The sequence below is a fragment of the Dipodomys spectabilis genome, unplaced genomic scaffold, assembly GCF_019054845.1.
Source record: "Dipodomys spectabilis isolate Male_0828 unplaced genomic scaffold, ASM1905484v1 ptg000045l, whole genome shotgun sequence".
Taxonomy (NCBI): domain Eukaryota; kingdom Metazoa; phylum Chordata; class Mammalia; order Rodentia; family Heteromyidae; genus Dipodomys; species Dipodomys spectabilis.
In genome coordinates, this window is record NW_024870722.1 from 4,502,879 (window position 1) to 4,574,967 (window position 72,089).

The window sequence follows — 72,089 nt, forward strand, 5'->3', positions numbered from 1 at the left end:
AAAACAGATAAGTAGTGAGTGATGAGATTTAGGCCTTTACTTATCGATAGTTCCAATGCAGGCCCTCCCACCTGTTAGGTTCTGAGATGTGAGAAGGGACAGAGAGAGTACCAGGTGCTCAGTGAATACTGAGTGGATGAGGTAAGACATGAACTAGATGGGTCAACCTGAGACAGGACCTAGGGCCTTGGAAGGGGTTTTGATCCGGCAGACTCATGCCTAGAAATCCATGGGCAGGATTAAGGAAAATAGCAAAAACAAAAACAAACAAAAAGACTAGTCCAGTCACTGCAAACACTCAAGAGGTGGTGTCAAGGGTGAAGCCGAAGAAAACAGGCAACACATCTTGCCTTGCAGCAACTAACCCACGGTGCCAAAATAGTTTTCCTTAGGTTTGGGGTTGAGCCTTCCCCTCTTTGCTTTCACCACCCAAACGCATTATTGGAGCCACCCGAGGCTGCAGGGGGACTGTGGCAGCTCGGCAGCGCTTAATCACCGTCAGTTCCAGCCGGGACAGAAAGGCGTCCTGGCCCCAGCCCCGGGTGATCTTTGATCATTTGCTGAGAGCAGCGTCGCCCAGCGGGCAGAGGCGGCCGGGCGCGTTCCCGGCCTCTCTCCTTCCGCAGCTCGCGGCGCCCACAAGCTGCCACCTCCCCAGGCGGCCTGGGTAACTCAGCCGGCACTGGAAGGCCGGCCCGCGGTCCAGCGGACCCTCTTATTGGCTGACTGGACGAAGGAGGAGGGGCATGGAGGCCGTGATTGGCTGGGGCTCCAGTCGGAGAAGGCGGGGCCTCTATATCAGAAGAGCGCCGGCCGCGGCGCAGGCAGTTGAGCTGCAGGAGTGCGGCCCCGCGACGGAGCCCCGGGGAACCGAGCGGGCAGGAAGGCGGGTGGCCGGGGACAACCGAGCAGGGGGGCGATCTTGCAAGGGCTTGCACCTTCCGAGGGCTGGGGCTGGGTTCGAGCGGCGGCCAGGCGACTGCCCCGCGTACACCAAAGAGGAGGTGGCGGTGGCGCCAGCGGCCGCGGCGGCCCCAGCCATGCTGTGCTATGTGACGAGGCCGGACGCGGTGCTGATGGAGGTGGAGGTGGAGGCGAAAGCCAACGGCGAGGACTGTCTCAACCAGGTGAGGGCGACAGCCCGAAGTGGGGATGGGGGTGGGGGCTCCCGGCCGGGCCTCGGGAGGCCGAGCCACGCCGCGGCGGCGGCGGCCGGGGAAGCGCGCTCCGGAGGCGCCGGGCTCGCACCCCCTCCTCCCCGCGGGCGGGCGGGGCGCACGCGGCGGCCCCCTCCCTCCCGGCGCGCCGGGCGTGCGCGGGGGGTCCCCCGGCGCGGGGAGGGGGTGCGGGTGGGGAGGGGCCGCAGGTACACTCAAGAAGTCACCGCGTTGTGTCCCCCCTCACCTGGCACTTTCCCCGGGAAGGCTGCGCAGCACACCTGCCGCAGGTGTGTGTGTGCGGCACCTTGGCGGGGGGGGGGGGGGTCTCCACGAGTCCTGGCAGCGTCACCCCTGTCCCAAGATGGGGTGGCACGAGGCGCTGTCGGGTGGCGAAGCTGGTTGGCACAGCCGCTGGGCCCCTGATGGCCAACTGCTTCTCTGGGCTGATTTCTTCAGGGGGCCGACGAGGGTCTCGTCGTCGTCAGTCTGGGCCCGTCTGATGCCGTTTGGGGGCTTTTAAGCATGCATTTTCTTAGGTGGGTTGGGGTGGGGGGTGAAGAAGGGCTGCAAACAGGTCGTGGCTAGTTGATGTGGCGTGGCTGATGATGGCAGGCGGCTGCAGATCTGATGGATGGCAGTGAAACGCGGTGCCGTCAGGTCCCCCGCACCTGAGAGGCTGGGAGAGAAAGAAGAGCCTGCTTCGCAGAGCTGAGCCCACACTTGTGGCGTGTACCCTCTCTCTCTGCGCGCCGGCGTTGGGAATGCAGGTGGTTAAAAAAAAAAATGTCCAGATAAACAAGCTGCCAGATCAGCTGTGCAGATGGTGCTGGTACAGGGAATCCCAGAGATTGCACGAGGAGGAAAATGCCCTGTTAGATTTACCCATCCTTAGCGTGTGTGTGTGTGTGTGTGTGTGTGTGTGTGTGTGTGTTCTTTGTCCTGGATATTCAAGGAAGACCAGCCCCTCGGACTAGAGCGAGGTTTTAGCATCCCTAGAGCCTTAGAACTTTCTTTTCCCACTTTCCAGCGGGAATTTTAACACCCATGGAACTTTATGAAAAGTAGGCTCAGCTGGAGCCCTTGGTTTGTTTGCTGTGACTGCCTGGACTATTTGCTCACCCCCGTGGGCCTTCCTTTTTGTTTTAGGTGTGCCGGAGATTGGGAATCATAGAAGTCGATTATTTTGGACTGCAGTTTACGGGTAGCAAGGGTGAAAGTTTATGGCTGAATCTGAGAAACCGGATCTCCCAGCAGATGGATGGGTTGGCACCTTACCGGCTTAAACTGAGAGTCAAGTTCTTTGTGGAGCCTCATCTCATCTTACAGGAGCAGACGAGGTAAAGTGAGGCCAAAAACAAAATCAATGTCAAATACACCTTTGATTCCATGTACTAGGGACATGGCATACTCGGAAAGATGTCCTCAAGTCAGTGCGCGCTCATGCATAGGAAGTTCCCTCAAAACTCAAATCTGCTTTTCATAGCACAGATCATTTGTTGAAGGAGCTACATAATTGGCCTGGGTGTGTTTTCCCACTGTACTTTTGGTTTTTCTTGTCTTTACAAACTTAGTGGGAGAGCAGGGCTGGAATTTTTTACAAAAAAAAAAAAGAAAGAAAGAAAACCAGAAACTGCTTTCTGATGGTAGCATCCAATGCCCGATAGTAACCTCGCCTGAGCAGTGTTACTACAGGTCACTGGAGACTGTTTTAACCGAATGCAGGAAACAGTTCCTCTTGGGTTACTTAAACTTGGTCAACTTCTTCTGCCTAGTGTCAGATTACAATGTGTAGTCCAGAGCTCTGTCTGGCTTCCTGCAGAATTCTAAAATGTTTTTAAGTTTGGTAAAAGGATTCTTTAAAGGCCACTGCAACTCAACTTCACCCCACAGACATATTATTACACATGATAGTTGACTTTTAGATCTTTTTCTCTCCATTGTTAAAACAGAACACCAGCAGTGGTAGACACCTGAAGCATTTGGTCGCCTTTTACAAACAAAAAAATGTGTCCTCCTCCTCCTAGGCAGTTTATAATACATTTCTTAAGGACAGACACAATTTAGCAGTGTTTATTGCTGAAATGCAAAGACTTAAATCTCACAGTGGCATGTCGAAGATGAAAAAAAAAGAAAATGATTACTTTTTACAAACAGAGCAAACTTTGGATCTAAGCACTGATGTTTCTCATAATCCTTTGGCTTGGAAGTGTGCCATATATATAAAAATGTGATTCTGAAAGTTTTGGATAATGACCAGTGAGCAGTATTCTGTAAGAGCTTTTAACATGTCTGTTTACCAAGGAACAGATAGAAATGTATTTTTAGATGCACATTTGCCTTGCTGTGGACTTTAAAGGTTGAGGAAAATGTTTACTTTATGAAGGAAATTGACATCTTGGAAATATGCAAAATAATTCAAGTAATATCATACTTAGGGATGTTTCAGCTGTCTTTATTAATCGTAGTAAGCTTTTTTAATTTTTTTCCCCTTAAAGCTGATTTGTAATAGCTTCTTCTTTGCACTCCACTGTCATAACTTGCATTCAAGTAAAAGGAAAAAAGAGTCACACAATATTCGGCTTTTCACTGTGTAGTCATATTATAATTTTATAGTTCAGAATTTCTAGATGCAGACCAATCTGGATGACATAGTTCATTTGTTAAATCTGCAGAAACTTGGAAGGACAAGTACTTAATCTTAATGATGGAAGTGGTAATAGCATCATACATTCGTACCACCAGTGCATTCATACTTTATAATCAACTACAGCATGGTGTTTACCTGTGCTCTTCTGTAATTAGGACAATAATTATCAGTTCCATTTTATTCATGTAAGGAAGTGGTATTTTATGAATTAAAACTTTAATCATATTTCCCATTTTGGTTTTTTGTTTATTGATTCAATTGACTTTCACTCTTGAGATTCATAGCATTCAAAACTATACCTGCCTAGTTTCAACTAAGTGTTTTTAATTCCATTTTGAAATCTTATTGAAAAGTTAGTGTGGCCTAAACCTCTGGAATACTTTTATCCTGTTGGTGAATTTTACTTGTGAGGTTGGTCGTAAAACACAATTTTAAGAAAATGCCATCTAAGATCAATACAGCATTTCTGCTTGATGTATTTTTATTGTTTGTGCTATTGGTGGTACTGAGGTTTGAACTCAGGGATTAGTGCTTTCTAAGTAAGTGCTCTACCATTTGAGCCATATATCCAGTCCTTTTTGCTTTATTTTTCAGATAGGGTCTTATACTTTTTGTCCTGCGCCTGTTTTATACCTCAATCCTCCAACCCACACTTCCCTATAACTGGGATTACAGGTCTGAACTACCATCCCAAGCCAACTTGCTTGTAGAGATGCAAGTTTCACTGTACCTGGGTTGGTCTTGAACTATAGTCCTCTTTGTCTCCAGGTGTGAGCTACCTTGTATTGCCATAATATTCTTGATAGTGCAAATTGTAATTAGAGTCTGTACCTTTTAATTAAGATAACGTAAGTTGTGTTTGGTACAGTTTACAGTTAACATTGTTTTTATATGCATGATATCATGGCACAAAAACACTTTTTTTGCTTTAATGTGTTAGTACAATAAAGCTTGTTAGTAAACTTTTTGATGTTCCATTATTATAAAATGTTTATATAACATGCTGTGAATAGACAATAAATCTGTTTATATGTAGCAAGTCAGTGCATCTTTGATAATCTAGTTAGAGGAGGTGCTTTTTTGTTTTTTGCTTAGTCTAATCATGAGGGTACATTTAGTGCATGTACCTGGACAGCTATTAAACAAGACTGAAGGGCTGGGAAGGTGGCTCAGTGGTAGAGTGCTTGCCTTGCACGCATGAGGCCCTGGGTTCGATTCCTCAGCACCACATTAGCAGAAAAAACTGGAAGTGGTGTTGTGGCTCAAGTGGTAGAGGGACAGTGCTGAGGCCCAGAATTCAGTCCCCACGATTGACAAAAAAATATACTGAAATGTCTGGGCAGACTTGTCTTCTGTGTACCATTAAGGATCCTGCTTACAGTAGAGCTAGGCTAATGAGGGATCAGTTAACATCCTAGTCACATTAGATTAGAGAAGTCACTGAGAATGGCCAGAAGGAAGGCCTACTTACTTTTGGAGAGCCCTGAAATCTAGGCAGGAGCCCTGTATTCTAGGCGTAGCTGTGCCACCAACTCCCAACCATCCCTGCTTTTTAGCCTGTGCCTAGCCCTGCATACTGACAGTTCAAGGTCTAGCACTAGCTTTCCTTACTTCTTTGTTTCTGCTTTGTCTCCATATGATTTTTCCTATGTATATGTCTCTGCAGACAGTGAAAATGTAAGCTGAACATCAGCTTACATTGTTAAGTGGGGTTCATTTGGTCTCTGATTTGGTCTGATTTTTAGATTTGGTTGCCCTAAACCCCAATTGTTAGTTTTGCTCTTGAGTGGAGACCTCCAGAAGGCACTTCTGGAGGATGTTTGCCATGCTGATATGTAAAGTGAAGCAAATCCATGTATTCCAGAAGTAGAGGTGAAATATCACCATCTTAGGAGTCCAGTTATTCAAGCCATCCCTGAGTCTTGCTAACATTTTCTAAAGCAGGCCTGAGAGAAGTGGATATACGGTTCATCTTCAGTGGTAATTATACCATCCGCTGCTAGGTAGGTCTGTGTTCTCTTGACTTGGCTACATTTTGCTAGAGCTCTGTGGTCTATGCTAAGGAATCTGTTTATTTAAGATTCACCTATATTTTGAACTTTTTTTCCTATTTTTAATTTACTCTTTTTATCTATGAATGGTTGTGTGTATTCTTTTTAATCTACAAATAATTTTTATGTGTACAATGCATATTGATCAGTGTCAACCTTTCCATCATCCCCCCTTCCCCCTTCCACCTACCCTTTCTCTGGGCCCATCTATTTCTTCTTTCCCCAGTCCCATCAAGTTTTCTTCTTCCCAGGAAACAACTCTTATACAAAGAGTCCATGAGTCCTGAACTGTGTTCAGAGAGTGCTATAATCTTAGCATTAAATTTCATCCTTTCAGCCTTGCTGACAGCTCAGACACCACCCTTTCAAAAATCTTCCCTAGTCCCACCCAGGAGACTAAGCTCTTCGAAGACATTCAGTGCCTCTTTTCTCCTTTACAACATTAAAGAGCTTCTAACTGCACACTTCTGTGATGTCACCGTTGAATCTAAATTCCATTCAAATTGGTCGGCATGATATCTCCGGTCTAGCAATGGCCGATTGCATAAAAAGTTACTGAGTCAATGAATTAACAACTTAGAAATAAAAATGGGTTCATAGACATTGATATACATTTTCCTATAGAAATTGAAATCGTTTTTTTTTTTCCAGTTTGCAGCTATAAACTGAAAAGTTCAAAAGAAAATTAAAGAATCTCTTTAGTAATTCTTTTCTGATTAAAATTTGTACAGGCTGGGCGCTGGTGGCTCACACCTATAATCCTAGCTACTCAGGAGGCTGAGAGCTGAGGATCGTGGTTCAAAGCCAGCCCAGGCAGGAAAAGCTGTGAAACCCTTATCCCCAGTAAACCACCAGAAAACCGGAAGTGGCGCTGTGGCTCAAGTGGTAGAGCGCTAGCCTTTAGCTGAAGAGCTGAGGGGTAGTGCTCAGACCCAGAGTTTAAGCCCCATGACCGACCAAAAATAAATAAATAATAAAAAATAAAACTTGTTCAGTCCTTGACATTTTTTAAATCATTTCTTTGCCTTCCTCCATGCCTCCCACACCCTGTATTTATTATGACTGTTAGGTCTTACCTAAAATGAACTGCCATTCCTTAGAACTACTTACGATGTTCCCACAGTTTTTCAACAACAGTATCACTTTATCTAACTTTAGCTAGATTATAGTTCTGAGTACTAATTAACTCAGTTTTTTCCCCTGTCTTCCAATAAAAGTCACATAGGCATGTAGAAATCTAGGAAAGATTTCATTGTTTACAACTCACAGAGCAAATGCCACCTGCAAACTCCAGCTAGGTATGATATGGTCATTTCAAGCTAATTCAAAGTTGAATCATAAGGGTGCTAGCCAGGCCTTGTAAGTCATATCTGAAATGTCTTAACTTGGTCAGTGTTGGTAATATACCCTTACATAATACACCCTTAAAGACTCTAGGTGATTAAGTTGTATAAGGTGCTTTTGTAGCAATATGTCAGTCATGAAGTTGTCTTTTATGGTCTTCAGACCAACTGCAGGCCCATGAGTGAAATGACACTGTGTTGTTGTTTAGTTTGTGTGTTTGCAAATACATACGTGTGCACATGCCAGTACTAGGGGTTGATTTTGTTTTTTGTTTTTTTCTTTGCATGCTCAAATGCAAAATAGACTCTGGGACAGTAAAAAGATAAATGTAAAGTAAAAAGGTAGATGTGTTGTTATTTCCAAATAAATTATTCATTGGATTTTTGAGTTCCAGTTTACTATGTGTTCTTTTTTGCTAAGACTATACAATGTGTTATTACATGTGTGTCTGTTGTAGCCAGGGAACTCTCATCTAGACATCTTCAGTGTCTTTGAATTTCTACCATTTATATATTATTCTGAAGTATTCAAACTTTTTTTTAATGGCATGTTACATAAAATCTACTTGATGGGCAATGGTGGTTCACTTCTGTAATCTCATCTACTTAGGAGGTGGAGGCTGAGATCTGAACAATCTCAGTTTGAAGCCAGCCCAAAGAGAAAAGTCTGCAAGACTTTAATCAATGAAAAGCTGAACTTCTGGAAGGGTTACTCAAGTGGTAATGCACCAGCCAAGCTGGTGCAAACCTTGGTACCAACATAAATAAACAGAATGAGTGGATGGATGAGTGAATCTAATTGTTTAGCAAGTACTTAAAGTCAGATTCAGCAACTGTGGAGGAAATACACTAGATATATTTTTCCTTTTTGTACCTGCCCACAGCCTGGTCTCAGTCCTCCTCCATACCAGCAGCCAGACTTAGCACATAACTCTTGAGTTGAAGGCAACTAAAGAAATGATCAGAAAGTGGATATGTTAAATTGGGACAAAGGTAAAACTACTTAAAGATAATTTTTTTAATGAAAATTGCTGAGTCAGCCCTGTGTTGTAGAAGAAATGCATCAGTAGCACTGCTGACTGCTATAGATTGTGGGGAAAGAGATAATGCATATAGTCCCAGCACTGTCTGCCTTGTCAGACGCCTTCGGCTGTAGATAACCACACTTTTTAGAAGAGCACGTTAGGCTTTCAAGTGATAGTGTTGCTCTTCTATTATCGCTTATAATGACTTTGTTGAAGTTGGGGAGTTTCCCCTGTGGGCACCTTTCATATCTTCTGACTGCTCTAGGGCCCAAGAAGGAGCACATTTTAACAGCAATTCCAATTTTGTATTTGGGGCTTTGAGAAGAATCTCCAAGAACCTGAATATAGAGAACTGACTTGGTAGTTATTTGGCTATGATGGGTTTCTCAGTTGCACACTTATCCATTTATTGTCCCTTTACCCAGTCATCATTCTCTATCGTGTTTATGCAGTTAAATGTCATGTGTCAGTATATTTCCTACTAAATAACTTCCCTGTGTCTATCACTAACTAGAACTCAGTGTTTGCATTCAGTTTTTTTCTTTGTTGTCAAATTTACATGTAATGAAATGTATAAGGGGGCTGGGAAGGTGGCTCAATGGTAGAGCGCTTGCCTTGCATGTTTGAGGCCCTGGGTTCGATTCCTCAGCACCACATAAGCAAAAAGAAAAAAGCTGGAAGTGGCGCTGTGGCTCAAGTAGAGCTCTAGCCTTGAGCTGAAGAGCTGAGGGACAGTGTCCAGGCCCAGAGTTCAGGCCCCACGACTGGACCCCCCCCCCAAAAAAAAAATGTGTAAGTGCTAATCATACCATTTAATGAGTTTTGACACATGAACGTGCTTGTTTAAACAAAATCTCAATCAATATTTAGGACAGTATGCTATTATTCCAGAAAGTTCCCTCATGTCCTTCTGTATCAGTCCCCACCCTTCTTGCCAACCTCTGCCTACTCAATCCAAGACTACCAGGTTCTGTTTTATTACCATAGATTACTTATGTCTGCTCAACTTTATATGGATGAAATCATGCAGTGGTAGGTATTCTTGGGTCAGTCTGTCTTTTGTTCATTAGAGATTTGTTTCCCATCTCTCTCTCCTGATATATATATATATATACATACATACATATACATATTAATGGATTGTCCTTTTAGAGGAGAAGAAGAGTGAAGGTTGAACTCAGGGCCTTGCACATGCTAGGTAAATAAGCAATCTGGCTGAGCTGACATCACTAGTTAGATAGTATTCCTCTGTGTGAATATACTACTGTTTGTTGATCCATAGGCCTATTGATGAACACCTGTTTCCCATGAATAAAGCTGCTATGAACATTCTAGTATAAGTTGTTGTGGGGTTTTTTTAGACATGTGTTTTCATTTCTCTTAGGGAAAAAAAAATGCCCAAGAATAGAATTGCTGGGTCTTAAAGAGTAGGTAATTGTTTAGTTTCATAAGTAACTGCTAGAACTTTTCCCAAAGCAATTGTACTGTTGTATATTTGCACAGAACATAGGGAAATCCAGGCCTCCACATCCCGGCCAGGCTTCTGGGAAATAATACAGCGGTAGGGTGCTGTGGTTTTAATTTGTGTTTCTCTGATGATTAATAATGATAATGATTTTTCATGTTCTTACTGGCCTTGCATAGGCCTTTTTGTGAGGTATTTTTTTCAAGTCATTTTCCCATTTTCATTGTTTGCCTTGTTCAAAAATACTAAGCTGCACAGATTCTTTATGTCTCCTAGATACCAGTCCTTTGTGAGACATAAGTTTTATAAATATATATCCTCCCATGTTTCCCTGTTTTCCTGGTTCCTTTTGGTGAGGAGGAGGGGTTTTGTGTGTGTGTGTGTGTGTGTGAAGTCTAATTTTTCTATCTTGGTGGGTTTTGCTGTGTCCTGAGAAACCTTTGTTAGCACACTCTTCCCCTCCCCCCAGTGAAGAAGACAGCCTCATGTTTTGTTCCTAAGCCCTATGGTTTCAGCTGTAGCGTGCAGGCCTGAGCTCCATCTTGAACGGATTTTCTGATTTATTGGAATGTTAAGGTATAAAGCAAAACCTCTCATGGCAATTCTGTTTTGATTTGATCGTTTTAAAATATAACTTGGCAGTCTATGTTTGGATTAAAATAAACTGATGTGGTGAAGTGACTCACTGAATGGAGGCGTGTGAGGCTCCATCAAAGTGGGACCTGACTGAGTGAAGAGACAGGCCAGGCATTACTCCCCTGGGCTGAGGCTGTGGCTCTAGCAGGGGTCAGTCTTGCCTTTGAGGGATAAAGGCACTTTAGCTATTAGCAATTGAGAGCTTTTGAGAATAACTACTTAACCATTTTAGAGATGTTAGCTTAGTCACTTAAGTTTTGAGTATAATGGTGAATTTGTCTACAGTCATTGTACTGTGTCTTGAGAAGCTCTTCGCTCATAAGCCAAGTGGAGGGAGCTAACCTAGAGTCTCCATAGAGCACATGAGCAATTCCCAGGGTTTGTTGGAAGTTCTGCTGTGGGTTTGAATGCCTACTTTCTGAGAGAAGCCAGTGTTGAAAGGTGAGATCTCCCATCACAACTCTTTTAACAGTAAATAATTGAACATCGTGTCTTAACACTATAAAAAGTGATTCATTTGGTTTAAAAAGAAGTTTGAAGTCCTTTGAAACAAAAAACATGTTTTAAATGTGATTCTTCTGTTAGTTAAAGGCCAAGTGCCAGTGGCTCATGCCTACAATCCTCGCTACTCAGGAGGCTGAGATCTGAGGATCGCAGTTCAAAGCCAGGAAAGTCTGTGAGTCTCTTATTTCCAGTTAACCATCCGAAAACCAGAAGTGGTGCTGTGGCTCATGTGGTAGAGCTCTAGCCTTGAGCCGAAGAGCTCAGGGACAGTGCCCAAGCCCAGAGTTCAAACCCCATGACTGACCAAAACAAAACAAAACAAAAAAAACCCAAAGCCTATATTCACCTCATGTTTTCAGTCTTCCATATTGCTATGGTAAGTATGAGTTCATGTATACTCATGATACCAGGCCATGAGTTAGCTAAAAGATTCTACCTTGAGCCTCAAAGTATGTTCTATATATTGAAAATACTCATTTCCTTAATAACTGGATAAAATACAACCTCATAAATGTCTAGAAGATAGTTTGAGCTGCTATCCGTAGGACATACTCAGAGACATTTGCTTAAGACAAAGAAAACAGTTGTTTTCAAAGCTTTTCTTTCTGTTTGTGATTTCAGGATGCATTATATACTGAACTAGACAGGTCATCCACCTCTGATCTCTAGTTAAAAATTCACTCCAGGCACCATTTTGACCACATCTGCTTGTTTTAATATTACTAGTAACCTTTTGCCCATTTCACAAAAGTGAAAAAGGTAAGGGCAACAGGAAGAGAGATGGTTACAGGCCAGGCGGTTAGAAAAGAAAACAACAGCAGCAAACTTCAAACTCCTTCCAAATCGGAGCCCTCATTGGAGTCTTTATGGGGCATACTTCTCCCAGTTCCCTCCTGGGAATGAAGTCCACTGATAACTTCCTGGCTGGTGACCTTGGCTGTCACTACTCCTCTGGGCCCCCATACTCCCTCCCTCTCTCTTTCATCTTCTCCTTCTCCCTCTCTCTACTCCTGACACCTAGGAGCCAATTAGTGGCTGGAGTTATTTTGACAGGATATGTTCCTTGTTGACTTGGAATGAAAAGGTGACATTATAGACTTGAAACTGAAAGCCACAGGAAGGGCCATCGGAAAGTTTATGTCAACAGTAAGAAGGAAAGTTCACATGTGTGTCCAGCTCTGTTTGCTGTGTGTAGAGGGGACCACTCACCAGCAGCCCCAGCACCACCGCCATTCTTCCAGTTCTGACCCACACACATTGCTGCAGCCGCCTGACACCTGCTTGTATTCCATTACTGCTTCTTTGCTTTTGAGTGTGGCAGCTGTGTCTCCACAAGTAGGCATGGAGAGTTTGGAGAAAGGAATGGAATTGATTTTGAAACTTTGGCAGGCCGTACTTAGTATTTAGTAAAGCAGGAAATTGTTTCTAGCCTTATACTAGGGAGAAAAAGTCAAAAGAGACCTTTACATGTTAACAGTAATTAAATTGAGAAGACTTGGTTAATGGCAGTAATCCTAAACTCTTTTGGCACATAATTTCCTATTGAACAGAAGCGTAGATTCAGAATTTAGTTTCCTGAAAACATACCACTTCACCCATCCTACCCTATCCTGATAAGCAGAGACACAGTACCAAGATATAAAGTTAACTGAATACACCCTTTAGGCCTAAAGCCATGTTTTTTGAAGAGAATGTTAGACCTGTGTCCTAAGTTAGCTGTTTTAAACACTCATTATTTTTGTGGCAATTTCTTTGCCCACTCCCTCCCCCCCACACACACACACCCAGACTCCTTTCTCAGTTTAGCAATATGACAGAAATACTTCACAGAGTAGCAAATGCTTGGATTAATTAAAAAAAATAGCTATCCTCTTTATGCTATTCTGTGATTTCTGTAGAGGGTTTGAATAAGGAAAAAACTGCAGTATTTGGGAGAATTGAATAATTTTATTATGATTTGAAATATTCCTCATTATTGAAGGCACGAAAGATGGCATTTGAGTGTGTCTTAGCTAAGGAAGAAGAAATGAATGTCTGTTAGCCTCACATTTTGCAGCACTCAGGGGAGCTTTCCTTGTGTTTATAAACTCATTTTCTCTGCATTTCTTCTTACACTTCCGTTACCTGACATGTCACCAGGTATAGTGTGTAAGTGAAGGCAGTGCTGAGGGCTGGAGTCACGGCACCACTCTTGGTCTGAGCAGGGCGCTTAGCATTATCTAATAATAGGAGCATTAACATTTATTAATAGGAGGAAGATTGTGGCATTTAAGCACATGTCATAAGCTATTCCAGATCATCAATAGAAGGCTGAAGCTTCACATTTTCCAGAAACAAATTTTATTTTCATTTTTGGGGAAGCATTATTTTTTTCTCTTCTTGAGGATTTTTTTACATTTTAGTATCAGTTAATTGTACAAGGGCATTTTAACATGTTCATATATGCATATACTTTAATTAGATTCACTCACTAACACTCTGCTTCATTTCCCTGCCAATAAATCTTATAACCCAGACAACCTTTTGTATTGAGGTATGTAGGTACACTCTTCACAATTTTGAGCAATTTTGGACAATGTCTGAATTTCCCCAGGTGTTTCTAAGTATGCTACTCTTTCTTAGTAAGTACAGAATGTAACTTTGTACATAATTAGGACAGGCTGAAACTAAAGTTGGAATCTAGAAAACTCCAGCTACCTGGAGTTTGATGCACATTTTTGGGAGTTCTCAGATGTTAGAAGCAGCTACAGATCAGCTAATGTGCAATAACTAAACAGAACCAGCAGAGGAAATAATGCATCAGATACTGTAATACAGGAACAGAGGGTTTATATGTAACATAGGCTCAAAGGAGAAGACGGGAGGAAAGGCCGCCAGGACAGAGGAAGTAGCAAGGCCAGATTTTCTAAGGAGAAGACTTGTCCTTTTCTGGGGCATTGGCTAGATAGCATGCAGGAGGTGTAGCTGAAGAGCTGGATGGAGCCAGAGGGTGGAGGTACCTGGGCTTCACACTGCCATCCCCCCTCCTCAGCAGGCACTGGGGACCCTTTGAAGGGTTTAAGACGAGCAGAACAAAAATAGAACATGTATATATATAAATATATGTACATATGTATATGTAGAGAGAGACACTTTTAAAATTCTTTTCTTAAAGGATAGTATTCAATTGTGAAATTGCTATGCAAATTTGTTTTGTTAATATGTTTGTTGCAGTGGACCCCAGCTTACACACTAGGCAAGCTCTCTACCGCTGAGCCATTCCCAGCCCAGCAGGCTGAGTTTGATGCCCAGTTCCCTGACTAACCTCATTCTCACCTTGCTTTGCAGGCATATCTTTTTCTTGCACATCAAGGAGTCCCTTTTGGCAGGCCACCTCCAATGTTCTCCAGAGCAGGCAGTGGAGCTCAGTGCTCTTCTGGCCCAGACCAAATTTGGAGACTACAATCAGAACACAGCCAAGTACAACTATGAGGAGCTGTGTGCAAAGGAGCTCTCCAATGCTGCCTTGAACAGGTGAGGCTGCTTAAGGCTTCTCTGTGTGTGTGTGTGTGTGTGTGTGTGTGTAATTGATAAATTATAATTTATAATTACCCAATTTAACCAGTTGTTTTCAAAAGTCCTGTTATCGTTTGAGAAACTTACAGTCCATACAAATATTTGTCCTTATATGAAATGCTATATATGACGAGAACATTTTTAACTCTGACATTTAAAAATGCAAATCTCCTTCATCTTTTTCTTCATTTCAGCAAGAGTTAGATCAAGAGACCTAACACAGGCCTCTTACTGATTCTAGCATAACAAATGACCTCCCCCCCCCAAAAAAAAAAAAAAAAACTCTGCAGCTTCAAACAACAGGAATTACCTCTGTGACTGAGAATATGTGGGTTGAGAGTATCAGGGCTTTGCTAGTCTGCCTATTCAAGACCTCTCAGGAGGCTGCAGTCAAACTGCTGAAATTAAGTCTCTTCTGGAAGCCTGACTGAGGGAGGACCCTACTTCCAAGAAGACTCCTATGGTTTGTCAGCTGGCCTTCTCCCTTGCCACTAACCTCAGGGCTATTCCATGATGCGGTAGCATGAGTGATCCAGCTGAGCAAGAGACAACAGCCAGGAGGGAAACCAGAGTCTTTGGGAATTTAACCTCAGCAGTGAGTCATCTCTCATGACTTGTACTATGTTTTCTTCATTAGAAGCGAACTAGATGCTCACACTTAAGGAATAGAACATACACAAGGACGTGTAATTACCAGGAGGTACGACTGTCAAGGATCACACCAGCGATGCTCTACCACAGTAGAGGAAATCCTTCCTTTGTTTTCTTTACTTAGAAATGATCTGATCAATCCTTCCTATGCTAGATGATGATGAAGCATAAGTTTGTATAGCTAAATGAATGTGTTTGGAATTCCAACATTTTTGTTGTGATTATATTTAAATTTTTTCCCATAATTATTTCATCACCAAGCATCTAGCATCCCCCCAAGGGTTCTCTGCTGAATCTTTGAGAGTCAAGATCTTGAACAGTCTTATAAATATTTTATAGTAAGTTTGCTAAATAAAAGAAACAGCAAAACTATGTTTTATGATTCATGTGACAGTCTCACTGTAATTGACTAGTGAGTAATCTTTCAAGAGTGTATGAATTGATCTCTCTATCACTTCCTACTCGTTGGGTGTCCCGCAGCATTATTGCGAAGCATAAGGAGTTGGAGGGAACCAGCCAGGCTTCGGCAGAATACCAAGTCCTGCAGATTGTGTCAGCAATGGAAAACTATGGCATCGAGTGGCACGCCGTGAGGGACAGCGAAGGGCAGAGACTCCTCATTGGAGTTGGACCTGAAGGAATCTCAATTTGTAAAGATGACTTTAGCCCAATTAATAGGTAACCCAAACCTTAAGTATTCTTTTTTTTTTAAGTATATTTTTTTTGTTGTATAGATACTATAGAGAGGGGTTACAATTACATGAGTAAGGTAATAAGTACATTTCCTAAGTACATAAAGCATTGTTACTCCCTCCTTTTTTTTCCCCCTACCATCCCTTCCCTCACCACCTCCTCAACTCGTCCCTCCTCCCCCCCTACCAAGTTATAAAGTTCATTTTCAACTTAGTGTCTTGTACATATCATTGTTACAATGGGTCAGCCTGTATCCTTGTTAAAGAATACCTTAAGTATTCTTAAACCTGAACATATGTGTACATCTGTAACTCTCATCATGAAAATAGGAAATGGGCCATGCCTATAATCTTAGCTACTTAGGAGGCTGAGATCTGAGGATTGTAGTTCAAAGCCAGCCCAGGCAGGAAAGTATACAAGACTCTTATTCCCAATTAACCACTAGAAAATTGGAAGTGGTGCTATGTCTCAAGGTAGCAAAGTGCTAACTTTGAGTGAAAAAGCTCAGGGACAGTATTCAGGCCCTAAGTTCAAGCCCCACAATCAACCAAAGCAAAAAAAAGAAAAGAAAAGAAAAGGAGGAAAGAAAAAAGGTACAGGAATTTACTAAACAGACATTTCTTGGGAATGAAATGTTCCATTTTGGTAGTCACATTAACTTCAATTAGGCCTTAATCACATTCAATTATTTTAAAATTAAAATTATTCTTTTATTTGCCACTAAGTCTATGGAAGAATTAGTATTTTTCAAATAAATGTTCACTTAATAAAAATCTCATTTTTAGTGAGCTGGTGGCTCAGACCTATAAAACACTTCTCTTAAAACTCTTAAGTTGGGCTGAGCACTGGTGGCTCATGCCTGTAATCCTAACTACTCAGGAGGCTGAGATCTGAGGATCACAGTTCAAAGCCAGCCAGAGCAAGAAAGTCAGTGAAACTCTTCTCTCCAATTAACCACCAGAAAACCAGAAGTGGCTCTGTGGCTCAAGTGGTAAGTGTTAGCCTTGAGCTGAAGAGCTCAGGGACAGTTCCCAGGCCCAGAGTTCAAGCCCCACAACCAACAACAACAACAAAAAAAACACCTGGCACTGGTGGCTCACATCTGTAATCCTAGCTACTCAGGAGGCTGAGACCTAACAATCACAGTTTAAAGTCAGCCCTAGCAGACAAAAATGTGAGACTTCTATTTCCGGTTAATCAGCAAAAAGCTGGAAGTAGCTCAGGTGGTAGAGTTGCCATCCATGTCAAAACAAAAATGAGAGTATGAGACTCAGAGTTCAAGTCTCTGTATTGGTACACACATACACAAAATATCATTTTTTTTTTTACTAATATTCACTCATACACACACTATTTCTCTTCTGTTTAGTGTGCTAGAGTAACTAGTGGGGAGAGATTTAAGATAGCCCCAGAGGAAGTGTTTGGTTTTACTTCCAAGTTGTGGAGGAGTTGGGGAATGGTGTCTGCAAAGAAATGAACATGTTGTGATGATGCACCTTCTGAGCTTGTTCACCATTCTCCTGTCTTGTAGAATAGCTTATCCTGTGGTACAGATGGCCACCCAGTCAGGAAAGAACGTGTACTTAACTGTCACCAAGGAGTCTGGGAACAGCATCGTGCTTCTGTTTAAAATGATCAGCACCAGAGCGGCCAGTGGGCTGTACCGAGCGATCACCGAGACCCACGCTTTCTACAGGCATGTAGTGCTGGTGACCTGAGTGTCACAGCTGAGATTTCTAGGTGACCAGCAGATTTCTACTGGGTTTCTTCTATCACCATGTCAGAGAGAGAAGTATAGCCTTTGAGAAATTGGCTGCTTTTGAACATCTTGTCTCTTCCACAGCAAAGGAGTACTTATCAATGCAATCCTGTTTTCCTGTGGAAAGTTACCTGTACTGGAGTCGTGCTCACATTCTCCTAGTTCTCCTCGTTATCTCTCATCTCGTTTAGTTACACCTCAGCAGTCTTCCAGGATAGCCCCAGGGGCTGAGCCTGCTGTGCTACAGCTCTTCCCCTTCCCAGCAGAAGGGTAACACATCACTTTCCCTTGGGGAGAGAGCTTGGTCTTAAGTCCTTAGTGCATAAATAACTAAGATTTCCTAAAATCAATGCTCATACTCTCCTTCCAGAGAGTGCTTCTAATCTGAGTTGTTATTAGTCAGTATTTGGAAAATGAAAGCCAAGGAATGCAATTGATAGACATTGGTATTTTATACCAAAATACATTGTGGAGAAGAATGGAGAATTTGTAGGTATTTTTAACAGAAAAGCCAAAACCTCCAAGAAGGTTGTCCTTTTTCTTCCACAAGTTGCTTTCTTCGGCAAGCTCACAGCCTGGAAAAGGAGCTAGATGTTCCTTGTCTCCATATTTACCACTGCTTTATCAAAGGAGCTTTAGAGATCCTTGAGAAACGCAGAGGTGGAGTCCATAAGCTATCTGGCACACACAAAATGGAAAGACCTTACTCTCAGCCTAGGCATAGTATGTACACTTGTAATCTCAGCACTCAGGAGTTTGAGGCAGGAGGATCTCAGGTACCAGGCCAGCCTAGGGTATACAGCCAGACCTATCTTCAACATACACACACACACACACACACACACACACACACACACACACACACACACGCATATATATATATATATATATATATATATATATATATATATATATAGCTTGCTGACACTATTCTTTCTTATTAACAGTAAGTATCTCTGAAGGAGGTCTGAATTTCAGAGCTCCCCTGAAACTAGAATTAAAGCAGATACTGGATCTTTCCTTGCAGGTGTGACACAGTGACCAGTGCCGTCATGATGCAGTACAGTCGTGACTTGAAGGGCCACTTGGCATCTCTGTTTCTGAATGAAAACATTAACCTCGGCAAGAAGTACGTCTTTGATATTAGAAGAACGTCGAAGGAGGTTTATGACCATGCCAGGAGGGCTCTGTACAATGCCGGAGTTGTGGACCTCGTTTCAAGAAGCGACCAGAGCCCTCCCAACTCTCCTCTGAAGTCATCGGACAGCAGCATGAACTGCAGCAGCTGCGCCGGCCTCAGCTGCCAGCAGACCCGGGCGCTGCAGGAGAAGCTGCGCAAGCTGAAGGAAGCCATGCTGTGCATGGCGTGCTGTGAGGAAGAGATCAACTCCACCTTCTGCCCATGTGGCCACACTGTGTGCTGTGAAAGCTGTGCTGCCCAGCTGCAGGTGAGGGGTGTCCCCTGGCCAGTGCTGCTGAGTGCCAGCTGTGGCTCCCTGATACACAAAGAATGTCCACTGCCCATCAGGAAGTTCTTTGTATCTACTCACTTAAAGGACATTGTCCTTTGGAAGTATTTTGGATTAGTATACTATTTTCATGGGCACAGATTCTCTGAGTCATAGTCTTGTTTTTCTCAAGTTCTGCTTCATAAGGTGAAGTACAAATGGCTGAGCCTAGGGCTAGAATCCAGTCCAACCTCTTCCATGTCATGTTGCCTCTCATTTTCTGGCACCTAGAGGGAAGGTTTTTATTACCTGCCCCTGGGTGATTATTTACCTCATTTTGATATTAGTGCATAAAAGTAATTCATAGCTAGCATTCCTGTGTTCTCTTGTGTCTTACATTTTCTTTTGACAATCATTTTTTTTTATTTCATTTCTCGGAAGTGTCCGTTAAATGTCATTACAGTTAGAGTAAAATTAGCCCTAAATGTCACCTAGTCCATCAGAAGCTTCTAGTGTCATGCTACTTCGGGAGCTGGATAATGAGCTCCCAGATCTATGCTGAGTGTAAACCGTGCTTGCCTGTGCAAGACTTTTCCTGCCCATGTATTCTGACTCTCGTGCCAAATTTCTCTTCATGGTTGACAAAGGACACGTGTTCACTGAGAGGCCCCAGGAAAGTAGCTGTTGCCTGTGAGTAAGAGCAGAGTTGAACACTCTTATCGTGTGTGTGTGTGTTTGCCCTCTAGCTAATGCTGGCTCAAATCAGTCATCTGAGCCAGGGCCACAGTCTGGAGGGGTCTCCAGCATGTTGGCCTGTGGCATAATGATCTACTGTAGTAGTGGCAGGACCACAGTCAACACAGAAGAGTTCTGTAACTTTTTATTCACTGTGTTTTATTTAGAGTTTAACAAAAAACCTAGTCAATTTCAAGTATTCATGGTGAAGCCCTTTAAAATATAGTAAGTGTTCAAACCTGATATAAACCAAAGATCTCTACCTATTGAAAGCAGTAGAATAAGCAATGCAGCCGATGTCTAGGGTGAACACTGAGACCTGGGGTCTGTGAATGCACTCTAACTAAAGCTGCTGGTTCCTCTCTTGCAGTCCTGTCCAGTCTGCCGGTCTCCCGTTGAGCATGTCCAGCATGTCTACCTGCCAACCCACACCAGTCTTCTCAACCTGACTCTGATCTAACGGGTTCCGTGTGCACACTGGACATGCCATGCTTCCACGGATTACACTCTGAACAAACTTGGGGAGAAAAGCTCACTCCCACACCATCTGCCATGCAGCATTCAAAAGTAAAGAAAAACAAGAATATACCACTCCACAGCAAAAAAAACCACCAACACCACCTCCCCCTCATCCCACCCTTCCCAGGGACCAGGAAGAGTTCTGGGACATAAATACATTCCTTGAACTTTGGGTTTTTTTGTGATCAAGTGAAGGAATAGGTAAAATGTTTGTCAGTTAAGTGGCAAAGTAGCCAAAAAGTGGGGTACCTCTTAGGAAGTGATATTAAGTCTCCTTAATATATCCCGAGGTAAGTTTCCTACCTGCAGCAGATTTTGTAAGAATTAATTTTAAGAACTTAACTTGGGATTTTTGTTGTTGTTTCTGGTTGTGGTTCTTTTTGTTTTATATGATCATGGAATGCCAAACGTTTAACAGGACTTTTTTTTTCTCTTGAATAGTCATTGTTACAATGTCTTTTCTGCTTTTCTGACTTGTTCAAGAATGATTGGAACATAAGCAGATTTTTACCAAGCAAGCCTGTGACACTTAAAAGGTTACAACAGCTTTGCTAGATTGAAACCAGCCCGGCCAGGGGAGAGCAGGTAGCTCAGCGTGAGTGCTTTCCTCCTCCTGTATTCTGTCCTGCACCCTCTGCCCCATGCCTTTGTATTATAAAGTGCTAGTCATTTGGTTAAAAAGATTTCTGTGAGATAGTCAAGCACTCCGTGGGCTTTTGAGCTGATAGGATTCTTGAAGACTGAAGACAGAGAGCCTTTTCTGCAAGAAGGGAAAATTCAGCCCACTGAGAGATGGAGCCTTCTGCAATACACAAGGGAATCCACTCCCCCAGGCACTGACCCCAGCTTCATCCCTGGGTGTCGCCTTGCTTGAACAAACCTTTTACAGCCTTACAGGTTTCTAGATACTGTCTCCTTTTGTGTGTATGTGCTTTTTGTTTTGTTTTTAAGCAAATGCTTAAGTATTCTTTTGGTTGCCTCCTCTATATCTTTCAGAGAGGCTTCATTCTTTTTGTTTCAGTATTCTTAAATATGTTTTTCCACTCCCACTTGGGCATTTTGGAAACTGGTCAGCAAGTGGGTTTTCTAGGATTTGGGAAACCTAGATGACCTTTATTGGGTGCAATACTAGCTATGTTAATGCTAGAAACCTACACTGTCACTTTACTGAGAATTCTGAGTATACTTTTCATATTGCCTTAATGTAGCAGTAATGTGTTTATGCATTTGTTTCTTTGCACAGACATTTTGTCAGATATTAAAACTCTACTTTTTTATGGCACATATTAGCATATAAGCCTTTATTCCAAGAGGTATTTATTTTTTCACCTGTAAAAAAATAATGTTTCCACATAAAGAACTCTGTTATATCCTAGAGGACTTCTGTCTTTTATATTCAGAATAATAAAGACTTTAAAGCAAACGTGGGTGTTTGTATTGTCAAAGTTATTGTCACTTAAGCAAGTTTTGTTCAGTTGAGTGAGCAATAATATCAAGGCTGAATCTAATTTGGTCCTATGTGGAGATTTTTGAAATGTGTAGGTTAATTTATATCACTGAGATGCTTCACACTCCTGTGTGTTTAGGACTATTGGGTTAGAATGTAGATAAAGGTATGAGAGACAAGATGGAAAGTAGAAGTTAGCAGAATGACTAGAACAACTGGAAGGGAGTGATGGATTAGAAGTGCAACATTGGAAAGCCTAGCTGTTGCTATCCGTGTGATGCCTGTCCCAGCAGTCTCAAGCCATGGAATCCAGGATAAGATTTGTCCTCTTACAAATCTTCCAGCCTCCTATTACCAGGCCCTACCTACCTGCCCTCCATGTGCCTATCTGGTTTAGAAAATGCTTCACAGAAATGAAATAGAATATGTTGTATGGAATTGATGACTCTTAAGTTTTAAAAAAAATGAAGAAGTGAGGGCCTATATCTGTCCATCTTCCGTCAATTTCTAAAAATCAACCTACTTGTTCATTTGATGCATTTTTGTGGCACAAATACATTATTAAGCCCTGGAATTGTTTTTAAAATAGGAAAGAAAATGTAGAACTTTATTATATACCTAAGACATAGGGGTATTAGATGCCAGCCCTTGAAATGTAAGTCATTAGAACAGGAATGACTCAGATCCACATATTATATACTTGCCTTTGTATGTATATTGCCTTGGCAATATACTTACTGTCCCCATCCAAGTTGAATAGTCACAGTTCTAGAATATTAGCACCATAGGGGATTTTAAGCATCATAATCTCGACATGCTAGCCAGGCTCATGGAAAGAGAGATGGATAGGTAGGTAAGTGGGGCAATGGACTCTTCAATTTGCCACCAAACAGGTGGATGTGAAAGTGTGGCTTAAATGGTAAAACTCTCCAGTAGCCACACACACATACAAATGAGTTACTAAAAATTGGCCAGATGTACAGAGTAAGAACATGACATAAGGATATGGAATTGGAGGATAGACAAGGTGGTGGACTGACAAGGTGGAGGAAGCAGAACCAGAAGTGCTTTCAGTGGGAGGCATGGATCGGCAAGAAGAGAGGGTAAACGAGAGATGAATAAATGGAGAACCTGAGCCACTGAAACTGGAGAGCTAAAACCTCAAGAGTCTGATCTGCCCATGAGAGAGTTGACACAGCTGGAACAAAAGCCTTTCATCCTTTATTGAGAATTACAGGAAACATTTGACCCATTCTAGCATGCCTATTTGGTGTTTAACCTACCACAATATAGGAACATGGAGACAACACTGCTCATTCACAGAGTTGTCCCTTTAGCTATCATTGGACCTTGAAGATCGAGTAACTCATAGACACACATGGATAAAGTATGAACACTTCCAAGAAAATGTTGGAAAAAAATATATCCTGTAGATTAGCACACTGCAGGAATCTAAACACAGACATTGGGGAAAGTACATGGACACAAGTCACTGCCCCTGTGCCTGAGGAAAGCACACTAGGAAATCTAGTGGGGTAGGGTTGTTTTTTTTCAATAATCATTAGTGTATATTAATTATAGAAAATAATGGGCCCTTCCCAAATAGTCCCTTTTTACTCTCATATGTTTGTTGGTTTGTTTAAAGCTAGCTTCTACACATGAGAGAAATCATGTAATATTTGTCTTTCTAAGCCTAGCCTATTTCACTTAACATGATGATCTCCAGTTTTTAACAATTTTTTCACACAATCAAAAAAAAGACCTTGATAGAGTTTGAGCACAATCATAAATTAAGATAAAATACAATCATTTCTGTCTTTCTCTCAGAAAAATCCCAAAGCATTTAACAATTATTTTTACATACATTTAGATAAAAAAAAATTTTAATTACAAGACAGAGAGCTAACCCTATGCCTTTTAAAAACAAAACTATGCCAGAATCATCAAATCCCATCTATTTAACCCATATGCCAGTTGCTAAAGGAAAACATGCCACTTGAAGCAAAAGCTAAACATCTGTTATTCATAAAGCTCACATTAGTGCTAAGGGGAATAAAAAAATTTCAAGGGGGGTGGTGAGCTTCTACCAAAGAAAAGAAAATGAGAAGACAGTGCCTGTGTGTGCTTGTAGAACAAACAAAAAGAATCAGTATGAAGACCAAAAATAATATACAAGTGTCTGTATTACTTCCCAAATGATCTTCCTTCTGGGTCTGGTTTGCATATTTATATAGAAATGAATACTAGGGAAATGGCAAAGGCTTTGGGAGGGAGATAAGTTCTTACTGAAGTAAGCACAGAATTTGGATGATGGTAAGGAAAACAAAGAACAAGCAGGTCAAAGATCCCACAGGTCAAGTGCAAAAAGAATGAGACAAAGATAGGAAAAAGAACAGTTCATAAAGAACTTGGCCACTGTAATAAATATTTCCTGTTTGTTTTGTTAGCATGTAAAAGCTATAATAAGGTGTTTGTTTTGTTAGCGTGCAAAAGCTGCAATAAGCTATAAGAGGGAAGGTTATTTATTTAATCAGCTTAATCAATTCAGTCTTTTTGTTAATTTATTCAGTGATTTGTTAAGTCAGGAAACATTCATTAAACATCTTGTGTCTACAAGACTCTGTTAGAAGGACAATGGCTCTCAATCTAGGGCCAGTTTACTCCCCAGGAGGCACTTAGAAGGTCTGGAGGCAGTTTTTAAATTGTTCCATTGGAGCTGTGGTTGTTACAACTTGGTGGGTAGACAGAGGCCAGGGATGCTAATAGCATTCTATGATATTTAGGATAGCCCCTAACAGAAAAGAATCTTCTAGTCTGATGTCATTTCCTCAGTTAAGAAACCTTGGTTATAGGAGGTGATATGTGTGTGTTGAAGTCCTCTCTGAAACACAAATTGGTGTTAGAGTTGAAACTGTAAACCAAATTAACTAAATGCGTCCTTGGGTACTATTGAGCAGCAAAAGGTCAATATATGCTATGCTTTAGCAAAGTGTTGCCAGAGGCCCATTTATCATAGGCTTAGTCTCCAACCTGAGGTACTTGGGAAGTGGTGGAACATTTAAAGGGTAGGACCAAACAGTAGCAACTTAAGCCACTGGAGATTTGCCCTAAAAGAGCATATTAAGATACAGACTTCTTCACCTTTCTCTTTGCTTCCTGACCACCATGAGAACAGACTGCTCAGCCACACAATCCCACCACAATGTGCTGCTTTGCAACAAGGCCAAGTGACCATGGACTGAAACCATAAGCCCAGATAAATATTTTCTCTTTTTCAGTGGATTCATTTCTGGTATTTTGGGGGTTATGGGGCAATGGAAAGTTCACTAACAGTGTCCTGAAAGTTTGTGAAAAGGAATTAGGAAATAGCTAAGTTCCACCATTCCATTCATCCCATCTTACCCCAGAGATCTGAAGTTTTTGTGAGCTCTGGTAAGTGTACAGCCTCTGAGACTTTAGTAAAAGCAATAGAAATAGGCTGGGAATGGAAAGATTGCAGTTCTAGGTAGCCTAGGTAGAAAAGTATAAGAGAATTGTTTCTCAGTGGAAGAAACTGAACATGGTTGCAGGGGCCGGTCATCTGGGCTGTGATGGGAAACTTAATATAGGTGGACTGTGGTCTAGGCAATGCCCAGGCAGGAAGCAATACTTTTTTTTTAAGCGGGGGGAGAAGGGGCACCTAGGAATATGGCTTAGTGGGTAGAGTGCTTGCCTAGCATGCGTGAAGCCCTGGGTTTGAGTCTTCATGTATCTCATAAGCAGAAAAGGCCAGAAGTGGTGCTATGGTTCAAGTGGTAGAGCGCTAGCTTTGAGTACAGAGAGGCTCAGGGACAGTGCCCAGGCCCTGAGTTCAAGCCCCAGGACTGGCAAAAAAAAAAAAGTTATAGACAGGGTTTGGTGTAGCTCAGTGCTAGAGTGCCTTCCTAGCAAGCACAAGGCCTTGAGTTCAAACTCTAGTGCTACCAAAGAGAAAGGAAAATAGCTCCTTACTAATAATTTTCCCTAGCGATAGAAACTGTCAGGTAATCACCCAGAACTTAAAGCTCATCTCCATATTCCTTCAGATGAAGAAAGTGGTGAGATAAAAATATAGCACAGCTTATTAGTAACATCTTACTGATTTTCCCCCTAAATGGTTAGAACACACTGCCTTTCCCTGTTCTTTAAATCTGCGTGTTTCCCTTATTAAAGCTGTCTAATTTTTTTCAGTTCTAAATCCTAGGAGGATTTTTTTTTTCACCATGAATTTAACATGACTGAGAAAAGTTGCTCCAGGGCAAAACTTGGCTGCAAATTATCTGAGATAGGCTTCTCAATAAAAAGACCAAAAATGAATCATAGCCTTTTAGAGTAGTTTCAAATGTAAAATTGTCAGTCTCCTTCACCCCCAGGATCATGGTTATTCATAATGGAAATTGCTAGCTTTATAAAATGATTATATGCAACAAATGTCCTTTGTGTTCAACACTGGAAGCTACTACTGCTGCAGGCCAGGAAGGCCTGCCTAAGAAAGGATGGAGGGGAGAGAGAAAAGAGTAGTACATCCATTTCTAAGCTTCTTAAAAGGCCATTCCTTCATGAGGGATGATGCTTAGAGGTGGGTGGGTATATTGGATTCCCCTAGTGTAGCTCAATAATGTCTGAAACAGCACTCAGGTTACATGTGCATGCCCCATTCCTTATAAATGTACAACCATATCTTTTTGAGTCTGTAGTTATTATATAAGTTCTACCTAAAGAAAACATAGGTTGAGAAAATGAATGGATTATTCCAGGAACACTATCCAAGCAGTGGTATAAATGTTTCCCAGTATTCTCTCTGTCTAGGCAGAAGGGTGAAGTATACCCTATATTCCTGTCTGTGAAGATCATAAACCTCATTCCTACTCTGTACATGTACCCCTTGGTATTCAGGGAGAAATTGGTTACAGGATTCTGATATAAAATCTTTGCTAAGTAACATAAGATTTGTACGTAATCTACATGCATCTTCCCATAGTCTTTAAGTCACCTCTACACTATGTAAATAGTTATTACATTGTCTTGTTTAGGGATAATTACAAGAAAATGTCTCTAATTGTTCAGTGGGGGTATAATTTGCTTTCCTTGAAAGTTTTCAGCTATCTGTAGTTGGTTGAATCAGCCATTGGTTGAATCACTAGATGCATATCCCTGAGATATTGTTCTTTCTAAGACGCTTTTCCTTCCTCATTATTATTCTATGCTTGAACTTTTGTTTGCCTTTTATGAATCAAGCCACTCCTCTTCATTCTAGTATTTAACCTAAATTAACACATAGTCCTTAAGAATCAGAACCTTCTACACTGGGCTTTGCAGGAATCAGTTCATTTCATGATGTCACAGAATGTCTATGAAGTGGAGACTCATCTAGGCCTCAAGGGATTTGTTGAAGGTTTTCATTGTCAACTTGATTACATTGAGAAGGTCCTAAGTGATTAGTAGCATACATTTTGAGGTTATTTTCAGACAGGATTAATTAAGGGAGAAAGACCTGCATCATTCCATAAGCTAAGGGTGGTAGCACAGGGTTTGATGAAATAAAAGGGAAAAAGAAGAAAGCCAACTCCCCTCCCCTCCCCTCCTTTCTCCTTACCTCCTTCCCCTTTCCTTGCCCTTTTCCCTCCATTCATTTCCCCTCCTCTCCCCTCCCCTCCTCTCTTCTCCTCTCCTCTCCTTTCCCTCTTTCTGGCTGCCATGAGATGGGCAGCTCTACTATACTCTTTCCACCATGATATCCTGTCTTGCATCAAGAAAAAGGAAGCCAGGGCCGGGCACTGGTGGCTCACGCCTGTAATCCTAGCTACTCAGGAGGCTGAGCTCTGAGGATCGCGGTTCAAAGCCAGCCCCGGCAAGAAAGTCCGTGAAACTCTTATCTCCAATAAACCACCAGAAAACCAGAAGTGGCACTGTAGCTCAAACGGTAGAGAGCTCACCTTGAGCTGAAGAGCTGAGGGACAACACTCAGGCCCAGAGTTCAAGCCCCACGACCGACAAAAATAAATAAATAAATAAATAATAAGGAAGCCAGCTAACCAAACTTTGAAAACAGACCTTTCCATCTTTTAAGCTCTTTCTCTCAGGTATTTGTGCCCATGATGAAAAGCTAACATAGTCCCAGAACTAGACAACAGAAGAGCTAAGAGTCAAATGCAGGCCAAGGAGCTCATTCCCAACACACACTGCCTCTAAAAGTTAAAAGGACACCTAAAGGGACCTAATGGCCAAATGACCTTTTTTTTGTTTTATTCTTTTTCTTTTTGTGGTCAGTTGTGGGTCTTAAACTCAGGGCCTGGGAATTGTTCCTGAGTTTCCCCTCAAAGCAAAGACTCTAACATTTTGAGCCACAGTACCACTTCCTGTTTTGTTTTATTTTTAAGGAGTATGACTCAGGCCATCTTCTTTCCAACAGTGCCCTGAAGTTTGAGGATGTAGCTTCTGAGTATGAAATCCTTGTGGATAAGATTCCTCAGCCATCCTTTGAGGCATCCCAATTCTACCCCATGAAGCAGTTTCACATTATGTATGTTTTGAACTGTCATATGTGTTCTAGGTCTACAGGTAGAGAGGCAAATAGGATGGCCCACCACTGTTTTACTGGGGATAAAAAAAAAAGCTGTAGGAATCAACTGAGGGACTTAAACTCTTCCCAAGATTTTGGACTTTCAAAGAATCGATGTTAATGCACATTTCTTTGTTGGCCTGACTCACTGGCTTTCAAATTTCCATCACAAAGTTCTGGGAAGAGAGCAAGGATGCAGGGGGTGGGGTGAATAGGCCTTTGAGCTGGGGTCAGAGAAACCATGCAGATCCTCATTCTGTGGCAGACGCTTTGTAGGTGTGACTGTGAGCAGCATGGTAGATACTGATGAGCAGCCCATAGTCACCAGCCCAAATACTAGAGCCAACTGCACAAAGCAATTCTTAGGACTGGTTATTTCGCTCAAGATTTTCAGGAAAGGTGGAGGGAAATCTGAAATATACAAGTGGAAAAATCTGTACTTAAGGGGTTCTCCTATAGGGGTTCACCAACAAAGAGAGGGACAGGAAATGAACCTAATGACTTCAGAAGTAAAATGTGGGAGAAGAGAAAGAGCAGTGGGAAATATTTTTCTATAAGTGCACGTATATCAGCTATCTTTGTTGGTTAAGTTAGTGAAAAGTAGCTGATGGTAAAATAAACTTGTAAAATAAAATTTTTACTGCTTCTCTTCTTTTTAGGGTTCTGTATTCCTCATAAACTATGAGGGTCAACTGCAATGTCAAGAGAATGAAGGTGATGGAATTCATTTCTTTCCAAAACCCTATCTACCACCCAACCTGTCAAAGAACATGAGTCATGTCTCTAAATGTAAGCCTTGGCATCACTTAGGGTAAGAAATCCATCGTTGTTATTATCTTAGTCTTTTTTCCTCTTGCTTTCAAAAAACACTTGAGCCTAGGCCACTTATAAAGAATCTAAGTTTATTTGACTCCCACTTCTGGAGCCATAGTAGTTCAAAAGCATACTGCCAACATCTGTTCAGCATCTGTTGAGGGCTTCATGTGCTGCATCAAATATGGCAAAGCAACAAGCTGTCTGCTCAGTTCTCTCTTTTTGTTCTTCCAAAGCTACTAATATCATCCTAATGCCTTCTTAAAGATCCCCATCTCCAAATACCATCCACATGCCACTCTCCTACCAATAAAGCTGAGGGAGTCTCATTTATCCTACAATAATTGTCCATAGAGATCAAGTTTGTGGCTCCCATGTGGATCAGCTGCAGCCATAAAAGGAAGGCATTGTGAATCTGGCAGGCCTCCATTTATTGCCCTTGAACTTGAATAGCAGTGGCTTGAGAATAAAGGAAAGATACTGCTTGAATACAAATGTTAGGTAAAACAGGTGCAACTTGTTATCCTGAGTAATCAGTGTAGTAAGACAATGCCACCTGTTCCTAACAAAAGCCAAAGACTTCTTGCTTCAGGGCCACTAGGTACCAGCCACAAGGGCCAGCATCACCGCAGGTGTCTCTCTGCACCTGGCATAGGCATCAGTCTGCCAGCATTACCATCTGTAAACACATCTGCTTTGTTTAGGGCTCAATAAAACACTCTTTCCTTCTTCTTTGGTTCCTTTACACTTAGAAAGGGGATTCTTAATCTTACTGATTTTCTTCCTACTTAGATTTAGCAATAAGTGTTGCCCATGAATGGAGCGTTTTCCTGTAAGACTCTGCTCCATTGCATCTGTCTGATGATGCAGAACCACAGCTGTAACTGCCATAAAGAGTTAACTCTCCCACAGCATGTGGAGTCCAATCCACAGTCTTCAGTCTGGCAGTCAAAACCCTCTACCCCTACCACAGTGTCAAGATGATCATAAGTATCCGATCAACAATTGTTCGATGAATACATGAACATGGACATCTTGATTTACCTCATTGCCCAGAGTGGGTGGCAAGATGCTTGGTCCATGCTTCCTAAATCCAACCACACTGAAGAATCAGCCACCTGGTTTGGACTGCATCCTCTCTGCTCTGAATTGGTGCTTACAGCGCAGTTGTGATGCTATAACCCAGGCAGCCATGATGCAGTACAGGGGAAAACTCTAGGTTAATAGGCAACCCTAATTGCTAAATCTAATTAAGAAGGAAATCAGTTAAATTAAGAATCCTTCATGGAAGAGAACCAAACAAGAAGCAGTTGGGCAAAGTTTCTTGTTCTCTGTTCATTTTAATCTACTTCCACAAAGAAGGAAGCAAAGGAGCAGGACTTGAGCAAGAGTGTTTCACTGGGCAAAAGCTCTGCTCCCATGACTACAGGAACCCAAAAGAAAGAAAAATGTGGGTTTGGGCCAGTCGGTCCCTCTTTGGCTTGGAAGGAAGTCACTGTGTCGCCTTTCCAGAGATCTTAAGGATTATCACAGTGGAAGCTGAGGCTGTCAAGCTTGGAGCTTTGCCAGAATGGCTGATCCTCCTAAATGAGCAAAAAGGCACATCCATGGCCAGCTGATGCAAGCGACACAGAGGCACCATGCAGTTTGCCGCTACTACTGAGACTATTACTTGTATGCTCCTCTGTCATTGGGTCTGAAGCAATAGATTTTTTTTTCTCTACATATTCACAGTCCTCAATATATTCACATTGTCTTCTCCAACACCTTGCGTACCAAGGATTGCTTTTTGTTCCTCCTGAAGATTCATTCTGTTTTATTATTTTTCCGTGCTTTTGCTTTTTTTTTTACTTTTTATTTTCTTTAGGTGTATAAAGGAAACGCCATTTTCCAAAACTGTTTATGAATACAATATATCAAACTGCTTGTTTTTCCTGAGAAACCCAAGTAACAAATTAAAGTAGATACAGTATATGGGTATCTATGACATTCCAACAGAATTGGCATATATATCATATACGTGAATGACAGATAGATGATAGATAGATAGATTAGATAGATAGATAGATAGATTCAGAGCTTGTATACAGGAGGAAGTGTAGTGATATTAGCATCAACTCTGTTGGATTTCTAAGAAGGCAATGCCATAAAACATGTGAATCAGGACAAAGTCACATAAGTTTTCTAGGATCTGACTTTTTTGCCCATAAAATAGGACTAAAGCAATATTTGTCACTGTTGTTTTGTGAAGATTAAATGAGATGATTCTCAGAAATTATTCAGTACTATACTCTAAATAGAGCAATCACCCTGAAAGTATACACTACATAAATCAATAAACTGCTAGGTAACCTCAAAATCATTGACCAAGACATGCTATATTCCTGAAACAAAGGGACTTCTTCTCACCGCCAGAACATCTGGATCCTGAGGTCACTGGAATGGCTGTGCTGGTTACACAGGCATATTCACAGTTGACGCCTCAAGGATCTGTGCCTTGACTATTACAATTTTACAGCATATTACAGCAATATCCTGGTAGATGGAAACAAAGCATCCTAATTAGAAGGGTTTAGTCCATTCTACTCAAAGGGACTCTATGGGCAAGTGCTGGCCCTGGGCACTAGAGACAAGCTTTGGCGCCAGAGCCCTGGAATAAAGCAATCCAGCTTAGATGACTGCTGTTTAGCCACAGTCAGGCTCATTCATGGGACTCTAAACACTGCAGTATTGTTGAACAGGCTGAAAAGAGGCTCTTGCTGGACAGGCCTGTTACTTTGTAAATGTTAGCTTCTGTGTTTGCTGCCTTTCTTGTCGTCATTATTTTATTTTTACCACATCCTTTATTGTCTTCAAAGAGTTTGTTGTATCCAAACACAGAGGCCATGTTGGTTTCTCAAATAGTCCATCAGCATCATCTACCTGCCCTAAGATGAAAGGCAAGCCTGGCAGTCATACTGAATCCAGCTGGGCCTGTCTGGGCCTAGGTCCTCAGTAGACTCAGCCTCCTTCTCTGGAATGGAAACTTGTCCTGCATCTGGACAGAGGACCAGAATGTCCCAGACCAGCCAACTGAAGGACAGGAAGGAAGGGCAGAATCCAGCAAGGGTAGTGAGACCTGGGCAACCCAACAAACCACTAGGTCAACCATAGTGCAGCAACTGGATTTGGGTATTTGGTTATCCACGCCCGACATCCTAGAAACCATGAATACTTAAAAGACAAGGGAAGTCTTGGCCTCAGATTGGGAGTCTCTCCTCTGTTCTAACATTTGCAGTGTTCTGCCTCTGCCTCCTGGTGTCAGACTTGCAAATTGCCTAATGGTCACAAAGGGCAAAGGGTATAAAGAACAAATGACCACCACTATTTGTATCACAATTTGTATCACAATATTAAATCCATAATGGCTGGTTATAAACCTGTCTACCCACTTTGATACAATGCTTCTCTCTAGCTTCATTGTAGTGATGGTCATAGAACTCTGCAAAACTTTACCAAAGCCCATAAGATTGCCCACCACAAAGAATGAATATTAGGCTAGTTGCTGGTGCTCATGCCTGTTAATCCTAGCTACCCAAGAGGCAAAGATCTAGAGGATCATAGTTCAAAGGCTGCTTGAGCAGAAAAATCTATAAGACTCCATCTCCAAAATAACCAGAAAAGGGCAGGACTTGGAGGTAGGTCTCAAGTGACAGGGTGACAGCTGAGCAAACTCAAGGCTCTGAGTTCAAACTCCAGCAGACACATCTTGATTCATCCAAACTTGATCCTTCATAGCACTGTTTGGCCAAAAATAACAAAAAAGACATTTGATAGCATTCTTGCCAACCTGAAAAGCAAGGTTCTTAAAAACTCTAGCTCAAGTTTATTCTTTACTTCAAGAACAGTCTCATACAGGATCTGATTTCCTGATGTGGGGTATGGAGTAAAGACAAGATGCCTGGAACAGTTACCAATCTCGTGAAGATGAGGAAATCTAGCACTCTTGTAAGACAATGCAAATCAGATACGTGGAAAGATCTGTGTCACCCTGATAAAACTGAGCAGAAACTCACTCAACCTGTAAATCTCTGCCCATAAGTGGGGAGGTGTTAGAGGTGACATATAGGTGGCTTTACTTTTATTGCCAGTCCTGGGGCTTGAACTCTGGGTCAGGGTGTTGTTCCTAAGCTTCTTTTTTTGCTCAAGGCAAGCACTCTACCACTTGAGTAACAGTGCCACTTCTGGCTGTTTTTTTTTTTTTTTTTCTTGAGTGGTTTATTGGAGATAAGAGTCTCACAGATTTTCCTGCCCAGGCTGGTTTCAAACCACGGTCCTCAGATCTCTGCCTCCTGAGTAGCTAGGATTACAGACATAATCCACTGGCACCTGGCTTGCTTTTTTTTTTTTTTTTTTTTTTAATGGTAATGTTGCCTTTTTCCATTGTTGATCCAGCTTCTTTTCATTTTCATATTACCTCCAGCCCAAAGCATCATGATTACTACCCTGGCCCCCTGTAGAAAGAAGTCTAACACTTCCTTCTGCAGGATTGACTCTAACAAAAAACACACAGCAGGTGTCTGCTATACCATGGGCTAAATATAGTGTTCATTTGATTGTAAAAATTATCTCTTGATTGCTGGTAGATTTTGCGACTGGTAGAGCTACCTGCATTTAATTTAACAAATACAAAATATTAGACATTTAAGCCAATAATATCTTTAACTGTCAAGATTTGTCTTCGTTTCTATTTAGATAACTTACTGAGATCCTTGATGAATTCCTCCTTTTTTCCTCTTTTTAGATTATTTCCTGCTGGATGCTAACCAATTTTTAGCTCATCATCTGTGGTGTTTCTTGCTGAGTCTGGTCTCAGTGGGATTTTCTGAGTATGTTTTTACTCTTCCCTATCCAAAGGTTCATCTCTCTTCAGTATTTATCTTTATATGGAAACTATATTTTTCCTTTCCTTCTCTTCTTGATCTTATACAAAATAGAAGCTTGCCACTGAACGTTGGAATCTCTACCAGTCTTAACAATCTTTATGTCCTTTGTGACTTTTAAAAATCACTTTGTTGGTCAGGTACTGGTGGCTTATGCCTATAATCCTAACAACTCAAGAGGCTGAGATCCAAGGATTACAATTCAAAGACAGACCAGGCAGGAAAGTCTATAAGACTCTTATCTCCAATAAAACTACCAAAAAGCTGAAAGTGGAAGTGTGGCTCAAATGGTAGAATACTAGCTTTGAGCAAAAAAGCTCAGGGGACAGTGCCCAGGCCCTGAGTTCAAGCTTCAGAACTAGCGCGCACGCACACACACACACACATCATTTTGTTCATTGTTTGTTGTATTGTTTTCATTGTGGTGTGGGGGCGGTGTGGTGTGTGTGTGTGTGTGTGTGTGTGTGTGTGTGTGTGTGTGTGTGTGTGTGTGTGTGTGTGTGTATTTCTCTCTTGATTGCTATAGGATAAATCCTTTTCTTCTGGCATCTTGCAGTCAATGTGTCCAGCAGGCTGTATATCATGCAGCCATAGCGATCGGAACTCAATTCTCTACATTTAGCCACCTAGAAGAATAATTTGTTGAGTAGACACTTAATAAATTGTTTCAAACGAAATCAAATCAAACGTGTATAGTCACTATCAGAAGGAGAACAGGTCACGTGCATGAATTTCGCTGTTTCTGGTACGTGTGGAAAAGGGTATCAGTTCTATTTTGAGATCCCCAAATAGTCCAATCAGGACAGTCAAAGATAAATACACCAATCCATTGTTTCACCTTCTGATACCTTTGGTATGTTTTCTTAATATCAAAACTATTGTTATAAATATCTTGTACATGTACATTCATGAATTTGACCTGAATGGTTAATGGTCTGGAGGGGGTGTGTATTGGGAGATTGCAGTCTATGGCTTCTCCATAGCCCTTTTTACCAGGGCAAAATATAGAATGCTTATGAAGATTCTCAAAATGCCTGTTCAGATTACTTATTATGGTAAGATAACATACAGCCTTCTCAGATCTCATTTCTTTCCCCTTCTGTTCTTAGTCTTGAGTTTTCACTTCCAGCGACAATATGATTCCATTTCTTTCACAACAGTCACGAGTCACTTAGGGGCCAAACAGTGTTCTGGGAATTCAGGAAGTATCTATGAACAAAACATTCAGAACTTCCCTTCATGCTCCTGGAACTTCCATTCCGGTGCCCAAGACGCTGGAATGCAATAAATTCATAAACTCAGGAAGAGCTTGGTTCTTTTTAGTAAATAAAGCCCGGTAGGATGTTGAGAAGTCATCTGAGCTGAGGCCCTATTTTTAAAGGAGTGTTTTTTTTAAAATTCTGTATGCATTTACTTCCCTTGTTCCCTCATGCAAGTATCCTGCAGTAAGAAATAAAAGACTGTTGTTTAGGGATACAATACTGTGAAAGACTTTGTAGTTGTCTGAGCTGCACTTTCCAGGTAGTGAAGTAAAGAGGTCAGAGAATCAATGAGGCGCTTTGAAATTCTGAACTAACACAGAGTTTCTAGAGAATGTATGTAAGAAAACCCCTGTAGCTTCTATTTGATTTTTCCAACAGTTCTCATCTTTGTTTTACTATCAGAAATCAGTGGCTAGTCCTCTTTTGATGAAGACATCTATTGGATCGTTTTATTTTATTTTATTTTTTTTAAATTTTATTTTATTTTATTTGAGAACATACTGTACAGAGGGGTTACAATTACATGGTCAGGATAATGCATACATTTCTTACCAAGCATTGCAGCCTCCTCCTTTGTTTACCCTTCACCTCCCTTCCCAGCCTCCCCCCTCCCCCCCCACCCAATCATACCCCCCCTCCCCCCCTCCGACATTGTAAAGCTGGTTTTGACATGGCATTTTGTACTTCTCATTGTTGCAACAGGTCCACCTGAATCCTTAAGGATCGTTTTATTTTTATAAATTCCTTCAAGTTGCTACAATCCTCATATTCCCACAAATTAAGGTACAGGATTCAGATTTGTTGATGAACTTCATAAACACTTGAGAGATATCATTTATGGGCTTAGCTCATAAGCAAAAGAAACCAAGGAGATGTCTAAAATGGTGCTGATCTGGTCTGTTAAGAAAAGTTCAGGAAACAAAAAGAAGAAAGAAATATGGATATAAATATTGAAATATCTGGAGGCAGTATCAGATCAGAACTGAAAGGTAAGGAGGAAACATTCGTGTAGTTACACACCTAAGGCGCTCATTTTAACCTGGGGATGGTATAGATATGTTTGTCAGCCTTCCATCACCTTTCCCGAGCTACTAGTTAAGGGTTGGATCTCATTACAAATTCACAGGTTAAAATGGAAGACCTAGACCCAAATGTAATCTATCTGCAGGCTGAATGGAAGTAAAAATGCTATTTTTATCTAGTACATAAGTAAAAGTAGAAAAATCCTCTCTAGAGAATAGAAGCTGTTCAGGACTCTATTGTACTTCCTGCCTATAAAGGTTTTAAAGAAATTTCCAGGGGGAAAATGCTCCCCAAAGTAGCCTTTTAAATGTTAAACCATTGCACTTTGGAAACTAAAATAAAGAGCTTTGTCCCCTAAGCTATTTCTCTGTTCCTTTTTCCTAAGCTAAACCTCCTGTGTAATAATTTCTTTGTTCTGCCGAGATGTTTTGAGTCTCTGCTGCCTAGTCTCAGAATCAAAGGCGTACTGAGTCACATTTTGCCTTTGGAAAACAAGCTGGATAATGATTGCCTGTAATTATATAAATGTTTAGATAATAACTGGTTTTTAATTGAATTGAAGCAAAATGTAGCACACGTCCTTGCCCAGTGCCTCTTCATCTAAGTGACTGGTCTGCCTGCCTTCCTTCCTCAAAACCTGGCAGCAATCTCTGGAATATGGTAGGAGCTTAAAGAATTTTTAGTAGATGAATAAATACATGGAGAGAGTGACTGTCTAATAAATATGTTTGAGCTGATCCTGATACACCTTTTTTTTCTCTTTAGAAATCTGGCCTTCATCATTATTTTTGCAGTGTATTTCAACAGTATGTATGTGAAAGAGTAACTGACATGAAAACAGCACCCAACATTTTGCCTTCTCTAATACTGCCCCCCACCCAACCCTGCAAATAAATCCATGGCATGTGGCTTTCTAGAGATGGATGAAACTAAAGACAGCTGGGATGAAAGTGTTTAATGGGTTTTGGGGAGGGTTGGGTTTTGTTGTTGGTTGAATTCAGAAAAAAATGGCCTTATGGTCCACCTTCCAGTCTTAGTGCAAAAGCTTTTCCTGTTGACTCCTGGCTTGTTTTTGGTAAGGTATGGAGCCCCAGCTCAGCCTGCCAGCCCTCAGGATAGTTACTCGCCCCTCCACCCTTCCATTGTCCCAAAGGCCTGAATTCTGGGCATCAAAAATGTTTGTTAACCATTCGACTTGGATTTCCTCCAGAACCACACAGTTGCCCTTCACTTTCCAGGTGCTTGTTGGAGTAACACAGACACATGGAAAAGGTCTTAGTAAGCCATCTGAAACCCTTGGCCAGTGGGGGATTGGGATGGTTCTAACTGGTCCTAGAATTTGACCCCCCGAGAGAGAGGAGTCTGGAGTAAGACAAGGAGGTTGTGCCAAGTAGGTTCCCTTAGCATCTACTAAGTGAAGACTAGTGAAAGAAGAAAGAAGAAACTTAGCCCAGGAGGCATCTCTTCCTCCCATTCATCTGCTTATCACAACTTGGAAGGATAAGTTTTCCTCTTAGTTTTCCAGGGAGGCTGCAGAATAGGGAAATCACATAGGCTTGGGAGCCAGTGTGGCCTTCTCCTCCATGTCCGCTTTTTCTAGCCATTTCTTGATACTATACAATCTCCACCCACAAAATCTGTTGGCAGCCTCTGCGTCCAGCCACAACAGTTTCCCCACAGCTCAAATGTGACCTTCACAGCCTGACTGTGACCTTCACATCCTGACTGTGGCCTTCACATCCTGCTTACACAAACATAAATAAATAAATACAGCTGGTATGTATATTATGAAGCAGTTTAGGCAAACACAAGGTACAGACAAGAATAAGCAGAACTTAGATACCTACCACTGCAGTAAACAGACTTCCATGTTCCGTTCATCCAAATTAGATCTATTTTTCTTTTGTCTTTGGGGCTTGAACTCAGGACCTGGGCAATATCCCTGAGGTTTTTTTTTTGTGTTCTTGTTGTTGTTGTTTATCTTCCTCAAGGCTAGCATTCTACCACTTGAGCTACAGCTCCACTTCCAGCTTTCTGGCGGTTAGGAAAAAGAGCCTTATGGGCTTGCCTGCCTAGGTTGTCTTTGAACTGTGTGATCCTCAGATTTCAGCCTCTTGTGTAGCTATGATTACGACATGAGCCTCACAGTCATGGGGCTTGAACTCTGGGCCTGAACGCTGACCCTGAGCTCTTTAGCTAAAGGCAAGCACTCTATAACTTGAGCCACAGCGCCACTTCCAGTTTTCTGGTGGTTAATTGCAGATCAGAGTCTCACAGACTTTCCTGCCCAGGCTGGCTTTGAACCACGATCCTCAGATCTCAACCTCCTGAGTAGCTGGGATAACAGGCATAAGCCACTGGCCCCTGGCTTGTTTTTCCTTTTTTTTTTTTTTTTTCCAGTTGTGGGGCATGAACTTTGGGCTTGGGCATTGTCCCTGTGCTTTTCAGCTCAAGGCAGATGCTCTACTATTTGAGCCACAGCGTCACTTCTGGTTTTTCTAGTGGTTTATTGTGGATAAGATTCTCACAGACTTTCCTGCGCGGGCTGGCTTTGAACCATGATCCTCAGATGTCAATCTCCTGAGTAGCTAGGCTTACAGGCGTGAGCCACTGGCACCCGGCTTGTTTTTCCTTTTTAAGAAATAGAATTTTACAGGGCTAAAGCCCTCCCTCAATTTAAGCATCACAGTTATTCCCATTGTGGCTTCTTTTACACATTAAAAGAAAACATTATAATTATGAGCAACATAAAGAGAATAAAGAAACACAATAGACTATAAAAATAAAGTACAATAAAGAAATAAATACACATTAAGAAGATATATAATACTACCTTATTTTTTAAGTCTTATAGCAAATTAATAAATTTTATTAACAAGTTGTGAAAATTTAAGGCACACACAAAGGTAGAAAAATAGCATAATGAATGGTACAGCCATCCTATTTATCTATAATATACTTATAAATAATATAGATTCACTTCCCCAATCATATTATTTATCTATATGTATTTCATTAGATATTGCTTAAAATCAAGGATTTAAAAAAGAAGATATAGGGCTGGGAAGGTGGTTCAGTGGTAGAGTGCTTGCCTTGCATGCATGAGGCCCTGGGTTGGATTCCTCAGCACCATATAAGCAGAAAAAGCCAGAAGTGGTGCTGTGTCTCAAGTGGTGGAGCACTAGTCTTGAGCTGAAGAGCTGAGGGACAGTGCCCAGACCCAGAGTTCAGACCCCACAACTGACAAAAAACAAAAACAAAATAAAAACAAAAAAAAACAACCAGATATATAGCCAGGAGCCAATGACTCAATGGCTCATGCCTGTAATCTTGGCTACTCAAGAAGCTAAGATCTAAGGATCAGCCAGGGAAGAAGTTTGTTAAATTCTTATTTCCAGTTAGCCAAAAACCTGGAAGTAGAACTGTAGCTCAAGTGGTAAATCATCAGCCTTCATAAAATAAAAATCATAAAAATCATCAGCCTTCAATGCACAGGCCCTGAATTCAAATCCAAGTACTGGCCAGCATGTGCGCGCATGCGCACGCGCACACACACACACACACACACACACACACACACACACACACAAACACACACACACATACACATACATACACACAAACACACAAAAGAAAACAAAAGCAAACACCAGAAATGTGTCATTATATCTTTAAATATAATGATAGTGTAATAATATTAGCCAATGTTTAAATTTCCAATTTTATCATCATAAAAATAAGTTCTTAACAGATTTTGTGTTTGAATCAGGATTCAAATAAGGTCTTTGCATTCTATTGACTTAGCGTGCCTACATACAAAGGTAATTTTACATTCTAATTACTGTTCCTTGTCTAATTAAATGTATTGGCTATTACTTCCAGCCCAGAATTAAGCAGAAGTGGAGATAATGGGCCCCATGTGTTGTTCCTCATGAATGGAAAGTCTCTAATGATATCACATTAACAAAGATGCTGGCTTCTGAGCTGCAGTGTGTGTTACACACACCCATATACACTTTCACAGACACCCACACATACTTATACACAATCACAGATAATACATAGCCACATGCATATACACAGATACATACCTATACGTGCATACATATACATGCATGACTTAACAACCTTGCAGTCCACAATGGACTGCAATAATCCTATAATCCTAGATACTCATGAGACTGAGGTCTGAGGATCATGGTTTGAAGCCAGCCCAGGCTGAAAGGTCCCCAGGAAACACTTATCTCCAATTAACCACCAGCAAACTAAAAGTAGCTCAAAGTGGTAGAGTGCAAGCCTGGAACAAAAGAGCTCAGGGACAGTGCCCAGGCCCTGAGTTCAAGCCCCACAATGACAAAAAAAAAAGATAGTGACTATATCCTATGGCTTCAGTATGTGGCAGGTTATACCACTGTACACCATCACACACTTGGCAATGTTTTCATAGTGGCAATATACGTATATATGTATATAGATGTATACATGTACATATATAGACATATTGCATATGAGTGGTATATATAAACCTACAAATGAAAAGGAGATAGTTTATGGATTACTCGTACAGGTGAAATTCTTCACATGCCTCATCTTCCTCTGTGGTGATCCCACGTCTCTTTCCTCAGCTGTCTTAATATTAAGGATCACAGGATTGGGCTTTGCTATAATAATTTACCCTTGCTTTCCTAAAATAAATTCTACCTGTTTAAGATCTAGTCCCCCACACACACACTGGAAACACCAGGGCATTTATTTTGTTTAATCTTTAAGTCATTATACAAGGGAGTTTTCATTTAACAAAGCAGTTTATGAATACAACGCATCTTGATCTGTGTCATCCCCTTCAACCAACTCATCCCCCGTTGACTCTCCCCTTCCATATATTTCTCAATGTTGTGGTCTATGTATACACGGACATGTTATTTTTTAATGAGTTGCTAATATTGTTTTTAAGGTTGGAAAATTCTAGTCTAAAGTGGGCTTCTGTGGTACAGCTCTCCCAATGGCTAAGAAAATGAGCCAAGTGGCACCTGATTCCTCTAGCAACTAAAATTAAAAATAGAAAAGGGTACAAATTCCTTCAGAGAAAGAAAACCAAATCTAGATCCTTTCTTTGCCTAAGGAAAAAGAATTTATTTAAAATGTGTGTTTGTGACTAAAATAATTCATTGCTAATAGAATATTTAAATCTCCTTGTCGAACGGCTATAATTAGAAGCGAGTTTCCTACACACCTTCCCTTTCGGCAGCTATTGCCATACAAATCCCAATTTCAAAATAAAATAAAATAAGATCAAAATGTGTTCTTTGGTGGAGTAAACAGCCAACTATGCTTGAAGGTAGAAGGGAGGGGGAGCTACACAGATCCAGTGTTTCTTGCTTTCTAGAGCCATGGGGTTTTGGAAGAGATGGATGCTCTTAGGCAGAGATGTTAAAAGAGTATTAAAAAACTCCTCCCAAGCCCAGAACCCCCATTTCTTTTCTTTTCTTTTTTTTTTTTGTTGGTGGAGGGGTTCATTTGTGGCGTTTGAACTCTGAGCCTGGGCACTGTCTCTGAGCTCTTCAGCTCAAGGCTAGTGCTCTACTACTTGAGCCACAGTGCCACTTCAAGCTTTCTGGTGGTTTCTTGGAGATAAGAGTCTCACAGATGCTGGGTGCCAGTGGCTCACGGCTGCAATCCTAGCTACTCAGGAGGCTGAGATCTAAGGATCATAGTTCAAAACCAGCCGGGGCAGGAAAGGCTGTGAGACTTTTATCTCCAATAAATCACTCAGAAAACTGGAAGTGACGCTGTGGCTCAAGTGGTAGAGTGCTCACCTTGAGTTGAAGAGCTGAGGGAAAGCGCCCAGGCCCAGAGTTCAAGCCCCATGACTGACCAAAAAAAAAAAAAAAAAGAGTCTCACAGACTTTCCTGCCCTGGCTGGCTTTGAACTCAGCCTCCTGAGTAGCTAGGATTACAGACATGAGCCACTGGCTCCCAGCAGAATCTCCATTTCTAAGGAAACATCCCTAGATCCTCACAAGCCACTGATGCAGGCTTAGCTGACCAGCACTCCTCAAAGCTCTCAAGAGCAACAAAACCAAGGAAAGTCAAAGAAAATGCCACAGCTAAGAGAAGACTAAAGGGTGATGCTACTATAATTTGGGCTCCTGCATGGGTCATTAGGACAGAGCAAAGACTGTACAAAATCTGAGACCATCAGACTCAATTGGACTTTACTTAATGGCAACAGTATTGGCTCAATGATGACAAGGGGAAATGGGGAGACAGTGAGTGGCAGTTCTGCTCTGACCTCACCATTTTCTATAAAACTAAATCTGTTCCAAAGTCAAACGTTATTCATATGCAATTCTATTATTCATGCATGATGTATTTATTTTTGTGCCAATACTTGGGCTTGAACTCAGGATCTGGACATTGTCCCTTAGCTTTTTCACATAAGGCTGGTATGTTACCACTTGAACCACACCTCTTCCTCTGGCATTTTGATGTTTAACTGGAGATTAGAAATTCATACACTTTTCTGGCTAGGCTGGCTTTGAACCTTAAGTCTTAGCTCTCAGCCTCCTGTGTAGCTAAGATTCTAGGCATGAGCCATTGGCACGTAGTTCTGTTCTTTCCCTCTCTCTCTCTCTCTCTCTCTCCCTCTCTCTCCCTCTCTCTCTCCCTTCCTGCTTCCCTTCCTTTCATCCTTTAAGATTTATTTTGTGGTTTTAAGGATTAAATTCAGGGCCTCTCACACGTTAGACAAGTACTCAACCTCTAAACTATACACCAAACCCCTAAAAGGTGTTCTTTTTTTAAGTTGAATGACTTTTGCATAAAAATCATAGTTAATCATTGTGTCAGGAAATGTAGAATTATATTGTTGAATTCCCTAATCCATGATTTTCAAACTATCCACTAAGGTCAGCTTAAGACCAGTTTTCTTTTGCATTCAGAAGTGTATTTAGGCTTGTTTTGGTGAAGGCAAGTGGGAGAGGAAGGAAATGGTTTGGGGAAAACCAAACTGCAGATGCAGAGCCTCTTGTGGGTTATACCACCCTCTTCTTGCAAGCATGGCTAATCAGCAGTTATTTCTTACCTCTTCTCTTTTCTCTCTCTCTCTCCATCTTTCATTTGTTATTTTTGGAGAGAGGATGGGTCTGACCAGCACCTTAAGACAGAACTGGGCTGGATGATTCACGTTTGTAACAAAGGCTAAAAGCAGGTGGACTGGGAGCTGGAGGCTGGCCTGAGCTACATGGAGAAACCCAGTGTCAAAAAGACACAGAAGTGACATGATTCATGTGGCTAATGATTCACAACCTTGTGAGCTTGGGAAGTGCATTTGGGCAGCTTGTGGTGGCTCCAGACTGTGACTCTCTCCTTGGTGTCTGTTTATCCCTAGTCCCTGTTGTTCAGCCTGTGCTGAAACATTTCAGTGTAACCTCCTGCTGTGGTCTTTGAAGCTGGTATTTCCCAAGAGATGAGGTTTCTCTGAGCTTTTACTGTCCTTAGTTATTCTGCTCACCCAGCACCCAGCTAAACCCCGTATAAGTCCTGTGTAAGCGGCCTGCAGCCACCACCCTTGGAATCACTTGACTCTTCTGCAGGATATCATCAGGTGGACTTGGAAGAGACAAAGGGCCTGTGTGCTCTTCCCCCACCTAAGTGGATAACAGAAACCCTGCAACTGAGTCTATCACAAAACAATGATTTCAACCAGGAAGCAAAATCCTGTTGATTTTTGTGATAGATAGCAGCAACACAACACAAACATCACCAGAGCCTGACCTAGATGTGGCTGAGTCTGGCGACAGCTGCTGGGGCCTGGAGTGTGGCCTGCTGCCCAGTGTTGGCTGGGCAGTGTGCTCCACCTGGCATCTTTGACCTGGGCTCTAGCATGGCCTCATCTCCGTTCCCGTTCATTTGCATTCAGTTTCCCGTCACATTTTCTTCCTGCCATGTTTTCTATGTGTTGCTAGAGAGGGGAAAAGCGGTGGAAAAAGACTTTGTGGTTTGATTCTGGCCCAAGAGAGTGGCGAGGATTTTTTTTTTTTCTAAAAACTACAAAAAAATGAGTTCTCTCACTGTTTGGGGGATATTTGCCCAAGGATGGTAAGCTTCCTATGACAGGGCCGCTCTGCTGGTCAAGAAATGGCAGCATGTTCTGGCAAGGTTTTCTCTTTAACTTTTCATTATGGGAGAGTTCAGACTCCTACACCATCAGAGAAGAGGACCCCAGTATGGACCTCATTGGACATTGACTCCCAACTACTCCTGGCCGGGCTCTTCCTGGGCTATTTGGAAGCAATTAAAGTTCGTCTATTATTTCATCTAGGACTTCTTTATGGGCATCTTGAAACGATTTGAACTTTTATGGCATAAGGAATCTTACTAACTGCTAGTCTATAATTGGGCATGGGAGAATGGGGATAGAGAACAAGGGAGGAGCACTTTGACTAAATTATAATCTATGTATGTGTAAACTACCATAGCACAACTCCTTTGTCCAGTGAACTTAAAAACTAAACGTATAATGAATAACAGGGAATGAAAACAGGTTATGTTGGGGCAGGGTGTGGGGGGGAGGGGGGAAAAAGGTACCCACAGAGGGGGGAATGGCCAGTAAAAAAGCTAAGGGGGACTATGTGTGAAAATAATAAAACAGTGGAATTTGTTGAAATTGTGTTAAGGGGGGGGAGGAGGGAGGAGGGAGAGGGACGGAGTGCTTTTGATGGGAGTATTTTATATTCGTGTATGAAACACAATGTAATTACCCTGTACAATGAATAATACAAAAAATCCCCTGAAATAAAATTAGAGTTCTTATTTAAAATATAGCTGTTCTGTAAACACATCTAACCGCTCCACAGTAGTTCCTCAATGTGTTCAAGTAGCCTAGTGTTCTATTTTTTTCTCCCCCCCAAAAATGTTTTTTCTTTGTATTACTTGCCTATTGAGTTCTGCTTTTCATGTCAATCAAAGTCAGATCCACACATTGCAGGGTGACAGGTTGCTCTAAAGCATCTCTTTTCTCCCATGACATCGCTCCTGTTTCTCCTCCATGTCTTCTCCCCCCCCACCTCTCCCAGGTTTATGGAATCTTTTGTTTGTTTTAGTCTTCTTTAGAACTTGCTGAAATAAAGATCCTGAAACAGGGCTCTCTCAAGGATGGATGAATCTTTTTGAAAAGGTGACCTGCTGGTCATTCTCCCCTCCCCCCCATTTCTCCCCCCCCCCCCCCGGCCTAGAACTGCTGGCAATCCAACATGATAACCCCACAGTTGTTGGAAGGGTAGATTCCAGAACCCACTTATTTTCCCAGTGTATTCAATATCAACACTCAGCCGTTGAGTTTCCAGCAATCAGCATTTGTCTGTCTCGACAAAGAGGACTCTTGTTTACAATGACATCTGCTTCTCTTTAACAACCTATTTTTACTCACTCACTCTACCCCACCTCCCCCAGTTGCGGTCATGTAGCCACAAGGAGAGAGAGAAAGAGAGAGAGAGAGACAGACAGACAGACATGAAGAGGGAGAGAGAATTTGAGCTACTATATTCACTGTTATGTGAATCCATCCAGGCTACAGAATTTTTAACCCAAACCACTTGCCATGTTGAAATGTTGAGGAATCAACTTTGGCATAAAAACCCTCGCAGCCACCCCTGTTTTCTCTTCCTCTTATGTTCGTCAGCTTCCTTTTTACCATAACGAAATATTTAATTTAATTCACTTACAAAGAGAAGAGTGTTTAAGTTCACTGGCAGGGAGATTCCAGTCCAAGATCAGCTTTGGGGCTCAGAGAGGGCGGCACATCTTGGAAGAAGTTTGTGGTAGAGAAAACGAATCACTTCATGAGCCAAGGAACACAAAGAGAGGAAAGGGAACAGACTGGGATCACAAGATCGGGCTCCAGGGCGTGCTCTGAATGACCTAGGGTTTCCCACAAGGCTTCTTTCACCAGGCCCCACCTAAAGGTGCCACTGCCTCTTAACAGCGTTCCCCACTGAGACCACGCCTTTCATACACAGACCCCTCAGACCTTTCAAGATCCCAAACGTCTGGGCACTGGTGGTTCACACCTGTAATCCTAGCTACTCAGGAGGCACAGATCTGGAGGATCAAGGTTTGAAGCCATCTTGGGCAGAAAAGCCTGCACTATACCATCGCCAGTTAACCAGCAAGAAGCAAGGCTAGAGGCATGGTTCAAGTGGTAAAGTGCCAGCTGAGCAACTGCAAGGCCTTGAGAAAAAGAAGTGCTGACCTGGGTCATGCTTTGGTATTTGGTTCCGATCTGTGGTCTACACTCTCTTCACTGACTTTGTTGTTTTGTTTTGTTTTTTAGAGATAGATCTTCCCAGTGTAGCACAGGCTGGCCTCTAACCCCAGTTCTCCTAGCTTCTGATTCACCAATTGCTAGCACTGCAAAACGGCAGTCACGCCCAAGCACAGTATCATTTTTTATCTAATCCTTTCACTCTATTTCATTATCCGGCTAGTGCTGTCAGTCTTTCATTAAAATGTCTCAACTACTGGGGACACCATGGCCCCACACCAAACTAGAACATTACCTTGAGGAATGAGGGCTGCTGTCCCCAGCCCAATAAGCACATAATCGTTAATTTCTCTACGACTCTCAAGAGTTTAATGGGTTTTTGACTTCGTTGTAGATGTTGTTGTTTTATTCCTTCCTAATCCAGGTCTGACCCTTGAGAGCTCTGAGTGACAGCTGGGAGTAGAGCTTGGCTGAGAGCACATCAGAGCCCTTCCTGTGCCCGCCTCCAAGCTGGCGCTGTGAACACTGCATACTTCAGAATCTTAAAAAGCTGGAATCTGTCCGGGTACTTCTAGCTCATGCTATAATCCTAGCTACTCAAGAGGCTAAGATCTGAGGATTGTGGTTCAAAGCCAGCCCAGGCAAGAAAGTCTGTGAGACTCTTATCTCCAATAAACCACTAGAAAACAGGAAGTGCTGCCGTGGCTCAAGTGGTAGAGTACTAGCCTTGAGCACAAACAGAGTCCAGGCTCAAAGTCCAAGCCCTAGCACACACACACACACACACACACACACACACACACACACACACACACACACACACACACACACACAGCTGGAATCTAATTCTAAACCTGTCATTTATGACTTTTCTTTGTCTCATTTTGATCTTGGGATGTTCTTGCTGTTCATTTGCTTTTGGAGACAGGATGTCATTTTGTAACTCCAGCTTGAATTCATGATGTTCCCACTTCAATCTCCTGAGTGCTGGGATTATAGATATGCACCATGACACTCAGTTTATGACCCTCATTTGAGTAACTATTTTTTTCTTTCCTCTTAAATATATTTATTGTAAATCATATCAGATATCATGATTATTTGGACTAGTTTACCTGTCAAAGCCATCGACCTCATCTGTAATAAAGATAGATAGATAGGTAGATAGATAGATAGGTATTTCCTATGGTTGTTGTTGAGCTAACACAAGACAGAATATTAAACCCTGCATCAATTGTGTTAGAAGCCAACTGTTCTTTCCACTTCTATCCTCAAGGGACAATAGAGAAAATTCTTTATGAGTCAGTCGGATGAATTAGTCTGTCACAGTGTTTCCAAGTATGGCAAGGCTGAACGAAATAATAGCTTTACCTGCAGGTTAGGCGAGCCCTGGGTTTGTAAGGATTTCTAAAGTAGGGGGTCTGGGAACAGTTGGATGGTAAGAAGGGACTGAGAATGCAAGAGCAAAGAGAAAGGTGTACATTGTGACAAGTGTGCTCCACAGGTGAATATTCTCTGTGTCAACCATATTTGCTCCATGCTGGTTTCTTAAATCCCATTTTTAATTGACAAGTAGTAGGTGTGTACATTTATGGGAGTACCCTGTGATATTTCGATATATGTGTATGTTATCGAACCGGTTCATTACCTCATATATTTACCATCTTGCACTGAGACCATCATAGAATCTGTTCTTTTAGCTATTTTGAAATATACAATATATAATGATTAACTGTGGTCACCACATTGTGGAATAAATCTGGAAAGCATCTTCCTCTTATCTAATCTTTGAACTATTTGGTGAACTAACTTTATCCCATTCTCTACCCTTTGTCCCATTTCTTTCCTCTCCCATGTTAAGGTGCTCTACTTTTTTTTTTCTTCCAGTCTTGGGGTTTGAACTCTGGGCCTGGACACTGCTGGCTGCTGTCCCTGAGCTTCTTACTCAAGATGAGTACCCTACCACTTGAACCACAGCACCCTGGATTTTTTTTTTTTGAGTACTTTATAGGAGATAAGAGTCCAAGGACTTTCCTGTTCTGGTTGGCTTCAAATTGTGATCCTCAGATCTCAGCCTCCTGAGTAGCTAGGATTATAGACATTAGCAACCAGCACTTGGCTCAAGTCTCCTTTTTTGAAGACCTTCAAAGTTACAGGTGAGTGCAAAAGAAAAAAACAAGGACTCTAGTTGAAATGTCATTCCCCCCCCCCCCCCCCGCCATGCACATGCGTGATACTGAGAATTGAACCCAGGTCTTGCTAGGCAAGAATTCTACCACTAACTAGTTCAGCTACAGCCTTTGCCCTTCTTGCTAATTTTAAGACTATTAGAAATAGAAGTCTTAAAAGACTGCAGTTGCTTTTCCGAGGACAAGGTATCTTCTCTATAAGAGTACCACAACATCAAAATCTTAAAGTGAGCTGGGATATCTATATCTGTTCCTCTCTAGGGAAAACATACGTTTATTCATCTGTTCCAAAGAACACAGCCAAACATCTTCAGGGGAGGGGGGAGAGTCTTTCTTGCCTGAAGACATATGAAGTTGCGCCTCCCTCTAGTAACTACCAGAAGCCAGAATTAACCCAAATTGATTTCCATATAAGTAGAAATATGCCGGACGCCAGTTTATTGACAGGATTGAAATATACCATTCCTTTCATCTCATTAAAGTTATATAGCTTGATCTTTGCAAAATCCATGCAGTAAGACTTTATCAGGAAAAAATAAAAGAAACAAAACCTGGGTGCTTCTTCAACACTGGGGAATCATGTTGCCAGGGTCCTTCAACTAGAAACCTGAAACTGAACTAATGTCCAAAATCCATCTTTCAGCCATAGACTTATTTTAAATAAACATCCCTAAGCAACTTCATCAAGCTGGTATGTTATGGTTTCAATCGTGAACATTCCCCCAAAGCTCCATGTATTGAAGGTTCAGTCTCTAGCCCAGGGCTATGGGAGGTAGCAGGGCCTACCAGAGGGACTTGGGTCAATGGGGCAGCACTCAAAGAGGCTGTTGTAACCCTGGACCCTTCTAGCCACCATGAGGTGAGCAGGCCTCTGCCATCCACTCCTGGAATCTGGTAGTGGTTTTAGTTAAGTGTCATCCCAGGGCTTGGTTCTCAAATAAAGAATTGAGCAAAACATAACTGAGTAATGAAAGAAACTAAAGCTTATCTAAATGAAAAGATGGGAACACACTCCACCATATGGGAACAGGCTTGAGCAAGGGAGCTCTAAGGCCCTGAAGTATGGCGTCTGGGACAATTTAAGGCTGATGAAAGTTGAAGGGAAAGTTGGTGGAGAAGTGCATCACAATAGACAATTTAAATGGCGGGTGATGGTGTAACAGTTCTTCACCCATTCATGTCCATGCCTACAATGCATTCTGTTATAATATTAATGAAATGCAGTGTAGAAATATGAAGCTTTAATTAGATTTCCCCTCACCCCTGTAAGGTCTTGTAAGGACGTAGTCCTCACTGCCTTCACATACGCAGTTCCGTTAGACAAACATCCTGGCTAGCAGGATGTGGTGCTCCATTAGGCTGACCACAAGACAGGGCAGATACAATTTTATCAGAACTCCAGGACAGTCTTCTGGGGGTATCTTGGGGGAATTCCTTAGGCAATAGCAGATCATGAGCCTATCTTACAAGTGGCAACCATGGGCCCTGTTTTCTCTGCCAGCTTCTTTCCCACTATAGTGACCTGCTCAGGCAGGACAGACCCAAAGCAATAGGACTATGACCATGGATTGAAGTTTATAAAACTGTGAGCCACAATAAGTCCTTTCTTTTTTGAAAGTTCATTGATCGTGGGTATTTTATCACAGCCACAGAAAGTTAATTAACATAGTTTTTTTTGGTTTTGTTTTGTTTTGTTTTGGTTGTGGGGGCTGAACTCTGGGCCTGGGTGCTGTCCCTCAGCTCTTCAGCTCAAGGCTAGCACCCTACCACTTGAGCCACAGTGCCACATCTGGCTTCTTCCTGTTTATGTAGTGCTGAGGAATTGACCCAGGGCCTCATGCATGTGAGGCAAGCACTCTACCACTGAGCCACCTTCCCAGCCCCAACATAATATTTTAACCAGGATGTCATCTCTAGTCTGATAATTTCCAAGTTCTTGATCTATTCCTCTTTTAATAAAACAACATAGAAGAGATACTGATGCAGGCCTGTAACCCTAGCATGTGGTAGGTGTAGGCAGAAATAAGGCAAGTTTAAGGCCAGCCTACTTGGCATAGCAAGACTCTCAAAGGAAAAAAGAAATTACTTCATGTGAACGAAGTCCCTAAGGTTTCTGTCTCCCTTTTCAAAAACTTTCAAGGCAGTTCATTGGATTACTGACCAACTCCGCTCATAACAGAAGGGCAAGCCACTCTCGGCACCTCTGCAAGGGTGTAGAGATGGAAAAGGCAGGTAGGTTCTGAGAGCATAGCATATCCAAACAGTGACAAACATATACATACAAACATTAAGCACAACCTACACAAGCTCAGGATTAAGGACTTACGTGGAAAAGAAAACTATAACTAGGGCTGGGAAGGTGGCCCAGTGGTACAGCGCTTGCCTTGCATGCATGAGGCCCTGGGTTCGATTCCCCAGCACCACATAAGCAAAAAAAGAAAAAAAGCCGGAAGTGGCGCTGTGGCTCAAGTGGTAGAGCGCTAGCCTTGAGCTGAAGAGCTGAGGGACAGCGCCCAGGCCCAGAGTTCAGGCCCCACAACCGGACCCAAAAACAAAACAAAACAGAAAACTATAACTAAAAGGTCTTGATTGGCAGGGGCAACAAATAAAGACCCCAATAATAAATAGAAATAGATAGAAATCAAAATCATGGAGATTGTCTGGGAGGAAGAGATCCAATTTGGAGGAGTTATATCTACATGGCAAAACCTCTGGCTGGGCCCCAGAGTGCAGCACACTGCCTCACACTTAGAAGGTACTCAGAGGAGTCAACATCTATGCCATAACTTAGTTAACCTGGCCAGTCTATTAGCAATTAGGGCTTAAAATGGTCACAATTAATTGGGCCACACCTGGATGTGTTTAGGAATAAAGTTCATGGCCCAGCACAGTAACATATACCTGTAATCCAAGTAATTCAGGAGGCAAGGATGGGGAGGTCAACTCAGGCAAAAACTTTGCAAGAACACATCTTGTCCAGTAACATGGGTGTGGTAGGTGCACACTTGTTGGCCCAGCTAAGTGGGAGACATAAGTAGTGGTGGTTCATGATCAATGAAACCTCTCTGAAAAAAAGAACTAAAGCAAAAGGGGTTAGAGGTGTGACTCAAATGGTGGAGCATCCCTGAGTTCAAATTCAAGTAACCATTTCCTTAGCTCTGCTTCCAGCGTGACATTGGATTTCAAAGCTCCCTGCAATGCAAAACACACCCTATACTGAGACTCAGGGGAAGAAAGGAACACTGAAATTGCAAGAATATCAGCCAGCTTTGTTATGTCAGTTAACTTTTAAAGATCCTCTGCAAGCTGGGCACCTGTGTCTCATGCCTGTAATCCTAGCTACTCAGGAGGCTGAGGTCTGAGAATCCTGGTTCAAAGCCAGCCTGGGCAGGAATAGTTCGTGAGACTCTTCAAGTAACCACCAGAAAACTGGAAGTGGCACTGTGGCTCACGTGGTAGAGCGGTAGCATTGAGCTGAAGAGCTGAGGGACAGCGTCCAGGCCCAGAGTTCAAACCCCACACCCAACAACAGCAACAACAAAAAAGATCCTCTGCAGCCATTTGAGGACCAGCTCCAAGAAAATTGGTTGGAACATTTACTGCCACCTAGAGGTCATTAGTAGGTACTACAAAAATAAGAAAAAAATGTTACTAGGATGGCTATACATTCCAGACATCTTACTTTTTTTTTGTCATTTCACAGCCAGTGACATAATACTGAATCCTTGAGAGAAGTAAATAGTTCTCAGAAAAAAATGTGTCCTGGCCATGGGGTTGAAATAAAAAAGAACCATGACTCAAAGAAGTTTGGGCAAAAAAGATTTGAAACACCTCCAGGTGAACCAATGAAAGACCTCCAGGTGAACCAATGAAAATCCCAACTAGGCAAGAAGCAAAAATAGGTAGATCATGGTCCAGGCTATCCCATGGCATAAATGTGAGACCCTATTCAAAAACAAAACTAAAGCAAAAAAGGTTGGAGACATGTATCTAGTATTAGAATGCCTGATTAGCAAGCTCAAGACCTCTGAGTTCAAATCTCAGTACCACAAAAAAAGAAGGTACTTTCTAATCTAACTTCCCAAATACGGAATAGGTCAAAGGACGGGGGAAGGTCAGCAGAAAAATAGGTTATTCCAAGAATTTCCCTCATGCGAGCTGAACTGGCCACTTCTTGGTACCAGCAACTCCATGTGAGAACTTACATTCAATACCTGCTCCAGAGAGGTAGCTGCTGAGACCACAGCTTTCTTTCTACAATGTGTTGCTCAGAAGATGGACAGAGAGGAGAATATTGGGATGCAATCCTTTCATGGTTATTGAATAGCAGTTGTGTTAGTCAAGCTTATGTCATTCTGATGAGACACCTGAGAAAGTTGATTTATAAGGTGTAAATGTTTATTTGAGCTTCACAGGTTTCAGTCCTTGATTTATTGGTCCTACTGCTTTTGGGCCTCTGATAAGGGAATAAATCAAGGTGGAAGTGTGTGATAGAAGTAGTTGCTCACCTCATGGAGGTCATGAAACAGAGAGAGAGAGAGAGAGAGAGAGAGAGAGAGTGTATGTGTGCTGGAGTCCCAATATGGCCTTCAAGGACATGATCCCAGTAACCTAACTTCCTTCTAATGGGTCCCGCCCACTTCCTAAAAGTTCTGACATCTCCAGCTGACAACCAAGCCTTCAACACTGACCTTTGAGTGTTAGCTCTTGACATTTAAGATCTAAATTGTAACACTTGTGTGTCATTCTTTATGGTCTAGAAGCCAAACTTTTGGCTCATTCTTTGATGTATTTAGGCAAGACCATCTGTGAGTGAGAACATGCAAATGTAATGCTTCCCATGATTTTATTTCTAGGGGTGGGGAGAAATTGGTTTTGGTCTTTTTTTTCAATGGTTAGGGAATAAAATTTTTAAACTTTCCATCTGACAGAGAGACAGACAGACAGACAGACAGACAGAGACAGAGAGACAGAGACAGAGAGACAGAAAGAGAGAACAAGTTTTCTTTTTCTTCCATGTGCTGTTTAAAGTAACGATGTCATCTGTGATTAAACCTCATGAAAGGTCTTAGACTATTTTGTGTTTGCAAAACTGTCTGTCTTAACTGGTTTGCTGATGGCTCTGAAAACTCCTGCATTTACAATGAGTTTGGTTAGAACTCAGGCAGATATCAAAGCCCTTCCCAAGCTAAAGAGACCATCTCATGGAGGATCTGAATTCATCCTTTCCTGTCTTGGGTTTTAGAGTCTATGACCAATGGAGAAGACACCTATAGCCATTTGAGATTACGGAGTGAAACAAGTACACTTCAAGCGCCAATCATCTCCATTGAGCATTGCAAAGTGAATCACCTGCAAATGGTATTCATCGCATGTAACTTAGGAAGCATGTACCTCTTACCAGGACTACCTCCTTTTTGTTTTTTTTTTCCAGAGACTGTGCTGGGAGATTCCAGAGTCTTTGGTGGTTAGAAGTTCTCTCCTTTGCTAGTGATGCCAGAGGCATCTTTGGCTCCAGGCAATCTCAGATATCTCACGTTTGAACTCAAGAAAACCCCTATAACCAGTGCACTTCTTTGAGACTCAAGGACAAGATACCCTGCTGGTCATTAACTGCCTTGGGGATGAGTGTGCTCCAAGAACAGGGCACCCTTCTCACATTTACAGGGAAACCAGGCTGACATCCTGAGATGAAAGCAACCAGAGTTGCCCAGGGAAATAATTAATGTGTATTTGAAACAGGAGCTGAAAGCAACATACAAGTAAATCTGAAGCATATCTTTGAAATTGATTGAACGAGAATGGCCAGTCAAATGCACTGGGAGAGGTTTGGCTACGGTATGGATCTGTGAGAAACCCTCTTTCAGTATCACCCAAGACAATGGCAAAAGGGCAGTGTCACATGGTGTTCTAATGAAGGATAATTGCATTGGTTTGGGTGAGGAATCATGCTGTGTCGAGCATTCTCAAGTAATACTTGATGAATGTCTTAGTCTAAACCTAGACTTGAAAGTCATGAGTTAGACCACAGGTGGCTTATTGGACTAAAGGGACATTTTTGGGTTGGGGATATAGCTCAGTAGTTGAGCACTGGCCTAGCATGCAAAAGCTCTCAATCTAGTCCTTAATACTGCAAAGAAGCAAACCAATCAAATACAAACTTTCCAAGTCAGAAAGGGGAACTGAGGAGAATCCATTCATCTGGTGCCAATTTCAAGATATCTGTCCTTATTATAGTCCCCTTTCAACCTTAGGGGGCTGCAAAGACCCTGTGCTTTTCATTAAGAAAACTACAAGTCTTACATGACTACACTACTTATATTACAGTGCGAAAGGGAGGTCCTCCAGACTAAAACTTACAGACGCTGGGCCTTAGTAAAGCGATTCCTAAGAGAAATGGCTGAGAAATTTGACTCTCTTTAATTGTCTTCATTTTTTTCCCCTGAGGTCTGGGAAATACCCCATTAAGAGTGTGTGGGACTTGGTAAGATAAAGTGGGACTTGCCTAGGATTTCGAAGGGAGTGTTTGATCTACAATGAGAGTGATTGTTAGCATGATGGTTGTTGGTTGGGGCCATTTGTTGAGTTGATTAGAAGCAGTGGAAAACCTGGCATTCATAGTTTCTGTGGTATCACTGCCTTAAAGGGATTTTGTTTCTCAATTTATATCCTTGGAGGACTTTAAATGACACCAATCCCCAGCCAGAGTAAGACATGGGGTCAGAAACACTGCTGATATGTGTAGGAATGAAGGCATGTATTGTTAAGTGAGAGCTGAGGCACCCTGGTGTCATTTGACTGGAAATGTCCCCTGGCCCTTGTCCTGTTATGATCATCACCCTATAAACTTCTCTCCTCACCTCTTGATGGGACCTGATTTTCCTGTGACTAACTCCACATTTGGGAAATGGCCTAATTGTAGACTTAGAGAAAGCAGAAATGTCGCTGGCAGAGATCAGTATAGCCTGTGTCTACTCACTTCCTTATCTCTGAGAAGTCTGGATTCCTAGTTCATGTTTCCATCTTGGCCTGTAACCTTTCACAGAAAGTGGGGGTAGTTAGAAATTCTTTCAGTTGGAAGAAATGATGAAAAAGAACAAGTCCTTGGTTTAGGGTTAGGTGTTAGTTGGCAGGCTGGGTGACGTCCCCTGCGTCCAGGAGTCTTATCAGTGGCCAGGGATGATAGTGACTTACTAGTGGATCCTTCTCCACCAATACTAACCCCTGTGGAGACAAAGAGAAGTGTGGCCTCTCCTTCCAGCTTGCCACACTTTTATTGATTTACAAAAATCAAATTGGCACGCTTGGTCTGATGGCTCACACCTGTAATCCTAGATACCTGTAATCCTAGAGTCAGAGATTTGGAGGATCACAGTTCAAGGCTAGCCCAAGCAAAAAGTTGACCAAGACTCCATCTCACCTAACAGTGTGGTGGTGTGGCTCAGTGTGGTGGTGTTGGTGATGATGTGTACCTGACATCCCAACTATGTGGGAGTTATAACTAAGAGAATCACAGTGAAGAACATTATGGGCACTGCTGGCTCACACCTATAATCTTAGCTACTTGGGAGGCTGAGATCTGAAGATCACAGTTGTAAGCCAGTCCAGGTAAGAAAGTCCATGAGACTTTTATCTCCAATTAACCACTAAAAAACCAGAAGTGGTGCTGTGGCTCAAAGGAGTAGAGTGCTAGCCTTGAGCCAAAGAAGCTTAGGGACAGCACCCAGACTCCGAGTTCAAGCCCCAGGACTGGCCAAAAATACAATAAAATAAGAAAGAACAGCCCTGCAAAAACACAAGACCCTATTAGAAAAGATCGAGCACCTGCCTAGCAAATACAAAGTTCTGAGTTCAAACCTAGTGCTACAAAAATAAAAAATAAAGAATAATTGATGAGTTGAATTGACATTGAAATGTCTCTGATGATAGCTATTTCAGACTTGGGTAACAAATAGTTACATAGCTTTTCCTGTAACAAAATCCTGCCACTGTGAAGCTCATAGCTAAAAAAAAAATGTCTTTCAGAGAATATGGCCAAGGTACACTAAAGATAGAGAAAAACATCTAGGAATCCAAGATTACAGAACTCAATACTTACAGATAATCTGACAAGGCCAACCTTAGCATAATGATTGAAATGGAGCCAAATGAGAAACAAAGAAAAACTACAGTAGTCTGCTTTATCCATGAGAGATGCCGGAAGACCCTAAATGCCTGAGCCATGAATACTATCCAACACGAGAGAGAGAGAGAGAGAGAGAGAGAGAGAGAGAGAGAGAGAGAGAGAGAGAGAAGTATATAATATATATAACACACTATTTCTCTGAAAAAATTTATCTGTAACAGGTTAATATTTAAATTCAGCACAATAAGAGATTAACAATAACAAATGGAACATTCATGACAGTATACTATAATAATTTTAAAGTGTATCAGTTTATTTCTAGAATTTTCCATTTGTATTTTTGTTGACCACAGATAACTCAAACCTTGGAGAAGGGAAGCTGGAGACAGGGGCCTACCGTCTATCTAAAACATGGCAACAGAGGGCAATGGTGGCATATGCTTGGAGTCCAAGCTGTTCATGAAGCAGAGATCAGGAGAATCCAGGTTCAATGCCAGCCTGGAAAAAGAAAATGTTCGTGAGACTTCCATCTTAAAAAAGTGGACATGGCAGTACATACTTGCGACCCTAGCTATGTGGAAGGCATAGATAGGAGGATTGGGGTTCAAGGTCAGCTTAGGCAAAAACCTGAGACTCTAATTGAAAATTAATTATAGAAACAAGGCTCAAGTGGTAGAGTGTGACTCACAAGCATAAGGTCTTGAGTTCAAGCCTCAGTGAACACCAAAAATAAAAAAGATAGAAGGGAGAAGAAAGAAAAAAAAATGGTACTGGAACAAGAAATGTCTTGTTCACTGAAACTTACATTTTTGTGCAATTAAAAGATTTCAAAAAGAGGCCAAATTAAAGGACTACTAAAAAGGATTTTAAAGTAAGGACAATTCTGAAAGCAAAGCGTGACATTGTTCTGTAGGCTTCTCATGTGGGTTCCAGTCAGGACTGTTTCCAGAACACAGACCAGCTGAGTTCATCAAACAAAAGATCAAGTCCCAGCAGTGTGTGGACAGCTTGCAGATCTCATTACTCAGACTGGAACATAAACTAGGAAGGAAACAAACAAGACCCTTCAGGCTTTCCCCCAAGAGGCCATTGGTGCCCAGGCATCTGGGAGGGAAACAGAGGCACACAGTGAGAAGCAGTTACAACAATACCCTGCAAAGGCGTGAGCTGCCTCTCCAGCATCCAGCCACCAGCTTGATTTGGGGATTTTGGCAACATTTACTGACTCCTGGCACCATCAAACTCACAAAAACCACTGCTCATTTGGTGCAGAAGGCAGAAAGCTGGGTGGAATAGGAGACCTGATTTGACACATTGCTGATTTTCTGTGACTGAGTTCTGGTGATGCTTGGGACCAAATGCTTTCCTATTCCTTGGTGAAATGTCTCTCTTCTGTGGTTGGAGCTATTTGTATAGTTTGGGTAAAGAGGAAGATGTCCTTTCATAGTCTTAAAACAAGTGGACATGCAGGAACAGCAGTGTCTCCCGCTGGAAGCTGAAATCTGATCAAAGGTTGAAGCCAGCTGGGGTAGGAAAGTCTTTGAGACTCTTATTTCTAATTAACCATCAAAAGGCCAGAAGTAGAGCTGTGATTCAAGTGGCAGAATGCTAGCCTTGAGTATAACAGGGCTTGAGTTCAAGCCCCAGTATGGATATATAGACTAAAAAAGCAATCAAACAATAACAAAAAAAGCAGAGTACCTTTTCCTGGTATTGTAAGGGGGGGTGGGGGGGAATGGAAGAGAATGAATAGTTCCTAAATATTTCCTGTGATTAAATGCTATGCTAGATATTTCTTAGGCTATCTCATTCAACCCCTGGTCAACAATCCCTGGTATAGATATTGCCTTATTCTTGCCCCCAGTTTAGATAGGGGGAGACCGAGGCAGAGTGTGACTCAGTCCTCAGATTCTTGGGCTCTTTAAAAAGGGTCTATTTTAGACAGAGGCATCATTGTCTTATAGAGTTAATGTCTAAAATCATGAACACCACCAGCATGCCCCCGTGCTCAGTTGTGAATTCCAAAGATGCTTTGGCTACAAATTATTAACCTTTAACCTATCATTTCCAAGAGAGTTTTGTTTGCTTGAGGATTTTAGTTAGGACACCTGCATTTGCAGAAGGAAAATGTGTAAGAGATCCTAATCAAAAGGGCAAAGAACTATGGTCCAAGGTTTGTTCACCAATCACCCACCCTTTTTGGTCTAATCTTACCAAATTTTATATTAAGTAACATCTAACAAAGCAACTTACACAGAGCTGTTGTTTGAAACATCAAACAAATTCTAGAAGTGATCTAGAACAATGTTTCTTCTAACTGTGCCCAGTAACTATCAGAATCCCTTAGTTTAAATAATAGCAAGCTTCCTCCCTAGACTTTCTTTTCTTTTCTTTTGATTTTTTTAATGTCCATCAGGGGGCTTAAACTCAAGGCCTAGGCACTGTTCCTGAGCTCTTTTACTCAAAGCTAGTGTGCTACCATTTTGAACCACAGAGCCACTTCTGGTTTTCTGGTGATTAACTGGAGATATGAGTCTCCTAGACTTTTCTGCCCTTTCTGGCTTTGAACTGAGATCCTCAGATCCTCAGCCTCTTGAGTAGCTAGAATTACAGCCTGAGCACAAGTGCCCAGCCCTAGGCATTCTTTCACACATGTTTTAAAATGAGGCACTGGAGATCTGCATTTTCAAGTTCCTAAACTGATTCCCAGACAGAGGCTGGTTTTGGAACTCCTTAACCCAGTCCATCTCCCAACACAGTAGAGAAATTCCTGCCAATGCACATCCTTAATGTGCCTTAGTCGGTCTCCTTGGGGACAGAGTCAGAGCAAAGAACTTAGAAGCAAAGAGAAAGCTTGTTTTAGCATAACACCATTGGTTTGAAAGTCATTTCTTAATTTAACTTTAAGTATGTTAACTTAAAACTTTCATTCATTGGCTCACCTCTGCCCACAACATGATATACAAACCGCCTGGATCTCTCAGAACAGAATCCCTTCAAAGACATTGCTGACCACAGTGGCTGATGCCTATAATTCTAACTATTCTGGAAGCTGAGATTCAAGAATCAAGGTTCAAAGCCGCCCTGGGCAAACAAATCTGCCAAACTCTCATCTCCAAAATTAACCATCAGAAAGCTGAACAAGAAGTATGGCTTAAGTGGTAACATGCTAGTTGTAAGCAGAAAAGTTGAGCAAGACCTTGAGGCCCAGAGTTGAAGTCCACAAAACAAAACAATAATAAAACCTTCAAAGATAGGTAATAGGTCTCCTCTTAGGCCTTTTCTTCTCTTCCCTAGACTCATTTAACCTTTTCTGATAGACAACAAATTAAATATCTGTCTCTGGGCTGGGAAGGTGGCTCAGTGGTAGAGTGCTTGCCTTGCATGCATGATGCCCTGAGTTTGATTCCTCAGTACCACATAAGCAGTAAAAGGCAGAAGTGGTTCTGTGGCTCAAGCAGTAGAGTGCTAGCCTTGAGCTGAAGAACTGAGGGACAGCGCCCAGGCCCAGAGTTCAGGCCCCACAATGGACAAAAAGAAAAGAAAAGAAAAAGACCTTTCTCCTATCAAACAGTTTTCAGATGAACAAACTCAAGTAGCCCAATATAAAAACAATAAGTACAAATTAAGATAACAATGTAATATTATCTCATGCTCATCAGAATGGCAAAAATTTAAAAGAACAGTTGTATTTATTGTTGATAGAGATCTAGAGAGAGGAATCTATTCCTGGTGAAATGTAATATTGTACAAACTATCCTGAGAACAATTCGGACATCTGCGTGATATATATGTACCAATGTGCATGTATATGTTGAGCTTTAAGAAAATTGCCATCTTTTGGCACAAGTGTGGAGTAATGGAAACTAACATATGCACAGTGGTGGACAGAGATCACAAGTACAATCACAATGAATTTCTGTTTGCAAGTGTTTTCTAAGTCTGAACATCTGCACACCAGGTGACACAGTAGTGTCAGTCTTGGAATAGCCCAGTGGATATGTGCACAAATGTTCATCATTGATCTGTGTAGAGTGTCACCTGCAGCACCATTCACAGAAGCCTAAAACTGAGAGCTATCTACCATGGTCTGAATGAATGTTTGTCCCCTGCAAAACGCCTGGTGAAATGTAATTGCCATTGTAACAGCACAAACAGGTGAAATCTCCAAGAGCTAATGGGGTCACAAGGGCCCCAGCCTCCTGGGTGGGATTGGTGCCAGAATAAAATGGTGAGTTTGAGCCTCCCTTAGCTCCTCAGCCTTTCCTCTCTCTTCTAGAGGATGTGGCCTTTAAGGTATCGTCTTGGAAATGAAGAGCTGGGCCATAGGGAGACACTGACCTGTAGCCAACATAACCTTGGACTTGCTATCCTCCTGACCCAGGAGAAATAATAGAAATTTCTGTTCTTTCTAGATTACTCAGTGTCAGGTATTCTGTCATGGCAGGATAAAAAGAAACCAAAAGGGGCTGGGAAGGTGGCTCAGTGGTAGAGCACTTGCCTTGCAAGCATGAGGCCCTGGGTTCGATTCCTCAGCACTACATAAGCAGAAAAAGCCGGAAGTGGTGCTGTGGCACAAGTGGTAGAGCACTAGCCTTGAGCTGAAGAGCTGAGGGACAGCGCCCAGGCCCAGAGTTCAGGCCCCACGACCGGACACTCACACACACACACACACACACACACACACACACACACACACAAAGGGATCAAGATTCTACCCAAGCAGCCAAGTGGACAAAGGAATTGCCATGTCCACTTAAGAACATATTACAAAGAAGTAAGAATAAGCACATTATAACTCTAAGCACTGATACAAGTGAGTCTCACAAAAGAAGCAAGGCATAACAGAGTACAAATGCATAAATCCATTTATATGTAGCCCAAGCATGCAAAACTCATATAAATCAAGAGGATAATTGTTAATGACACTGTCTCAAAACCAAAATACAAACAAAAGGGCTGGGGTATGGCTCAAGTAGTAGAGTGCTTGCCTAGCATATGCAAAGTCCTGGGTTTTATCACAGTATCACCCACACCCCAACCCCAAACACACTCAACCTTACATAGCTGCTAAAAATGCTGGTAGAACATTGGGGAGATATAAAGTCCTATCATTTCAATAGATTGGCACATAAGTAACTCTTTTTATCAATGTTAAGTAATTAATCTGCACTCTGGAAATGGATGATCCCTAAGGAGCAAAGTGAGTACATAATATTATCACCCAAGCCAGACGCCGGTGGCTCATGTCTGTAATCCTAGCTACTGAGGAGGCTGAGATCTGAGGATCGCAGTTCAAAGCCAGCCCGGGCAGGAAAGTCGTGAAACTCTTATCTCCAATAAACCACCAGAAAACCGGAAGTGGCGCTGTAGCTCAAGTGGTAGAGTGCTAGCCTTGAGCTGAAAAGCTGAGGGACAGCACTCAGGCCCAGAGTTCAAGCCCTATGACCAACAACAACAACAACAACAAAATATATATATATATATATATATATATGTATATATATATATATGTGAGTATGTGTGTGTGTGTATATATATATATATATACACACACACACACATATATATATATATATATATATATATAAAATCATCCACCCAATGGTTGAACATCTTTTCACAAGTCTAATAGTGAGGCAGGATAGATCAGGGAAAATGAGGCATGAAAAACAGCAGCCAGGAGGAATTCACAAACACTATATTAATAAATAGTTTGATTAAAAGCACACAAGCACTATTTTCTTTGCTTTCAGCCATATACATTCTCGTAAGGTGCAACATTTAATAAAAAAGACAAAAATTGAAGGTAGAAGGAGCAGTTTTCTCTCTGTAACCTTGTCTGTTTACCCAGCTGATTAGCATGCTCTAGGACTGAGCAAGGAAATCTTAAAGACAGTTATTCTGAGAAAAATCACTCCTTTGGGCACAAAACATGTTTGAAAATACTTATCTCAAGGATGGACACCTGTCTTGAAAGGAATATGTAGCGGAATCCATCTTTTATTTGAAGAGATACCAAACTCTAGTGAGCAGGCCAGCCTTGAAGTCTCTGGACCCAATTGATAAACGATTGTAACATCAAGAATGACATAACATACTAGGTGTGGGGACACAGAGGATCACTCATCCAAAAGTGAATTTGAGCCACACCAGTGATGCTCGCAATTCTGCGCCTGTCATCATCTGTACACATACGCATGTCTGAGTCATGTACTATCTATCTTTCCTTCATTTCGTTTTACTAATAAACTGTCTTGGTCTTTACCTCAATGTGTCCTCAAATTCTCTGTTTGCAACAACATCACAAACTCAGTACCCAAGAGCCAGGCAGAAGCTTCCTCTTTTGCTAATCTCTTACTAGGAGCATCATCAATCCAGTAACAATAGTAGCTAGTTACTTCAATACCTGTTAATAATAGATTGGGGTGGAATGTTTACCACTACCATGTGAGAGATAGCTCTTAGCACTTAAATTACCTTGCCCTAATCTTCCTTTTCTATTAATTAACAGTTTGGGATGAAGGCAAGTTCCCTGTAGCTTAGTCACCTACCCAGAATCATAGCTAAACCAGCCTAACTTAAACATGCTCAGAATTGACCCTTACATTAGCCTATAGTCAGGCAAAATCATTTAAAACAAAATCTATGTTAAGTATTGAGTATCTCCAGTAATTAATTAAATGCAGTACTTAAAAAAAAAAAGAAAAAAACAGATTGGTTATCTGGGTATATATTTGCACCATTATAGTTAAAAAACGAAGTTGAAACATTCCAAAATCAAGCATGGGCTTTAATTATTTTTATTTATTATTTATTTATTTATGCTTGACCTAGGCCTCGTTTCTGAGCATTTTTTCTCAAGGCTAATTCTCTACCACTTGAGCCACAGCTCTACTTCTGGCTTTTTTCATGTTTAATTGGAAATAAAGAGTCTCATAGACTTTCCTGCCTACACTGGTTTCAAACTGTAATCCTCAGATCTCAGCGTCCTGAGTAGCTAGTAGCCTGAGACACTGATGCCCAGATTAAATTTTATTTTATTTTATTTTTTTTTTGGGTCCAGTCGTGGGGCCTGAACTCTGGGCCTGGGCTCTGTCTCAGCTCTTCAACTCAAGGTTAGCACTCTACCACATGAGCCACAGCACCACTTCTGACTTTTTTTCTTTTTGCTTATGTGGTGCTGAGGAATCGAACCCAGGGCCTCGTGCATGCAAGGCAAGCACTCTACTACTGAGCCACCTTCCCAGCCCCCCAGATTAAATTTTAATTGCATTAAATTTTTGTTTCTTTTCATCTAATCCAAATCAAGCTCCGATCCTGTCTTCTTACTATCCTTGTTCATTCATTTACTCATTCATTTAGTAAGCATTCACTGAAAAGCAGCTGCATACCAGAGTTGTTGGGGAGATAAAAGCAATGTGTAAGGGCTTGGGGTATAGTTCAGTAATAGAATACTTGCCTAGCATGCATGGGTTTCATCTATAATACACACACACAAATTATACAAACTGTCCTCCAGAGACAGTTCATGAACAAACCTACAGAATGTAGTGGTCTAGAACTTGGTTACATCTAAGTGAGAGGAGGAGGAAACAACCAGTTCCTTGTGGAGAAGCAGAAAGGAAGCACTTCTGGGTTAAACAGGAAGCACACAGCAAGACAAGGAATTGCATGGGGAAAATGGCAAGAATCATTAGAAGGACAGCAGTTTCTGCATCACCAGAGAAGCTGAGGTGGTAACTGATAAAGTCTGTGGGATTGCCAGGCTTGGACAGGAGAGATCTGGAGGAAGTCATTGTCCAGAGAATGGCATGATCAGATTTGTTATTCAGATGACAAACTAGACAAAAAGTTAGGAGTCAGAAAGTGTCCTGGACCACTCCCACTCCAGGGCAGTAGAGGGGAAAATGGATGGGAAAAAGAGATCAGTTGAAATAAAAGTTAGGAAAGTGGATTCAACAAAATTTGATGACAGTGGTAAAAAGGGAGAGATGCTAAGGATAACCCTAAACTGCTAGTTCATGAGACTACTAAAAAATAGAAAACTTTGGACACACAGTACAGTGGGGTTGAGGGAGAAGGAAAGAAAATATCTTGGGTTGTTGGACTCAGTTGCCTGAATAGTCTCTTGTTAGAAGTGTGCAGTACATATTTTATAAACTATCTGCTATGGGGAGAGGATCAAGGCTGGCATTATTCATTTTTCTTGATCTTTAGTTCACATAATTAGCTTCAATGTCCATGCCTAGCTAACCATTTCTCTCTAGGCTAATATGTAATTTGTATTTTTTGAGTTATCTTAAATGTCATTATGATTTTGGTCTTGGGTTTTTTGATGTTGTTGTTTGCTATTTATTAGGTGCTGGGGATCAAACGTGGGGCCTTATACATGCTAAGCGAGCATTCTGTTAACCAAGCTACAACCCTCCCAGCCTAGCCTGAGATTCTGAACTCATTTTTGGACTTTCAAAATTCATTAATTTAAAGTTATCGGGAAATCATTTGAAATGGACAGAATAGAAGAACTATATAAGTAACTCCCTAATTCTCTTCACCCCAATTCACCAATTTTGATCATTTTATCACATGTGAGTTCTTGCCTGTGCATGCACTCTCTCATACTCTCTCCACTACTTACACACACATTCACTTGTTTTGAATTATTAAAGAAACACTTTGCAGTATTACTTCAACGTGAATTTACTCAATGTATATTTCTAAGAACAAGGCGATTAACAAATTCAGAAAATTTAACATTGATAAAATACCTTAATCTTATGCCAGTGTCATCAATCATTGTAATAAAACCATTTAAAGCAATTGTGGATACATTATCCAGTCCTGATATTCCTTAATAACACTAGGATAACAGGGCATCTGATTTGAAAATTTTGGTTCTCATGAATTAACTTATTTTAATTAACTTATTTTAAACAACGCTTGTTCAAGGGCAAACTTACCCATTCATTTCCCTTACATGGATCGGCACACTCTTGTAAAAGACTGCACAGGTTTGTGAAAACAGATTTCCTCACTATTATTCATGGCTGCTACTTCCAGCCCCAAACAAAACATAAGAGGAAACATTTGCAACTGTGCCTATTTGTTTTGTGCTGGTAGTCTTCTATATACGCAGAAGCAAGCCTATTTCCCATTTCTCTGTTGAAATCCTGGTGTGCAGACCCTCTATTTTCTCAATTAACTGTAGAATTTTTGACTGCTGGGTGGGTGTTCTTTAACCTGAGCTGACCATTTGGAATTTAAAATTAGCAAAGCAATTATATTTACTGGGCCACTGATTGAAGGGAAGCTGCACTCGGCTGATGAATTCTCATGTTGTGAAATGGGTCACAGCAGCAGATGGCCTTCCAAGGAGCAAAAAATAACTGGAGTTGGTTGTTCTTTCTCCTTGACTTCCCTAATTGAATCCTACCACATGATCCTGTGAATGCTCAAACCAGGTCGAGGAAATTTGTGATGTCAGGATGGATAATTAATGAGAGTCATGATTTGTCAAAGACTAGTATTTGGAACTGAAATCGCCATATGTTGACGTTTGAATATAAAACTGATGTTAGGTTATAAATCGTCATCATCATCATCACTAACATTTATTAAGTTTTCAGTGTCTCAGGCAGTATTTGGGTGCTTTACGTGTATTGACTTGTCTCATCACAATATATAACCCTAACAGTGAACATTATTATAATCCAAGCCTTTTTTTTGTAATATGAAATATTTAGTTAAAGCTGGAGAGTATTTTACTTAAATTAAACTCAAAAAGATACAATTTAAATTGCTTCTTATTTATTTATCTATATATTTATGGTGCTTTTAATGGAATCTAGGGCTTCCCATGTGTTTAGCACACACTCTGCCATGCGCTGTCCCTAGACTGTGGGTTCTAAATACCATTACCCCCCAAAAGAAAGCAGGGCATCTTGGAGAAGTGGCTCATTGCAGAGCTGGAGATGGTAATGCACAACATGAGCCTATGCCATCTAGTCATAACAAATCCAGTACTAGAATTGTGTTTAAAGCCAGCCTGGGTAGGAAAGTCCAAGAGACTCTTATCTCCAATTAACTACCAAAAAGCTGGAATTAGAGCTCTGTCTCAACTAGCAGAGCATCATCCCTGAGTGAAAAACAACTAAGGGACAGTGCCTTGAGTTTAAGCCCCAGAACTGGCACAAGAGAAATAAATACAAAATGGTCGGAGTCCAGAGTATGGAAGGGATCTACATTGGTTTGAGCAGGCAAAAGGAAGAGAACTTGGTTCCCTGATGGCAAGATTCTCTTTCCTCCCAGTAAGTATGAAACATGAAGTTCATGGCCCTACACACTGCTCACATCCCTCCTTCTATGAAAAAGTGTTGAACTAGAAGCTGGAGGTGACTGCAGAAAGTTATAGAAGAGTGGAAATAACCAAGACCTTGTTCATATTTGTTGAATCTCTAACATCACCAATCCTCCAGTCACTCAACCTCCTCTGTAAGTGAGATAGTGGATCCCCTTTCTGTCGAATCTACCGGGAACAGAGTTTTCTGACAGTCACAGCCAAAAACATTGTCACAGATAAAAGTGTGGAAAACTTGAGCTGAGTTTGCAAATTGCAGTGGGTAAATTATTCTTGCTACAAAGCACTTGGTAATTAGCTAAAGAAAGCATACCCTTGCTTGTATAGAAGTGTGAGAAATGTACAGGGGTTTTTTTTAATCCTTCTGTTATTCTAATTTACATGTCTCTTGATTATTAGAGGCTGAAATTATTTTTGGTGCACTAGACAGTTGGATTTCTACTTCAATGATACCTTTAGTCCATTTTCCCCCATTGGGCTTTTTATCTTTGTTATGGTCTCCTAGTCTGTTTGGGCTACTGTGTGTTAATACCTCACAGATCTGGAGATTGGGAACTCCAAAATCAATGTCCAGCAGATTCAGTGTTGAATCTAAAGAAGGCCCACTACCTGATAGGTAGTTGTCAATCATTACAAACCACCTCCCCACCCCATCCCCACCCCAGATTGGGGAAGAAGACAGCCCAAGTTCTTGGGCTACTCTATAAGGGGACTGATAGCCTTATACTATAGCCCAGTAAAGGATGGGTACACAGGTCATGGTCTGACCACCTCCTCAAGGCTACTTCTTCTGTTACCATCACCTTGGGGACTAGGATATTTTTTTGGGGGGGGCAGTCGTGGGGCCTGAATTCTGGGCCTGGGTGCTGTCCCTCAGCTCTTCAGCTCAAGGCTAGCACTCTACCACTTGAGCCACAGCGCCACTTCCGGCTTTTTTCTTATGTGGTGCTGAGGAATCGAACCCAGGGCCTCAGGCATGTAAGGCAAGCGCTCTACCACTCAGCCACCTTCCCAGCCCTCTTTTTTTTTTTTTTTTTGCCAGTCATGGGGCTTGAACCAAGGGCCTGGGTGCTGTCCCTGAGCTCTCTTGCTCAATGTTAGTGGTCTACCACTTGAGCTACAGTTCCACTTTCAGTTTTCTGGTGGTTGTTTGGAGCTAAGAGTCTCATGGACTTTCTTGCCTGGGACCCAGATCCTCAGATCTCAGCTTCCTGAGTAGCTAGGATTACAGGCATGAGCCACCAGTGCCCAGCTTAGGATTTCAACACAGAAATTTTAGTGAGAATTTACTCTGTAACAGATACTGGTTTTTAAAAGTTTGCAATCATGCTGGTTATTATTTTATTACCTGTAGTCACCAAAAATATCTTCTCTTATTCCAGATTTGTTTTGATCTTTGTGCTTATTATCTTACGATATGGAAAATTAAATTTTAATGTAGTTGAATTTCCCTCTGTAGTTGACATTTGTTGATGTTAAAAATTCAGAACATAATGAGAGAATACGAAAATGTTCTCATCTTTTTAAAATAAAAATACACTTTGCACGTTGACATTAGGTCCTTCTGGAATGTGGAATTTATTTTGTTCAGTGCAGAGTGGGTACCAACAGATCTTTTTAGTACCTTTATTGAATAAGTTCTCTTCTCACCCATTTGGAGTTTCATCCCTGAGCTATTCCAATCCCCACAGTCTTGTCCTTGATTCTAGCTCCCTATCCTGTTTCATTAGACTATTTGTATGCTTCTGTGCCAGTATTACACAGTCATAATAACTTGGCCTTCACTGCCCATCCTTTACTGAGCTATAGTATATAGCTATCAGTATATTCAAACCACTCAACACGGATCTGATTGACATAAGGATTCATTTTTAGAGAATAACTTCAAGAGTCTTCTAATCCTTGAGTATGGTATGTTTGTTTGTTTATTACTTAGCTATTGTTTTATGTCGTTTGATGAAGAACCAATCAATTATATATTATTACTTGCTTTAAAAAACAGAAATCAAATAATAAAAATGTACTGTATTTTATTTATGGAGAGGTCACCAATATCAACCCTCCCCTTTGCTGGACAAGTCTTCCGCTCTCTTTTAAAATACATTTAAATTTTTTCTCCTTACCTAGCACCACAAAAGAGAATCAGAAAAAACATCTTTTTCAAATCAAATAAATAGGAAATCTGCAGTACATTTATCTTTGCTTTGGATGTTATTTCTTTCTTCATATAGATCTTGGGAAAAGACAAACTCCTACTTAAAACTTTAGCGCTTGTGAGTTGTTCTTTCTTCCTGATTCCTTCAAAAATGTTATGTCTCATCTTTTATTGTATTTGTTTCTTGAATTTTGTTGATATGGAAGATTTTATTTTTCTATTATGTTTTTAATTAGGTATTGCTAGTGTAAATGATATTATTAAAATTTGCATAACAATTTTATGATTAAATAATCACCAATATGTGTATACGCAAGTGTTCTTGCTAAAGACAAAGTGGACTGGCCCACATTGCTGGTGGGGATGTAAACTGTGCAGAAAACAGTGTGAAGGTTCCTCCGTCTATTTACATGTAGAATTACCATATGACCCAAGAAGTCCATCTCTAGATATACCCTCACCCAAAGGAAAACAAATGTCCACACAAAAGCTTGTTAAAAAATGTTCATGGTAGCATGATTTAAGATAGCCCAGAAAAGTGAAAGCATCCACAATGTTCATCAATACTTGTTATGGATAAATAAAGCATACCCACCCATTGGAGTATTTTTCACCAGTAAAAAAGAAATGCAGTAGTGATCCAATGTGTGAATGAACCTTAAAAGCATTATGCGACATGAAAAAATCCAGATACAATGACATAGGGAACCAAGGTTATGCAACTGGGTGGCATGGGTTACTGCAATGTTTGGGAAGAATGACAATATCTCTGTTGGTTTTTTGTTTTGTTTCATTTTGCCTTTTTGCTTTACAAAAATTTCCATATTACCAGGCACAGGATGCCTCATGCCTATAATCTTATTTACTCAAGAGAGTCTGAGGATCACAGCTTGAAGCCAGCACAGGAAAGAAAGTTCATCAGACTTTTATCTCCAACTAACCACCAAAAAATGCTGAAAGTGGAGCTGTAACTCAGGTGATAGAACACTAGCCTTACACAAAAAATGCTCAGGAACAGCACCCAGATCCTAGTTCAAGCTCCAGGACCAATAAAAAAGAAAGTTCATATTTAGAAGAGAATTATTACAGGATGCTAATGTTAAGTTGGCTGATATTTGCTTTGAAATTCTTTATCGAATAAAAATTCTTTATCAAAAAATAAGTAGGTGGCCGGAAATAGATGAAGCAAAAGATAAAAATTAGTATTGAATCTGAGTATTAGACAATCTATTTTCTCTTATTGTATACACTTGAAAATTTACTCTAAGAGAGAGGGAGAAGAGAGGAAAGAAACAAAATTATCTGCATACATTGAACACTTTACAAACTGGGCACATTTAGCACTTTAGTTTTTCAGTTATGTTTAAGCTCAGTTTTATGCATTTCATAAGAAAGCTATTAAAGCATTAAGATGGTTTTGTTTAAATCTAACATTAAAGTACTTATGATAGAAACAAACTATCTACAAATGTTGGCCTATTAAAGTGATGTACTGCATTGTGAAGAACATTAAAGTCTCTGCAAGAAACAAGATCTAACTCTTAGGAGCTCTTGATTCAACACAAAATCTATTAGCTTTAAACTTCTTCATTGAAGACATATTTTTGCCCACCCCCCCCCCCTTTAATGCAAGTTCTTGCCAGGCCCGTGGCCAGTTCTGTGGTAGCCCCCAAGGTATAGTAAATCTCAATACATTGGGCACTCTGTGAATATTTAATCAACTCATATTTAACCAAACCTTTCCATAGCAGGGGAGAGCAGCCCTTGTTTTCCTAGTGGACTAAGGAGGGGTTTCAGGATCATGCTAACCACTCCCTTGCTACCTCAACCTGTGTCTGCTTATCACTTTAAACACTGTGGCATTTCAAGGGGACACTCACTATGTCTATTTAGAGATGGAAGCAGAAGCACATGTCCTTGCTTGTCAGGTCACATTTGGTCACATAGTGGCTGCTGCTGGTCTTTTATTTGTTTGTTGATCCTGAGGCTTGAACTCTGAGCCTGGATGCTGTCCCTGAGCTATTGTGTGCAAAGCTAGTGCTCTAACATTTGAGCCACTCCAGTACCACTTCCGTGTAATTAGAGATAAGAGTCTCATAGACTTTCCTGCCTGGGCTGGCTTTGAACTGTGATCTTCAGATCTCAGCTTCTCAACTGGATAGGATCACAGGAATGAGTCTCCAGGCTCCCAACACACAGGGCTCTCTGGAATCCAGACAATTTCCCATATACTTGAAAAATGTTGGCATCATGACCCTGTCTTAATGGCAAAGTTGTTGATCTTCTCAGACTGAAGTTCTCCTTTCCTTGGGTATGATTAAGCTACAAACAAAAGAACTCTCATCATGGTTTTGCACTTTTCTCCTTTATGCTGGCTCCTCAAAACCTTTAATCTTTCATCTCTTTTTTGGTGCCATACTGGGACTTGAACTCAGATCCTGGGTGATATCCCTGAACTTTTTTGCTAAAGGCTGGCATTCTACCACTTTAGCCATAACTCCACATCCAGCTTTTTGGTAGCCAATTGGAAAGAGAGTCTCATGGACTTTCCTAACCAAGCTGCCTTAGAACCATGATTCTCAGATCTCAGCCAACTGAATAGCTAGTATTACAGGTGTGAGCCACCAATGCTCAGTTATCTTTTTATCATTTTTCTCTGGAGCTTTAACCAGGGTGGATGTCTTTTATAAAAGTTTGTGTAGACTTCTCTCTCTATTTTGGGTGTGGGGAGGTTGTCCTAAGAATGGAACCCAAGGCC

General features: G+C 41.5%; 1 protein-coding gene and 1 long non-coding RNA gene across 2 annotated transcripts; one reads left to right on the top strand and one right to left on the bottom strand.

Moving 5' to 3' along the window:
- Positions 1–840: 840 nt before the first annotated feature.
- On the top strand, positions 841–21,614 carry LOC122106971 (myosin regulatory light chain interacting protein). Its single transcript, XM_042678513.1, has 7 exons — positions 841–1,127; positions 2,307–2,497; positions 14,159–14,344; positions 15,518–15,715; positions 17,262–17,426; positions 18,517–18,937; positions 20,043–21,614. The coding sequence occupies exons 1-7, from the start codon at positions 1,041–1,043 to the stop codon at positions 20,130–20,132; spliced, it is 1,338 nt and encodes a 445-aa protein (XP_042534447.1). The 5' UTR covers positions 841–1,040; the 3' UTR covers positions 20,133–21,614.
- LOC122106972 lies at positions 11,820–20,903 on the bottom strand. The gene is made up of 3 exons (XR_006147273.1): positions 20,823–20,903; positions 12,947–12,955; positions 11,820–11,831 (listed from the first exon to the last, which is right to left on the bottom strand). It is a non-coding gene; the product is annotated as an uncharacterized LOC122106972 (long non-coding RNA).
- Positions 21,615–72,089: the final 50,475 nt, after the last annotated feature.

Bases quoted from the DNA above. Each gene is read 5' to 3' on its own strand.
- LOC122106971 (XM_042678513.1), top strand. From the start codon at position 1,041: ATGCTGTGCTATGTGACGAGGCCGGACGCGGTGCTGATGGAGGTGGAG. The intron at 1,128-2,306 runs GTGAGGGCGACA...TTTTTGTTTTAG, and splicing joins GCGAGGACTGTCTCAACCAG to GTGTGCCGGAGATTGGGAAT. The intron at 14,345-15,517 runs GTGAGGCTGCTT...GGTGTCCCGCAG, and splicing joins TCCAATGCTGCCTTGAACAG to CATTATTGCGAAGCATAAGG.